General features: G+C 37.2%; 1 protein-coding gene and 1 pseudogene across 1 annotated transcript; both read right to left on the reverse strand.

The window, feature by feature from the left end:
• Positions 1-592: 592 nt before the first annotated feature.
• On the reverse strand, positions 593-45,476 carry LOC136125416 (cation channel sperm-associated targeting subunit tau-like). Its single transcript, XM_065880168.1, is given in 8 exon segments — positions 593-865; positions 3,486-3,586; positions 3,589-3,760; positions 3,762-7,052; positions 8,129-8,203; positions 33,731-33,789; positions 37,081-37,138; positions 45,261-45,476. Coding segments are annotated over 8 exon segments (4,245 nt in total).
• LOC136126094 (WASH complex subunit 3 pseudogene) lies at positions 18,003-18,582 on the reverse strand (annotated as a pseudogene).
• Positions 45,477-50,906: the final 5,430 nt, after the last annotated feature.

The raw sequence follows: 50,906 nt of genomic DNA on the forward strand, positions 1-50,906 counted from the left end.
TTTTGAGTAAGCTAGAAAGTCACTTCAGTGTATTAGAAGCCTCAGGAATTAGTAGTATGAAACTTGTTTTTTATTATCTTTATAGTATAAAAAGTTGTAATATCAGATGATATTGAAATTAATAGATGTTCTATAGGCCCAGGGAATTGCATACTGTTGAATCTAGAGCTGAAGAGTTAGAGTATATTCATAACAAAAGGCTGAACATACATAACTGCAAACAGATACCCTGACACTGGGTGGTCAGGGATAATTTAGGGCATAGCAAAGATTTGGAAAATCAGAGAATAGTGAAAAAGGGGAAAAGTTGGGAAATAAAACTTCACTAATGACTATGTATCTCTGAGGTTGTTCTCTAAGATTTATAAACAAAACACATTTACATCAACAGTGTTTTTTTCATTTTAATTAAAACAAAATGGTTCTAACAAGATGAAATTTGGTTACTGACTTCTATCACACAAAAGGACAGATCTCCAAACCATTTTGTTAATTGGAGAAATGACATTCTGACTATTGGCCTCACACATCATTCTGAACTGTTTAACATCTGGATAATATCACAAATGAGCAAACGTTTTTCAATATACTCTTAATTTTTTTTTGGCTGCATTTTATGGATTTCATAATCTGGGATTGAATCATTTATATGAACTAAGCCTGCTGAAACCATTCGAGGACTTGTAAATTTTCCAGTGTAGCTTCCTTGTTTGTTAACCTCTGGAGCAGTATACGGTCTTGCAGAGCATTTTAACTGATTATGGCTATCATTTGGGCTCTTTCCTAAAAGGCTTGCTCTTGATTTTGCTTTTTCACGATACTTAAATGAAGTTACATGTAAATCCTCAACTCTATCCGAACAATCCTAAATATTAAAATAAAAGATCAGGTTGGTGAATTAGGTTTCTTAAAAGTACATTTTAGACTTACAAGGACTAAAGTTTGTAATATCAACAAAGAATGAGAGCAGTCAAATGTTTTATAGGCAGTCCCCAAATTCAGACCCTACATTCAATGCCTGCCATCAGATACTTTAAAAACCATACTTTAAAAAATCTCATTGTTTCAAAGGATCTGTTATTTCAAAAGGTATGCAAGATATGAGCTGAAAACCAGAAATCTTAGGGGACCTGTCCTCAGGGGTCAGACTCCTAGGCAAAGACAGCCCTCTTCTAAAATATCTCTTCCCCAACCCCAAACATAAATTATAAGCTCTTATATTATGCTTTTTAAAGCATCCAAACATTCATTCTTTAAAAGTTAATAAATACCTTCTTTAATATTTATATACACATACAGAGGTCAGCATCTAAGGATATGGTTATGTTTATACTAAAATATTAAAAATTTTTGTGTACATTCTGAGACTAAGCAAGTAAAATATTTAGGAAAATAACTGGAAGGAAATACACCAAAATAATTTTTTTAAATGATGGTTGTTTTAGGGTGGTGGGATTATGGGCTTAGTTTTCCTTTTCTCTTTTTTAAAATTTGTACAATATGACTATATTTTATTTAAAAAATATAATAATCTACAAGTACCCATAAGAGGGTATGGAGTTATTAGTCATTTCTCAAATTAGTGTAAACTAGTTTCCTCTGCAGTTTGTCCCTTAATGCTTTGCAGAGATGGCCACACCAAGGGAATGGGCCTGCTTTGATTTGGTGAGAAGGTGGGAGTAGATTAATAGAATTGGCAGGTAGGAGGAATTTAGGCAGGACTAAGAAGAATTACAGCAGCAAGAGAGAGAAGATTTACCAAGAAGGAGGTATGAAGAGTCCATATTTTTGCCTGGGTTTGCAAGTAAACATTCTTCCTTTTCCATCTTGTATACATGGAAGCAATTAGGTAAGGGAATTATTAAGCAATTATTAAGGGAATTTCTGCTACATTGGTAACATATAATTTTTACTTGACAGTTGATATAACATTACTAGAGTGACAGCAGAAGGGCATGGAGACCCACACCACTGGTTATTTTTCTGGAAGCGCCTACAACTCAATTTCCCTGTCTTCTACTTTGATTGCTTTGGGAGATTTCCTGGATTTTAGAGAATCAAATGAGCGAGTGTTTCTGATGATCTGAAAAATGCCCTCTTACCTCTCAAATTCTCTGGTGTCAATTTTACTAGAGAGAAAAGTTTAGGTACTGTTGGTTTGATAGAGGGAAGTAAATATAACTATCTCCCTTATCCATTCTTAGGATAAAGGTTCTGAGATCCTATATGATCCCATACCATATAACATAAACACAATCTCTTATTTTGTTTGGAAAAGTGATAATAAAGATTCCACTTATCTGAGGGAACTTCAGAAAGTCTTTGCTTTTCAAAAACTATGAACCCATCTTTTACTTCCTTTTCCTCGTTTGTACACACACACACACACACACACACACACACACTCATTATTAAATTATTGAATTTAGAAAAGAGAAATACAAAGTTGAGAGTATGTTGATAATATTTACCCTGCTACATGTTTGCTTTACTATTTACTAGAGGTAATCATTTGCTTTGCTGTGGAAAACAAATTCAAAGCAACTATTCTGAAATTAGATCTATTTTCTCATTCAAAGATAGTTATGCACATCAAATTATCAATATAATTTCATTTTAGAATTGTGCGTTTTCCCAACTGTGGGTCATGCCTATCTATATATGCTAATAGAGAAGAGCAGTGTTTCAGAAAATTAAAATAAGCCCCTTCCATTCCTAGAGATTTTAACTTTGCTTTTGAATGGTTTATATAACGTCTAGTAGCAGATTTACCTTCCTAATTGTTTTATGTTAATATTAAAAATAGATATGAATTTCCATGTTTCTCAGCAGATGGCAGAGGGGTGGTGATGAGAGAGAAAAGAAAAGAGTAGAAGCTAAATTAAAATTTTACAATTCATAATTCAAGAGATTGTAAATTTTGCATACCTCTAAGGCTTAGCAGAATAACTGGCACATAATATGAACTTAGTTTGTTTTACTGAAACAAAGATAATTCAGCAATCTGCAAAAAGACTATATATTTATATCTGCATGAAAAGACAATCCCAGCCTTTCTGTAGTATACAGCCACTGCCAATGGTTTTACAGGTTGTGCCTGTACAACAGCCCCTGGCTGAGGGGTCAGTCAGGGCTGAAATAGCCAGTCTTCCGTAGACAGAGCTGTGTACCCTGTCCAGGCTGTGTCAGCCGGTAGAGTCGGCCTGGAGGAAAGAATGCTTTTTTTCTAATTCGTGATCTAGAGGGGGGGTCCCCTTTATTTTACATAAAGGCACTAAGTGTGTTAACATTCCCTTGATTTTCTGATTGCCTTTGAAAGAGGTGAGGTGATATTTGAATGTCAGAAGAATTTTTAAAATTTGGAGGTCTGTTTATTTTGGGGCAGTTAAGGTTACATACATACTTGCATGCAGACACATATACTCTAGATTATCTACAGAACTTTGCCAAATACAGAAATAAAAGACTTAGAAAAACATTATTACGTGTATAGTTCTTCTTGCAGTCCAATGAAGCAATGCCCTTGGAACAGATTTTCTTAGAAGAATTCCTGTGGTGGGCAGTGTGGTTGGTAATATACTATCTTGTTAAATGACTTTTTTTGTTTGCTGACATGGTCTCTTTCTTTTTGAACCTTGGGCTTTAGATTTTCTCTCTTTAGTACTTCTGGGAAGAGGGATGGTTTTGAGTTTTTCTCAGCTATCAAAACTTTATATTTAAGCAATTGTGATTCAGGGACCTTTTGTTTGGTTTTATATAAAGAGTTTGTTTGGTTTTATATAAAGAGTTTGTATTTCTTCTTTGTAATGTGCAAATGTTACTAAATGTTGTTTTCTATAATTATTATTATTTCCTTTCCATCTCTGACGATACTAGTCTTCTAATTTTGATTTCTCTCCAGCCTCTGCATTGAGGCGAGTTAGAGTATTACCTTGCCTGGAAGGAAAAGTGAGTTTGTTTACATATTCCTCATCTTCATTTGGCATCTTGCAATTAGGAATTCTTGGATATGGTGACAGTACTGCTTCAGGTTTTTCCTGTACTATCAATTTATAGGTGTTATTGTGCTCCTTTTTGTCAAGGGACTTCATTTTCAGTGTCTTTTCAAAGCAAGCATTTGATTGAGTTATTTTTGATTTACCACTCCAACTATGTGGGTCTTGTATCTCTGTTTTAAAATCACAGTTCTCTGCTTGAGGAAACTGCATGAAACCGTGTTCTTTCCTTTGTTTCTTAGGCATTGTATCTGTAAGTCTTTCTGATGACTTATTTACTGGAATTGCCTGGGTATTTTTGTTGGAACAAGTTTGTACTTTAATTAAACTGAGTATTTTCGCTTCCTTAGGATAGTATCTTTTCTGTTCCTGAATTATTGATGGACTTTCTTTAATATTCTCTAAGGAAAAATGTTCCTTTTCTTCCTTTTTGGTCAACTCTGTTTCTACAAGTCTATCTTCAGGAACCTTTTGTAAAGTGGTTTTCTGAGCAATTTTTGAATATTTAGTTTGCTTTTCTGAATGGTCCTCCACAAACTGATTTTCATCTCTTAAAGACAAATCTGGCTTTATACATCTTAATGGTGTGAAAGTAGAATTAACCAAATTTATATGCCGGCTTATCCCCTCTAATTGCCTTTCTGTGATTAGTCCTGATTTTGACAGTTTTTCTATAAAAAGGCTCTGGAGGTGTTTGCTTAAATCAGCTTTTAGATCTAAGAGTTCATTTTCTGATAAAGCTATAAGATAGTTTTGTAGAGATTTACTTAAGGGATATTTCATGTTTATTTCAAGCCTACTACGAAAACTCCCTCTTGAAATATCTTGTCCTAACTCATGAAAAGATATTGAGGCACTTTTAGCTCTTAGAGAAGATACATTTGAGTGTATAGGCTCAGATTCTGCGTCTTTAAATAAACTGTTGTCTGAAAGGTTTTTTAGGAAATAGTTTTGGAGCATTTCATTTAAAAAAGATCTTAGCTTTATTTCCAAATGTTTATCTATGAAATGATGATTAAAATTATTTATAAAAGACATGATTTCTTTTACAGTTTCTGAATATTTCTCCAGAAAAATATTTTGCCCTTTTGGTTCTACTTTCTCATTCATGAAATACAGATTTTGATAGATTTCTGGTAAGTCCTCTTTGGTGATATATCCTGATTCTGAAAGCCTTTCTACAAGGTGATGCTGGATATGTTTACTTAATTCAGATTTAAATTTTTTTATTTCTGACTCTGAGAGTTCTTCTAGAAATACATGCAGCTTTGGATTCAAAATAGGTTTTCTCCCTAATTTGTCTACTTTATCAAAATTCTCTTCGATTTCTTCAAGGTCTTCTGTCTGACTTGGAAAAGGATGTTCAATTAGTCTTTCTAATTCTTTTTCTGGTTGTCTGCTTTTAGACTGACTATATTTGAAAAAAACATTAAATATGTTTTTCAAAAAGGATTTTAACATTATTACATCAGAGTTATTAAGTTTACCCATTAGTGCGTTACTTAAATTTTCTAAAGTAGAACTTCGATCATTTTCTTCTCTATCAAGCCTCTGACCATTACTTGGCAAATCTGTTTTTTTATCTGGTGTCGACTGATATTTTGAATCTTGTGGGGATCTATTTTGGCCTTTGTCTATGAATTCAACTCCATTAAAAGAAGTGGTTTCTTTGTGAATGATGGGTGTATTTTGCTCTGAAAGAGGTTCTGTTTTGCTTCTGATATCTGAATAATACTCTGTGGAATACTTTGGCTTTTCTTCAGCAAAAGCTGTCTCTGTATACAGCAAAAAACCCTTCTGATATTCTTTATCTAATTCTATCACTTTGATTATCCCCGATTCTAAAAGAGTATCTACAGGAAATGCTTGTATTATCTGGCTTATAACAGATTTGGCCGGCGGAAATTCTATTTCATTATTGTTTTCTTCATAGTGAATTAGAACATTGGAAGGCGAACTCTCCCAAGCTGTGGGTAATTGACTCTGCGAGTTTATCTGTGTCTCACTCGATTCTTTCACTCCTCTCCCCAGCTCTGAGAAGATCGGTGCAGTAAATATTTGCTTTATAACATAATCATATACAAGGCTATTCAAATCTGGTTTGGAGCTAGATACTTCACTTTTTAAATGTTTCTTTTTGAAACTACTCTTTTTTTTAATTGGAAAATCTATCTCACCAGCCTCTAAGTGTTTTTCAGAGACAGGTTCCTTTTCTACTTCTGGAGAATTTCCTGGTCCACCTTCTGAAAGTGAATCTGTGGGAATATCTTTAATTATTTCATTTAAAAGAGACTTTGAATTTAAAATGTCTCCTTCTGAAAGCCAGCTATTTAAATCTTGAATTTTTTCAAATACTTCGCCTTCCAAACTACTTGGTTGTTCATCATGAAGAGCCAGAAGTGGAGAACTATGACTTTTCTTTCTTGCTTCGGTGTCCATAGAAACTTCAGGTGTAGAAAATAATCTATTTGAAAGGTCTTGCAGATTTTTACTTAAAATTAACTTGAGCACCATTGATTGTTTTAAATTTTCTATGTGGGAAGTAAGACTTAATGATTTTGAGAGGCAACATTTATTTACATTTACTTTTCCAGTCATTGATGATTCTCCCTCAAAGTTTGGTAAAGATACATTTGGTAGCCTTTCCTGTAACTTATTCTTAGTGTCTAAAGTCTTTATTGTGGTGATACTAGGATGATGGGCTAAATTATTCTTAGTGTCTAAAGTCTTTATTGTGATGATACCCGGATCATGGACTAACTTATTCTTAAGGTCTGAAGTCTTTAGTGCGGTGATACCAGGATCACTGGCTAACTTATTCTTAGTGTCTAAACCCTTTATTGTGATGATATCAAGATTATGGGGCCAGGATTTATTAGCAGGGCTTGCAGTTTTTGAATGTGTTGGGTAAGGAGGATCTTGGTCTTCATGCTCTATAACCTCGGCACTTAAAATATTTCTGCATTTGAACATATCTTGGTCTTTCCTTTTTCTGACTGACATTTTGTTGTTTATATTCCTCAGAAAAGGATCAAAACCGTTCTTGATGTTGAATTTCTGGAACTGTAATATTAAAAAAAAAAAGGTAAGAAATTTGGACGCATTTGTTTTAAATTTATAATAAAATTTTTAGTTAATTCTCTTTGAGCAATCTGCCAATTTATTCATCTTCCTGACTTCTACAAAGAGAAAACCAACTTTAATTATTTTAAAATATTTGAAATTGGAATAATAATGAGAATTTTAATGCAAATTTTTCAAATTCCTAATTCTGATACTATGTTGTGTTTAAGAGCTTTTTGCTACCTGGAATATTTTTAAACACTTAAAAGGCACTCATCAATAGTTTGTTTGTTTAAGAACTTGATTTCCAGTGTTAGCTCCATTTGCTTAGACAGAGGCTAACATCAAGATCTAAGTCCTATCCATATAGATATTTTAGTAGCAATGTGGGTAATTTTGTTTTAAATGCAAAGCAAGTAGTAGATATTCCATTAAAAGTATCATAAATATTCTCTAAAGAGTGACTTGGGAACACAGATCATCTGCCTTTAAATCTGAGAGTTTTAACAATGATGATGAGTTCCACCTAGTCCTTAGCATGTTACAGTAGAAACTTGCTTTTTGATAAATATTATATATGCCTCAGAAATGGTAGAGAACAGTACAAAAAATTCTCAGTTACAGTGAAATGTCAGTGTAATAGCCATAGGCACTTTTGTAAGCTCTGGGATCAGGCTATTCTATTATTGAAATAGCCTAGAAAATGAAGTCTCTTATTCAAACTCTTTGTTCATACAACTTCTCTATTATCCAATTAAAAAAAGCAAAATGTGAAATAATCAGCCTAGTATTTGTTTTAGTTCATATGGTTTTCAAATGCTAATTGATACCCAGGTGACAGCATAAGAATCCCTGTTGTTTTGTTTTGTTTTGTGAGAAATACAGATTCCCAGGCTCCATTTCCAAACTGAGATTCATTAGGTCAGAGGTGGGACCTGGGAATATGTATTTTTGTAAAGATGGGTGAGTGTTTCTACTGAGTAGTCTGGCTTTGGAACCACTGAATTACATAAAGTATTACAGAAACCTAGTATTTAAGTATAACTGATATTGGGATAAGAAAACAGTACCTGATATTTTGGCTTGAATTCTATATATTCTGGTTTGAAAGATGGTGAAATGTATTCTTTTGGTGAAAAAGCCACCTTATAAAAAGAGAAGTTTTAATTTTAGACTGCTTGTAATGAAAGGATATTTACCAAAATAATTTTATTCCTTCAATAGTTATTAAAGATATTAAACATGTTAAAAACTAAATAAGTATTTTTCTCATAACTACCATAATTTGCGTATAATCAAAAGAAATTTATATCAGAAATATATATAATCTTAGCTTCCCTGACACAATAATATTCACCCTATTGAATGTGTAAAATCAAAATAATGCTCAGCAACTTTAAGCAGAAACAAAATTGGAAAAGAAAACAGAACTGTTAGAACAAATGTAATCTAATTCTAGAAGGTTGTGAAATGCTTTAGATAATAAATAGCATCTGATATTACACTGAGATAGCATTTTCAATGACTCTCAAGCTGTAATTGTTAAATGGGTACTTACTGCCTAAGGAAACACTTCGTACTAAATCAAAGTGTACAGGAACAATTATAGAATCACAGAACCACTGACATTTTAGAGATGGATGACACTTTAGAAATAATAAAGTCCTACTCTTTGTTTTACACAAAAATCTGCAGTTGAAATTATTGCCCTAAATTACCAGATGATTAGTAGCCTAAATCCTAGGCATCCTAAATTTTCATCTGATGCTCCTACTACCACACAATCAAGACTTCAGTGAAAGACAATGGTGCTTTGAAAACACCATTTCTCTAATGTTTAGAGAAAACTTGATACCATCTCTTTGCAGAACACTTAGTACTATAAACTGCTTTCCTACACATTTTCTCCTTTAGTTTGTAGGGGGTTCATTTTATATCAAGTTAGTTAAAATAATTCAATGAATGATGCTTTCATAAGAAATACTTTTGGTTTAAGTGTTCATTAATATTAAGCAGTTAATAACATGACTTTATTCTTAAATCTTCAGCAGCTTCCTACGTTGTGTTATTCGTTGCCCTCACACACTGACTCTAAATAATTTCTGCAAGTATCTCAGTATTCCCCACTATAGTTTCTCTCCAGGAAAATGTGTCTAACTCTGAATTCTAAAAATATATCTCGTACTTTTCCACACCTGTTCCTTTGCTCATTTTGTTTTTCTTTGCCTGAATTTTCCAAAATCTCCCTCAAAAACAGTTTAAATTCTAACATTTGAAAGTTTATTGCCTTAATGAATTTAGTAGAAAATTAAAATTAAAAGAAATATGTATGACAAGGAAGTGGAAGAAAAAGTAGAGGAAAAAATATGATCTAATTTTTGTAAAACACACAGAACAAATAAATAACCCCCCCCAATATAAGCATGGAAAAATATATGAAAAGATACAGAATGTTAACATTGTTTTCTCAAGGGAGTAACTCTGGAGGAGAGGAAAGAGGACGCAATTAACTTTTACTCTGTTTAACGCTGTGTTATTGATTAGATGAACATACAATACTTTTGTTAGTTAAAAAATCCAGGATAGTTATATGAGAGGGAAATGATCAGGATGCTAGAAAAGGACAAAAAAAAGAAGCCAATACAGGAGCTTCAAGATGGTAGACTGAACATGTGCGTTTACTTTCTCCTACCTCCCAAAGTTCCAGTAAATTAACAGAAAATAATATTTTCAAAAGAAAAATCTGATGACAAATTGAAATTATAATGGAGTAATCATGGTTCAGGCATACAAAAACAGAGTCAGGTGGCCATTGAGGATCTTGTCTCAGATAAGATCTGGTCTCATTCAGTGGTCTCTGCACCACCGAAAACCTGAACTTTCTCTGAACTGTACCAGACCCAAGGACACCACCAGCAGTATTCAGAACAATACCTGCCAGCTGCAAACTTATGGTCTTAAGGTCTCCCCTTGTAATTATGCAGCCATTTCAGACCCCAACCCATCCTTACTTAACAAGCACCCTTACTTCTTGGCTGCTCCAATCATAATTCTTGATAAACAACTCATGTAACTAAATGTAAACTTGCAGTTTTTGCCTTTATAAGTCTCCCCCATTTTGTAGTCCAGTGGAACACAATTCAAGTGCTTGAATATGTGTCTCCCAGGCTGCAGTCCTAACAGACCTTAAATAAACACCTTTTATTTCAATCAGGTCTCCATTTCTGAAATTTTGGTTAACAAATCCCATTGGAATACTAGAAATCAGTAAGGTAACACACCAAGATCCAGAAAGTTGAGAAAGTTTGGAAAATAGGAAAGCAGATGGATTGACTTAATGGAAAACCCCCATCAAAAAAACCAGAGCTTTGGGACTTCCCTGGTGGTACAGTGGTTAAGAATCCGCCTGCCAATGCAGGGGACACGGGTTCGAGTCCTGCTCCGGGAAGATCCCACATGCTGCAGAGCAACTAAGCCCGCGTGCCACAACTACTGAAGCCTGCGCGTCTAGAGTCCATGCTCTGCAACAAGAGAAGCCACCACAATGAGAAGCCCGGCACTGCAACGAAGCGTAGCCCCCACTCGCCACAACTAGAGAAAGCCAGAGCGCAGCAACAAAGACCCAACGCAGCCAAAAATAAATTAATTAATAAAAAGAAAGAAAGAAAACCAGAGCTTTAAATAACAGAAATCAGGTAGGCCTGAGAAGCAATAAATTCAAGGTCAACATATACAAAGAGAATCAGAGGATGGTGCAATTGTCATAGTATTAATTAAAAAGCTGCATTTGGAACAGCTGGATCACTTGGACCCTTCTTTATCACTGTTCTCTTTCTCAGTGCAAACAGAACATACATTGCTGGCAGCATTGTCTTTCCCCAATCACTCACCAAACACCAAAACAAACAACAACAAAACAAGCAAGACCAAAACTGCTCTCTGAGAAAGTGTGCAATCTGCCTAGGTGGGGACCCTGTATGAGTTTTGAGCCTTAGAAGAGCAGCAGAGCAGAGCTTACAGCCACTCACATTTTCACATCAGATAACCGAAGGGGGATAAAAAGGAAGGAAAGAAAGTTCTATTCAGGAGAGAAATACACTGGTTCTTTGGAAATGCTGTAGGGTCTCCAGCCATCCTGCCTGCCCTCTTCCATCCCCATATACCCTCCAGGGAAGCTGGCCTGTCACACAGAGAATACCTATACAACCAACATATTCCTTCATTCACAAATATAAAGTGAGCCAACAAAGCTCATCAGATATGAGGAAAATCAGTACATGTAAGTGAACGATCAATAAGAATAAACAGAACTAACCCCAGAATAAATAGAGCTATTTCTGAGGAATGTAGGGGGAGGATGACCCTTGGAAAAGATTCTAAATAGTATCCTCAGAAATATCTAAAAGGGTATTATTGATTTCCACTTAGCTATATAATAGGCTTGTCAAATTTAATGTATACATAATAGATTCTAGATTACCACCCTGCTCCCCTCCCCCTCAAAGAAACCACAAAACCTTGGCTTTTCTCTGTTTTTCCTCATCTCAGGTAATGATGCTATCTACTGAATTATTAGACCAGAAACTTGTGTCACCCTATCTCTCCACCTTCTTCTTTTCATATATAACCCAGCATTAAGTTCTGTGGCTACTGGCTTCAAAATATATCAAGTATCCAATCATATCCGACCACCACCTACTACGACTGTAGCACAAGCGACCATCATCTTCCCAACAATAGTCTCTTAACTAGTCTCTTGCTCCCTGTGACAGAGAATGAGAGTTACTTTCCCAAAATACATATTATCTCAAGAACCTCAATTTTTTTAGGGGCAAAAACCCTTACTCAAAAACCTGCATCTTCCAGCCTCCTTTAAAAGACAGGAGTGGCCATGTGACAAGGTTCTGGCCAACTACATATAATTGGAACTTGTCGGGAGAAGGTTCTGAGAGAATATCTTAAAACAGAGGCAGACTGAGCTGACAGGTACTTTTTTTTTTTTTTTTTTTTTTTTTTTTGCGGTACGCAGGCCTCTCACTGTTGTGGCCTCTCCCGTTGCGGAGCACAGGCTCCGGACACGCAGGCTCAGCGGCTATGGCTCACAGGCCCAGCCGCTCCGCGGCATGTGGGATCTTCCCGGACAGGGGCACGAACCCGTGTCCCCTGCATCGGCAGGCGGACTGTCAACCACTGCGCCACCAGGGAAGCCCATTTGTAGACTTTTTAATGATGGCCATTCTGACCGGTGTAGGGTGGTACCTTACTGCAGTTTTGATTTGCATTTCTCTAATAATTAGTGATGCTGAGCATCTTTTCATGTGTCTGCTGGCCATCTGTATGTCTTCTTTAAAAGAGGTGAGATATTAATGCCAAAACTGTGCTTAATTTGTCCTTTAAGTGGAAATTCCATACAATGTTGATTTCATACACTAAATTCTATTATTAAAAAAAGTATTGACTTTTCACGCTTTTCTTTCATACTCATTCTATTATTTAATTTTATTTTTAACATATTCCTTATGAAATCAACATTATATAGACTTGTCTTAATATTTTTATCTTTTTAAATTAAAGTAAATTTTTATTATTTTTTTGGCTTCGCCCTGCACCATGCGGGATCTTAGTTCCCCAACCAGGGATTGAACCCGTGCCCCCTGCAGCGGAAGTGTGGAGTCTTAACCACTGGACAACCAGGAAAGTCCCTCTGAATATTTTTATGTCAAACTACATGGTCATCCTTGTTGCCACAGAGGCAGAGGGTCAAGTTTGCCAACTACACCAAGGATTGAGGATATTATCCTCAAGAAGGGATACTGACAGACAAAAACATGTTAACTATGTGAACAATTAATAAATAGCGTCGAGGTAATCATCTATCCACTTCAGCAAAATTATCAATAGATCTTTACCTCATACCAAAAAAATTAAGTATAGATGGATTGAATATTTAAATATAAAAAAGTACACATAGTCCTTTTTTATATTTAAAAAAAGTATACATAGAAAAAGTATACATATATTTAAAAAAAGTATACATAGAAAATCAGCTAGGAGAATGCTGACATAATCTTGGAGAGGGGAAGGATAATCTAAACAAGATATAAACTAACAGCCTCAAAGAAAAAGCGCCCCGATTTGACCACATAAACAGTTCAAATTTCTATAAGGACGCTGAAGAAGTAAAAAAAAAAAAAAATGCAGATAACAAACAGCATAGATAACAAAGCTTTTTTTTTTTTTTGCGGTACGCGGGCCTCTCACTGCCGCGGCCTCTCCCGTTGCGGAGCACTGGCTCTGGACGCGCAGGCTCACCGGCCATGGCTCACGGGCCCAGCCGCTCCGCGGCATGTGGGATCCTCCCAGACCCGGACACGAAGCCGTGTCCCCTGCATCGGCAGGCGGACTCTCAACCACTGCGCCACCAGGGAAGCCCCAACAAAGCATTTTTATTCAAAATACATAAAGCATTTTCACACATAAATAAACACACAACCCAATTTGTAAATATGAGTAGAGATTATAAACAGTCAAATAACAGAAATACAAATGGATAATAAACACATGAAAACTGTTCACTCATTAATTCTCAGGAAAATGCAAATCAATAGAATATCACTTTTGTGCATCAAATTAACAAAAACAAAAATGACCAGGCTGTGAGATAATGGATATTTTCCTACATTTTGGGTGCAAATGCAAATAAGTAAATCTGGTTTAAAAGATAATCTGGTAGTATCTATCAAAAGTAAATATGCTCATATACTTTGATCCAACAATTCTACTTCTCATATTTATCCTATTATATACTTGTATAGGTGAATAAAGATAATACTTACCATTTAGCAAGTGACTATTATGTTCCAAACCCTTTAAAATTCTTTGAAACAGATGATAGTATACTCATTTTGTGATGAGAAAACTGAAAGTCAGATGTAAGTTGCCCAAAGTTATGTGACCATGGTAGTGGAAGAATCTGGATTTGAACCTAGATATTTCTTACGGTAAAATCCAAGCTCTTTTTCCTATATTCTAGTTTCCTATTCCTAATTCTCTTACCATCAACAAACACTGCTTTTCATTGGTAGATAAAATTAAATTCCCCATCCCCCCTACCTTTCTTCCACCCTGACCTTTGGGGAAATGATTTAGCATCCTGTCATTGTCAGGGTTTAAATAGAAACTTATTAAGCTATATCTTGAAAATCTTAATTTATGAAGGGGCTCTAAAAATGTGAAGGAACTATTGAAAGACTGTCAACTGAATCAGCTATGAGTTGAAAGAGACGTTAGTCCTTTCCAATTCAGATTAGCACTCCAGAAGTTTGTCTCAAAATACTGCATTTCTTTAACACACTACCTTGGTTCATAAAAAACTCTTAACTTCAAAGTTTATTTTACCATAGATTCTGAAGATTTTGTGACTTGTTTATGAAGCAATTAGCTTAGACTTTTAGGAATTTGTTCTAGAACTCTGATATGTCTTCAATTTATAAGCCTGTTGCCCTAGGTGATAGATTCTTTCATCTTTCTAAGTCTGTTGATTTTATGTAACCTATGTTTTATGGGTTACCCACTGAATTTATCTTGTTCAACTTAATTTAGTTTTATCTGTCATATACAGGTCTACCACCCTTAAGAAAAATATTTAAGGTAAGTTTTCTTTTTCTTTATTTAAAAAAAATTAAACTCTTGACCATGTACCTTTTATCCAGTTTCCCTCAACAGTAACATCTTGCAAAACGATGTAATATCAATATCACAACCAGGATATTGACATTGTACAGTTAAGATGCAGACATTTCCACAAAGATCCCTAATGTCCTTTTAGAGTCACACCCATTTCTTTCCTGTATCCACCTCCTACTTAATGCCTGGCAACCACTAACTTGTTCTACATTTATAATTTTGTAATTTCAAGAATTTCATATAAATGAAGTCATATAGCAAATAATATTTGGGGATTGGCTTTTTTTCACTCAGCATAATTCTCTGGAAATTCATCCAGGTTATTGTATGTATCAAAGGTCCTTTGTATCGTTGAGTATTATTCCATGGCATGGAGGTAGTACAGTTTATTTAGCTGTTCACCAATTAAAGAACATTTGTGTTGTTTCCACTTTTTGGCTACTATGAATAAGGCTGCTATAAATATTTGTGTTCACGGTGTTTTTGTGTGTGTGATCATAAGACTTAATCTTTCTGGGATAAATGCCCAAGAGTATAATTGTTGGGTTACATGGCAGTTGCATATTTAGTTTTTTGAGAAACTACCAAACTGTTTTCAGGAGTGGTTATAAAATTAAAAATTCCCATCAGCAATTTCTCTACATTTCACCAGCACTTAAGTTTATTACTGTTTTTTATTTTAGGTAAGAGACTTAGGTCAAGGTTTGGTTTTGTTTGCCCATGGATGTGCAATAGCTCCAGCACTACTTCTTGAAAAGGCTATCATTCCTCCATTAAATTGCTTTTGCATCATTGTCAAAAATCAGTTGGGCATACTTTTGTGGGTCTATTTCAGGGATGTCTATTCTGTTCCATTGATCTTTGTGTCTCTCTCTCCTCTAATACCACACTATCTTGACTCTTGATTACTGTAGCTTGATTACTGTAGCTAGTAGACCTTAATTAGGTAAAGTGATTCCTCCCATTTTCTTCTTTTTAAAGATGATTTTAGCTATTCTAGGAGCTGTGCCTTTCTATACACATTTTAGAATGATCTGGTCTATATTTACAAAGAGCTGGTATTTAGATAGAAATTACATTAAATCTATAGGTCAGTCTGGGGAGAACTGACATCTTTACTATGTTGTTTTCCAATTCATGATATGGTATGTGTATTTATTTAGGTCCTTGACTTCCTCCGTCAACATTTTGTGATTTTTATCATCTAGATCCTGTACATGCTTTGTTAGATTTAAAAGTATTTAGTTTTCTTTGGAGTTACTATAAATGTTATTGTGTTTAAAATTTTTGTTTCCACATGTTCATGTTAGTATGTAGAAATGCTGCTGATTTTTAAAAATTGAAGTATAGTTGATTTACAATGTTGTGTTAGTTTCAGGTGTATAGCAAAGTGATTCATTTGTGTGTGTGTGTGTGTGTGTGTGTATATTCTTTTTTAGATTCTTTTCCCTTATAGGTTATTATAAAATATTGAGTATAGTTCCCTGTGCTATATGGTAGAACCTTGTTGCTTATGTATTTTATGTATAGTACTGTGTATATGTTAATCCCAAATGCCTAATTTATCCCTCCCTCCACCTTCCCCTTTGGTAACTGTAAATTTGTTTTCTACGTCTGTGGATCTATTTCTGTTTTGTAAATAAGTTCATTTGTATCATTTTTTTTAGATTCCACATATAAGCGATATCATATGATATTTGTCCTTCTCAGCCTGCATTACTTCACTTAGTATGATAATCCCTAGGTCCATCCATGTTGCTGCAAATGGCATTATTTCATTCTTTTTTATGGCCGAGTGTTAAAATGCTGTTGATTTTTGCATTTGGAATTTTTATCCTTTAAACCGCTCAACTCACTTACTAGTTCTTGTAGGTTTTTTTGTAGACTCCTTGCTATTTTACATAGATAACTTTTTCATCTGAAAATAGAGACAGTTTGATTTCTTCTTTTCCGATCTGTGTGACTTTTATTCCCCTTTCCTGCTCTATTACAATGGCTAAAACTTGCAGTATTATATTGAAAAAGAATAATAAGAGCAGACATACTTGCCTTGTTCCTGATCCTGGAAGGAAAACCTTCAGTCTTTCACCATTAAGTAAAATGTAATATGGAGGTCTTGTAGATGCTCTTTATCTAGTTGAGGAATTTACCCTCTAATACTACCTTGTCGAGAGTTTTATATCATGATTGGGTGTTGAATTTTGTGAAGAACATTTTTGTATCAATTGATATGATCATATGATTTTTCTCCTTTATTCTGTTGATATCATAGGTTACATGGACTGATTTTCAAATGCTGAACCAGCTTTGCACACCTGAAATACTTACCATTTGTCATTGTATATAGTTCTTTTTATACATTACAGTATTGGTGTGCTAATATTTGGTTGAAGATTTATGCATCTAAGTTCATGAGAGATATTAGTCTGTAGTTTTCTTTTTTTGGTAATGTCTTTATCTTGTTTTGGTATCAGAGTAATACCAGCTTCATAAAATGAGTTGGAAAGTGTTCCTTCCTCTTCTCTCTCAGAATAGGTTGTGTAAAATTAGTGTTTTGGTTTTTTTTTTAATGTTAGTAAAATTCTCCTGTGAAACCATCTGGGCCTGGACATTTCTTTTCCAGGAACTTTTAAATTACCAATTCAATTTCTTTAATGGCTACAGGACTATTCAGTTTAATTCATCTTGATTTAGTATGTGGTTTTCTGGACTTGGTTCATTTCTTCTAAGTTATGAGCATAAAATTTTTTGTAGTATTTCCTTGTTATCTTTTTAATGGTTGCATATATGTATGTAGTGGCATATCAGGTTTCATTCCTGATTTTGGTGATTTGCATCTTCTCTCTTTTTACCTTTGTCAGTCTTGTTAGAGGTTTATCAATTTTATGGATTATTTTGAAGAACAGCTTTCTTTGTTTCATTGATTTTTCTCTATTTTTTTAAAATTTTCAGTTTCACTGATTTCTGGTTTTTTTATTATAAATGCTTTATTTATTTATTTTTTAACATAGAGGAAGCTTGGTGGTGGATATGTAGCCATGTGGTGTTTTTATGACTGAGTTAAAGTTCAGGCTCTCTTTCTTATAGAATGTAAATGTGCACCAACACATGTATCTGTAATTGTTATCAAAAGTAAGCTTAGTGGTGGATATGTAGCCATGTGGTGTTTTTATGACTGAGTTAAAGTTCAGGCTCTCTTTCTTATAGAATGTAAATGTGCACCAACACATGTATCTGTAATTGTTATCAAAAGTAAGCTTAGTCACTAAAAGAAGATTTGCTGTCTGAACTTTCTCCTATAGTTTTTTCACCTTCACCATCAGGCACTGGAGCATCTGGCCTCTCTAGAAGATCTGGGTCTAGTCCTTCCGATATCATTTTGTTTCTTACTGCCATCACTGGAATACCCACCCATTTTGAGATATCTGGCATATCTTAGATCCTTGGCTACAGTTAAGATATTTTCTGGTGTTACTTCACTTCCCTGTGGTCCAGAGTCTTGTAAACTGTTCTGCTGTGATTGCTCTGAAGTGGTTTCAGAATGTGTTTCATTTGTGATCCTAGTGACACTTACAGGAGATACTTCAAACGTGACATCATCTAGCCCTGGGATAGATGACAAGTTTGCATCTAAAATATTGAGAGTTGTTTCAATTTGCTGGATACAAAGAGAAAGGTCTGCCAGTTTCTCCTCACAAACTGTAGAAAATCGGTTGAGAAACTGTACACTGTGTAGCACAAATTGGTTTAGAAATGCCACCGTTCTGTTCTGTTGAACAGCTGGCACCTTAGTCAGGTCTATGCCTGACCCCATGAGAGGAAGCCCATCCTCATCCATCTCCTCTCTGTTCTTTATTATTTCCTTCATTCATCTTTTTGGATTTATTTTGCTCCTTCTTTTTCTAAGCTCTTGAGGTGTGGGAGCTTAGCTTATTAATTTGAAAGTTTTCCTCTTCCAATGTATGCATTTAGTGCTATACATTTCTCTCAGTGCTGCTGTTTTAACTGTCTTATCAATTTTGATATGTTATATGTTCATTTTTATTCTATGTATTTTTTATTCCATTTGAGATCTCCTCTTTGACCCAGGGATTATTTAGAAGTGTGTTTTAAAATTTCCAAGTGTTTGGAGATTTTCCTGTTGTCTTTCTGTTATTGATTTCTCATTTGATTCTGTGTTCTGTATGCAAGACAAAGATGGCCTCTGTGTATTGCCACCCCACCCACCCCAGGTTGTTTACTTATTCACAGCAGGCTGAGACCCATTAGCTCAAAAGTCTGCCAGCACCAGACTAAAATTTGTACACATCCAATTATTTTAAACACAACCAAATAAGCAGATTTTTTAACTATTTAGAGCTTGCCTGCTTTATATACTCAAGAAACTGTGCCCAGCATATACTAGCCATAGGTAAAATAAACCCTGGGGTTATAAAGACCCCAAGACTCTGCTGCCTTTTGGGGTTCCTGACCCAGAGACTCCCTTCCAGGCTGCTGAGTGAAATCACCTAGAGATGTAACCCTCTCTCTGATATCCCTCTCCTCTAGGAATGTCCTTGTCCTTCTCTCCCTCTGAGTATTGGCCTCTGTGCGGTAGCCTCTAGATGGTCTCATGCTGTGAGAAACTTCCCCCACATGCAAACCTGTCGAAGTGTCACTCAAATAAAGCTGTGTGTGCTACTGCCACCTCCTGGTCAAATGGTTTTCCTTGATCAGCCCCCAAATCCCTTGAACTCCCTATATTCCATTATGGTCAGACAGCACCACTTCATATAATTTTAATTATTTTAAATGTGTTGAACTTGGTTTTATGGTCCAGGATGTGGCCTATCTTAGTGAATGTTCCATGGGCACTTGAAAACACTGTGTACTCTGCTATTGTTGGATAGAGGGTCAGTTAGATCCTGTTGGTTTATTGTGTTGTTAAGGTGTTCTATATTCTTGCTGATTTTCTGTCTAGTAGTTCTATATTTACTGAGAGTGAGGTGTTGACATCCCCAAATATAAGGGTGGATTTTATTACCTCTTTCAGCTCTATCATGTAATGTCATGCTTTGTTACTTTAGTATTGTCATGTCTTCCTGGTGGAGTGACACTTGTATTATTATATAACATTCCTCTTTATCTCTAGTAATTTTCTTTGCAAGTAAGTCTATTTACTTTATTTGATATTAATATAGCCCTTGTTGCATTTAATAATTTATATATATATATATATATATATATATATATATATTTTTTTTTTTTTTTTTTTTTTTTTTTGCGGTACGCCGGCCTCTCACTGTTGTGGCCTCTCTCGTTGCGGAGCACAGGCTCCGGACGCGCAGGCTCAGCGGCCATGGCTCATGGGCCCAGCCGCTCCACGGCATGTGGGATCTTCCCGGACAGGGGCACGAACCCGTGTCCCCTGAATCGGCAGGAGGACTCTCAACCACTGCGCCATCAGGGGAGCCCTAATGATTAAATTTTGAAGTCACATCTTTTCCCATTCTTTTGCTTTTAGTTTACATATGTCATTGCACTGATATTTGAAGTTAATTTCTTGTGGACAACATGTTGTTGGATTATGTTTTTGATTCACACTGCCAACTTTTTTTTTTTTTTTTTTGGCTGTGTTGGGTCTTAGCTGTGGCATGCGGGATCTTTCGTTGTGGTGTGTGGCCTTCTCGCTAGTTGTGGTGTGTGCTTTTCTCTAGCTGTGGTGTGCGGGCTTCTCTCTAGTTATGGCACATGGGCTCCAGAGCGCATGGGCTCTGTAATTGCAGCATGCGAGCTCTCTAGTTGTGGTGTGCAGGCTTAGCTGTCCCATAGCATGTGGGATCTTAGTTCCCCGACAGGGGTCGAACTCGTGTCTTCTGCATTGGAAGGAGGATTCTCAACCACTGGACCACCAGGGAAGGCCCTGTCTTTTTTTTTTAATTGAAGTATAGTTAATTTACAATGTTGTGTTAGTTTTAAGTGTACAAAAAGTGATTCAGTTATACATACATACATACATATATATATATATATATATATATATATATATAGAATTTTTCAGATTCTTTTCCATTGTAGGTTATTACAAGATATTGAGTATAGTTCCCTGTGCGATACAGTAGATTTTGCTGTTTACCTATTTTATATATAGTAGTATGTATATGTTAATCCCAAATTCCAAACTTATCTCACTCCCACCCAACACTATCCCCTTTGGTAACCATAAGTTTGTTTTCTATGTCTGTGAGTTTATTTCTGTTTTGTAAATAAGATCCTTTGTATCAGTTTTTAGATTCCACATATAAGTGATATCATATGATATTTGTCTTTCTCTCTCTGACTTACTTCAGTTAGTATGATAATCTCTAGGTCCAACCATGTGGCTGCAAATGGCATTATTTCATCCTTTTCAATGGCTGAGTAATATTCCATTTTATATCTCTATCTACCTACCACATCTTCTTTATCCATTCATCTGTTGATAGACATATAGGTTGCTTCCATGTCTTGGCTATTGTAAATAGTGCTACTATGAACACTGCGGTGCATGTATCTTTTCAAATTAGAGTTTTCTCTCGATATATGCCCAGGAGTGGAATTGCTAGATCGTATGGTAGCTCTATTTTTAGTTTTTTAAGTAACCTCCATACTATTCTCCATAGTAGCTGTATCGATTTACATTCCCACCAACAATGTAGCAGGGTTCATTTTTCTCCACACCCTCTCCAGCATTTATTATTCACAGACTTTTTAATGATGGTCATTCTGACTGGTGAAAAGTGATACCTCATTGTAGTTTTGATTTGCATTTCTCTAATAATTAGTGATGCTGAGCATCTTTTCATGTGCCTCTTGGCCATCAGTATGTCTTCTTTGGATAAATGTCTATTCAGGTCTTCTGCTCATTTTTTGATTGGGTTGTTTGTTTTTTTGTTATTGAGCTGAATGAGCTGTTTGTATATTTTGGAGATTAATCCCTTTTTGGTCATGGCATTTGCAAATATTTTCTCCCTGTCCATAGATTGTCTTTTTGTCTTGTTTATGGTTTCCTTTGCTGGGCAAATGCTTATAAGTTTAATTAGGTCCCATTTGTTTATTTCCATTACTCTGAGAGAAGGATCCAAAAACATATTGCTGCAGTTTATGTCACAGAGTGTTCCACCTACATTTTCCCCTAGGTGTTTTATAGTATCTGGTCTTACATTTAAGTCTTTAATCCATTTTGAGTTTATTTTTGTGTTTGGTGTTAGAGAATGTTCTAATTTCATTCTTTACATGTAGCTGTCCAGTTTTCCCAGCACCACTTATTGAGGAGACTGTATTTTCTTTATTGTATATCCTTGCTTTCTTTGTCGTAGAGTAATTGACCATAAGTGTGTGGGTTTATTTCTGGGCTTTCTATCCTGTTCCATTCATCTATGTCTGTTTTTGTGCCATTACCATACTGTTTTGATTGCTGTAGCTTTGTAGTAGAGTCTGAAGTCAGGGAGCATGATTCCTCCAGTTCCAGTCATCTTTCTCAAGATTGTTTCAGCTATTTGGGATCTTTTATGTTTCCATACAAATTTAAAAACTTTTTGTTCTACCTGTGTGAAAAATGCCATTGGTAGTTTGATGGGGATTGCGTTGAATCTTCAGATTCCCTTAAGTAGTATGGTCATTTTAACAATATTGATTCTTCCAATCCAAGAACATGGTATATCTTTCTGTCTTCAATTTCTTTCATCAGTGTCTTATAGTTTTCAGAGACAGATCTTTTACCTCCTTAGGGAGGTTTATTCCTAGGCATGTTATTCGTTTTGATGTGATGGTAAATGGGATTGTTTCCTTAATATCTTTTTCTGATCTTTCATTGTTAGTGTATAGAAATGCAACAGATTTCTGTATATTAATTTTGTATCCAGCAACTTTACCATATTCATTGATGAGCTCTAGTAGTTTTCTGGTAGCATCTTTAGGATTTTCTATGTATAGTATCATGTCACCTGGAAACAGTGACAGTTTTACTTCTTCTTTTCCAATTTGGATTCTTTTTATTTCTTTTTCTTCTCTGATTCCTGTGACTAGGACTTTCAAAGCTATGTTGAATAAAACTGGCAAGAGTAGACATCCTTGTCTTGTTCCTAATCTTAGAGGAAATGCTTTCAACTTTTCACTGTTAAGAACGATGTTGGCTGTGGAACTGTCACACATGGCCTTTATTATGTTGAGGTATGTTCCCTCTATGCCCACTTTCTGGAGAGTTTTTATCATAAATGGGTGTTGAAATTTGTCAAAAGCTTTTTCTGCATCTATTGAGATGATCATACGGACTTTTCCTTCAATTTGTTGATGTGGTGTATCACACTGATTGATTTGTAGATATTGAAAAATCCTTGCATCCCTGGGATAAATCCCACTTGATCATGGCGCATGATTCTTTTAATGTATTGTTGGATTTGGTTTGCTTGTATTTTGTTGAGGATTTTTGCATCTATGTTCATCAGTAGTATTGGCCTGTAATTTTTTTTTAATATCTTTGTCTGGTTTTGGTATCAGGATGATGGTGGCCTCATAAAATGAGTTCAGAAGTATTCCTTCCTCTGCAATTTTTTGGGAATAGTTTGAGAAGGATAGGTATTAACTCTTCTCTAAATGTTTGATAGAATTCGCCTGTGAAGCCATCTGCTTCTGGACTTTTGTTTTTGGGGAGTTTTTAAGGTTTTTTTTTTTGTTTTTTTGTTTTGCCATACGCGGGCCTCTCACTGTTGTGGCCTCTCCCGTTGTGGAGCACAGACTCCGGACGCGCAGGCTCAGCGGCCATGGCTCACGGGCCCAGCCGCTCCGCGGCACGTGGGATCTTCCCAGACCGGGGCACAAACCCGTGTCCCCTGCATCAGCAGGTGGACTCTCAACCACTGCGCCACCAAGGAAGTCCCTTTTGGGGAGTTTTTAAATCACAGTTTCAATTTCAGTACTTGTGATTGGTCTGTCCAAATTTTCTCTTTCTTCCCGATTCAGTCTTGCGAGACTGTATGTTTCTAAGAATTTGTCCATTTCTTTCAGGTTGTCCATTTTATTGGCATTTAGGTGCTTATAGTAGTCTCTTATGATCCTCTAACTTCTCCTTTTTCATTTCTAATTTTATTGATTTGAGCCCTCTCCCTTTGTTTCTTGATGAGTCTGGCTAAAGGTTTATCAATTTTGTTTATCTTTTCAAAGAACCAGCTTTTAGTTTCATTGATCTTTTCTGTTGTTTTCTTCATCTCTATTTCAGTTATTTATGCTCTGATCTTTATGATTTCTTTCCTTCTACTAACTTTGGGACTGAACCTGGGGCCCTGGCAGTGACAGCAGTGAGTCCTAACCACCGGACTGCCAGGGAATTCCCTATTTTTTTAATTTAATTTTTATTTTTTAATGGGGGTGTAGTTGATTTACAATGTTGTGTTAATTTCAGGTGTATAGCAAAGTGATTTAGTTATACATATATCCATTCTTTTTCAGATTCTTTTCCCATATAGCTTATTAAAGAATATTGAGGGCTTCCCTGGTGGTGCAGTGGTTGAGAGTCCACCTGCTGATGCAGGGGACACGGGTTCGTGCCCTGGTCGAGGAAGATCCACATGCTGCGGAGCGGCCGGGCCTGTGAACCATGGCCGCTGAGCCTGCACGTCCGGAGCCTGTGCTCCACAACAGGAGAGGCCACAACAGTGAGGGGCCCGCGTACCGCAAAAAAAAAAAAAAAAAAAATTGAGTAGAGTTCCCTGTGCTGTACAGTAGTCCTTTTTGATTATCTACTTTATATACAGTAGTGTGTATATGTTAATCCCAATCTCCTAATTTATCCCTCCCCCAGCTTTCCACTATGGTAACCATAAATTTGTTTTCTATATCTGTGAGTCTGTTTCTGTTTTGTAAATAAGTTCATTTGTATCATCTTTTTAGATTCCACATATAAGTGATATCATATGATAGTTCTCTTTCTCTGATTTACGTTGTATGATAATCTCTAGGTCCATCCATGTTGCTGCAAATGGCATTATTTCATTCTTTTTTTAATGGCTGAGTAATATTCCATTGTATATATCTACCACATAAGTGGGTCTCTTGTAGACAGCATATATATGGGTCTTATTTTTGTATCCATTCAGCCAGTCTATATATTTTGGTTGGAGCATTTAATCCATTTACATTTAAGGTAATTATTGATATGTATATTCTTATTGCCATTTTGTTAATTGTTTAGGATTTGTTTTTGTAGGTCTTTTTTCTTCCCTCCCTCTTCTGTTCTCTTTTCTTGTCATTTGATGACTATCTTTAGAGTTGTGTTTGGATTGCTATTTCTTTTGTTTGTGTGTATCTATTGTAGATTTTTGGTTTGCAATTACCATAAGGTTTTGATATAACAGTCTGTATATATCCAAGATTGTTTTAAGTTGCTGGCCTCTTAATTTCAAATGCATTTCCAATATCCTACACTTGTACTCTCCTCTTCTCATGATTGCTGGTTTTGATAGCATATTTGTGTATGGATCATTTCCTACCTTTATTGCATGTTTGCCTTTACCAGTGAGCTTTCCCATTTGTAATTTTCTTGTTTCGAGTTGTGTCCTTTTATTTTCTGCCTAGAGAATTTCCTTTAGCATTTGTTGTAAAGCTGGTTTGGTGGTGCCGAATTCTCTTAGCTTTTGCTTGTGTGTAAAGCTTTAAACTCCTCTGTCAAATCTGAACGAGAGCCTTGCTGGTTAGAGTATTCTTGGTTGTAGGTTCTTCCCTTTCATCACTTTAAATACATTGTGCCACTCCCTTCTGGCCTGCAATTTCTGCTGCAGTTTCTGCTGAAAAATCAGCTGATAACCATATGGGGATTCCCTTGTATATTATTTGTTGCTTTTCCCTTGTTGCTTTTAATATTTTACCTTTGTCTTTATTTTTTGTCAGTTTGATTAATAGTGTCTTGGTGTGTTCCTTCTTGGGTTTATCCTGTATGGAACTCTTACCCACTTCCTGGATTTGGGTGACTGTTTCCTTCCTCAGGTTAGAGAAGTTTTCAGGTAATACCTCTTCAAATATTTTCTCAGGCCCTTTTTCTCTCTCTTCTCCTTCTGGGAACCCTCTAATGCAAATATTAGTGTGCTTGATGTTGTCCCAGAACTGTTGTCTTAAACTGTCCTCATTTCTTTTTATTCTTTTTTCTTTCTTCTGTTTGGCAGCAGTGATTTCCACTACTCTGTCTTCCAGCTCACTGATCTGTTCTTCTGCCTCATTTAGTGTACTATTGATTAATTTTAGTGTATTTTCCTTTCAGTTATTGTATTCTTCAACTCTGTTTGGTTGTTCTTTATATTTTCTAATTCTTTGTTAAAAACTTCTAATTTCTCGCTCTGTGCATCCATTCTCCTCCCAAGTTCTTTAATCATCTTTACGATCATTACTCTGAACTCTATTTTGGTTAGATTGCCTATCTCCATGTCACTTAGTTCTTATTCCGGGGTTTTATCTTGTTCCTTCGTCTGAAATATATTCCTTTGTGTAAATTGCTATTTGTACTTTTATGTATGTGGTAGGTTGGTTATGTTTCTCAACCTTGGAGAAGTGGCCCTCTGTAGGGGATGTCCTATGTGTTCCAGCAGTGAACTCCTCTCTCGTCACCCAAAGGCCAGGGGCCAGCTGGTCCCCGGGCAGTGTCCAGCCTGAGTTTGTGGACTCCGTCTGCAGGCTGCAGGACTGTAGTTTTCTTGCTCCTAGTGTATGCCTCCTGGTGGGTGAGGCTTGTCTAGAGACTTGTGCAGGTTTCCTGCTGGGCGGGGTTGGTGACTGCTCCCTGGTGGATGGGGCTGGGTCTTGGTCCTCCAGTGGGCAGGGTCATGTCTCAGGGCATATGTAGAGGCAGTTTTGGGTTTAGGAAGTCTTTAGGCAGCCTGTCTGCTGATGGGTGGGGCTGTGTTTGTTGTTTAGCCTGAGGCCTCACAGCACTGGAGCCTGCAGGCTGTTGGCTGGGGCAGGTCTTGGTGCCAAAATGTCTGTCTCCAGGAGAACTCATGCAAATGAATGCCCCCTGATATATCGACCACCAGTGTCTATATCCCCATGGTGGTCCACAGCTGCTCCCTGCCTCCCCAGAAGACCTCTAAGACCAGCAGGTAGGTCTGGCTCAGGCTCCTCTCATATTACTGCTTTTGCCCTTGTTCTCAGTGCATGTGAGATTTTGTGTGCACCCTTTAAGAGGGCAGTCTCTATTCCCCCTAATCCTGTGGAACTCCTGCAATCAAGCCCCACTGGCCTTCAAAGCCAAATGCTCTGGGAGCTCCTCTCCCTGGTGCTAAACCCCTGGGCTGGGGGTCCTAACATGGGGCTCAGAACTCTCCTGTGGGAGAACCTCTGTAATATAATTATCTCCAGTTTGTGGGTCACCTACCTGGAGGGTATGGGGTTTGATTATATCTAGAGTCCGCCTCTCCTACCAGTCTCATTGTGGTTCCATCTTTATGTCTTTAGCTGTAGAGGGTCTTTTCTGGTAGGTTTTAATTTTTTCTTTTAATTAATTAATTAATTAGCTGTGCCAGGTCTTAGTTGCAGCATACAGGTTCTGCGCTGAGGCATGTGGGATCTTTAATTGTGGGATTCAGGATCTTTTAGTTGCAGCATGCAGGCTCTTAGTTGCAGCATGTGGGATCTAGTTCCCTGACCAGGGATCAAACCTGGGTCCCCTGCGTTGGGAGTGTGGAGTCTTAACCACTGGACCACAAGAGAAGTCCCCAGTCTTCTTCAACGATGGTTATTCTGCAGATTGTTGTGACTTTGGTGTGCTCATGAGAGGAGGTGAACTTCGGGCCCTTCTATTCTGCCATCTTAGTTGCTCTCTCTCAACTGTGTCTTTTAAATGGTGTATTTAGACCATTTATCATTTACTAAATTTCCATATCAGTTATCAATGACATGTTGGGACTTAAGTCTGCCATTTTGTTATTTATTCTCTGTTTGTTTCCTCTATTTCTCATTCCTTATTTTCTTTCCTTACCTTCCTGTGGGTTGTTTGAAAATTTTTTAGGATTCCACATTGGTTTATAGTTTTTCAGTACATTGTTTTGGGGTTTTTTTGGTTTGTTTATTTATTTATTTATGGCTGTGTTGGGTCTTCGTTGCCATGCGCAGCCTTTCTCTAGCTGCAGTGAGCAGGGGCTACTCTTCGTTGCGGTGCGCGGGCTTCTCATTGAGGTGGCTTCTCTTGTTGCAGAGCATGGGCTCTAAGTGCACAGGCTTCAGTAGTTGTGGCGCACGGGCTTAGTTGCTTTGTGGCATGTGGGATCTTCCCGGACCAGGGATCAAACCTGTGTCCCCTGCATTGGCAGGCAGATTCTTTTTTTCTTTTTTTTAACATCTTTATTGGAGTATAATTGCTTTACAATGGTGTGTTAGTTTCTGCTTTATAACAAAGTGAATCAGTTATACATATACATATGTTCCCATATCTCTTCCCTCTTGTGTGTCTCCCTCCCTGCCACCCTCCCTATCTCACCCCTCTAGGTGGTCACAAAGCACCGAGCTGATCTCCCTGTGCTATGTGTCTGCTTCCCACTAGCTATCTATTTTACGTTTGGTAGTGTATATATGTCCATGCCACTCTCTCACTTTGTCACAGCATACCCTTCCCCCTCCCCATATCTTCAAGTCCATTCCCTAGTAGGTCTGTGTCTTTATTCCTGTCTTATCCCTAGGTTCTTCATGACCTTTTTTTTCATCTTAGATTCCATATATATGTGTTAGCATATGTTATTTTTTTTTCTCTTTCTGACTTACTTCACTCTGTATGACAGACTCTAGGTCCATTCACCTCACTACAAATAACTCAATTTCATTTCTTTTTATGACTAATATTCCATAAGGTTGTACCCTACTTCTAAAAAGCTGTACCTTTTTCGATTAACATTTAAAAATACATTACAATTTATAGTTTTTTAGGTAATTTTTAAAGTTGAACTAAGATTCTTTTTCTGGACAACCAGCTATCACCAGACTCATTAGGCTTGTCACCTCTACTTATAAATCTTCTCATTATTTTGCCACATAGATGAGTTTGTTCTAATAAACTGTTCATAAATAGCTTGTCTGGTTTCAAGGTATTTAAGTTATTTTTGTTAAATGTTTACTAGTTAAATCATTATGCAAATGGTAAAAGGGGTAAGCTTTGCTTTTTACTACTTTTAATGCTTCTTTCATCATTCCTTTACGGTACTTTCTCTATAACGCCAAAAGATTTTAAAATTTCTATTTCCTATACTTTAACTATTAGGTTAATGGTTTATTTGATTTGCTTGTGGTAATTTAAATTGTGGGAGGTTTGGGTTACAGTTAGTTCAAAGTATTCATAAATTATGAAATCTCCTGGGTGGTAAACTAGGTGCTTTATTTAAGCTATGCTTAGATTTGTCCAAGCACACTTTCCAGTATGCTTACCTTGTTATGAATTGTCTCCTCTCATATGATTAGTATTTGTTAATAGATTATAGAGGATTATTTTAATACTTGAGAAAGGTGATGGGCGGTGTGTGTGTGCTTCATAGCCTTATTCAATTAAGCACTCTATTCTTTTTTTTTCCCGTACGCGGGCCTCTCACTGTTATGGCCTCTCCCGTTGCGGAGCACAGGCTCCGGACGCGCAGGCTGAGCGGCCATGGCTCACGGGGCCAGCCGCTCCACGGCATGTGGGATCTTCCCGGATCGGGGCACGAACCCGTGTCCCCTGCATCGGCAGGCGGACTCAACCACTGCGCCACCAGGGAAGCCCCACTCTATTCTTAATTTACTACTAAATCCTCCTTTTTTTAAAAAAAGTATTTATTTATTTATTTATTTTGCCTGTGCCAGATCTTAACTGCAGCATGCGGGATCGTTAGTTGTGGCATGAGGGATCTTTTAGTTGCAGCATGCGGGCTCTTAGGTGCGGCACGCAGACTTCTTAGTTGCGGCATGCGTGTGCGATCTAGTTCCCCAACCAGGGATCGAACCCGGGACCTCTGCATTGGGAGCATGGAGTCTTACCCACTGGACCACCAGGGAAGTCCCCTCCTTTGGTTTTTAGTTTCATAAAAACTTTTGTGTAATAAGAAATATATTCTTGGGACTTCCCTGGTGGCCCAGTGGTTAAGACTCTATGCTGCCAATGCAGGGGCTGCGGGTTCGATCTCTGGCCAGAGAACTAAGATCCCACATGCTGTGCAGCGTGGCCAAAAGATTTTTTTTAAAAAATGGAAAAAAAAAGAAATATATTCTTGAGATAGAAAATGTAGCCCATTTCTACTCACTCCATAAGTTACACCTTGACCTAATGTTTTTATGTATAATTATTATGCTTACTGTTGTTCCTTTTTAGGGTTTGCTGAAGATGGTAGTATATAGATGAATTAGCAAGGGTTGGTGAGGTTTATTGATTATAGAACAGGTTCCTCTAGAGGGATATGAAACACTGCCAACTTCTTTGAGTTTTAAGCTGCTGCTAGTAGTACTCTGGTGAATAATTTTGTCATTGTAATTATTTGAGTTTAGGGCTAAGCATAGTGGGGTATCTAATCCCAGTTTGAGTCTTAGCTGTCATGTAATCAGGAAATATTAAAGTCACTGGTAGTTTATTTTTATTTTAGCTATGGCTTTTTATGGCTTAGTTAGAATTCAACTTTTTGAAAACTTATTCTGTCACATGCTTTATGCAGGTTTTCTATGAATTTAGGTTTATCAAATGACTGCGGTGGCTGGCACGAAATTTTCCAACCTTGGATAATATAACTTAGTCAAAGTTGCGTTTATGGCTTAATTTTTATCACTGCTGTTTCCTGTGCAGGTGTGGTTGAGCAAGGCATTATGAGCTACTATTGTAGTGTGCTTGATTCCTGCTCCTTTTAATCTTTATGATTTACAGGGCATTCTAACTGGGGTGTGGATGCTTGCATGTGTAATTTTATTAAAAGCTAACAGAAAGGCTAGGACCAAACCTATGTGTTTATGGAGTTAGTAAACTCACCTAGGTATTTTCAGTGCCTTGCTTTAAGTCTTAACTGCATGAACAGGCTGAGTTTGTATGCATGATTATGTGGTAATGTGTACATGATTAATTTGTGTATTTTATATTAGATTTAGTGTTGAATTTTAAAATTTAATTTTAATAAAAGTGGCTGATAAATCTAGGGAGATGTCTGTCTATATAAGTGGTATATATCTATGTAATTTATTGGTATGATTAGGGTTTATTTTACTTGAGTATTGAAATGTCTGTGTTTTGTTGGATAGATTAATTAAATTCTATGTATTTGTATGTTTCTTACCTTGTTTTGGGGGTTTGGTAGGGCATTATAGGCATATGGAGCATAGGGCTTAGTGGGGGGTAAGGGGATTTGTTAAGCAGGGCGTTTACCTATTTAATAAATGTGTACGTGTATGTGCGTGTAATTATGTACATGTACATGCACATGTACGTGTGTGTAATTTCCTTATGTCCTGTAACCATTGACTGAATAACACCTTATGGTTGATAATGCTGGTTAATAATATTCAATTAAGTCCAGTTACAATTTATTTCACTTTGTTAAGTCCTCAGATGGCCATAGCCGAGTCACAGCATCCCTTAAAAATTAAAAAATACCAAATACATGAACCACAGTTATGTGTGAGCATGGGCTGATTAGTCATTAGCCCACTGAGATGTCTTATTTAAGGGGTAAGGGTGGGCAATTTTAGGTGAGATGGTCCTAAAGTAAAAACCAGATGTCTGATAAAGTTCATTAATAGAAACCCCTACAAGTCATGGACCCTGAGCTAGAAGAGAGACACATGCTAAGTGGGTTGATGGTTTCACGTGGCTTGCTGATTAAGCTTGTGATCTATTGGATATGATATGCATGTTGACTGGAATTGATTTGACTTAATGTACTATGTACTATTAATACCATTATGTTCTATGTAATATCAATAATATAATGTACATGCTTATAAGCATGGGGCAGATAATTAATGCACAATTACACATATATTATATATATAATATATATGTACTTATATACGTGGATATATACCATATGCATGAAATACATTAGCTATTTATGGGAGGGGAAAATGTTATTTTAATACTGACATGGTACTTTAAGATTGTGGAAATGTCCCATAACAATTATCAGGGAATAGTTTAAGTAGAGTTTCAGCTTTGGGTGCTGATGGTGGAGCTTGAGCTTTTTCCTGGAGTCCTAGGGAGATATATTATTCTCCTTTTCTGGTTTACAAGACCAGGGTAATAAATATACTACAAAGACTCTTCATATTAGGAGATTACTTTCAATAATGCTAGCTACTGGTATTAGCACTAGAATTAAAAAGAAGTATAAGATGGATGCTAGTTGTCCGGTAATAATGAAGTGGTGTTCTATGGGTTGTACTCCAATTCATGTTAATGTTAGTAGATCTGCTACTAATACTCAGAATAGGCACTGGCTAAGAGGTCAGACTGTTATACTTCATTGTTTGGATGTGTGGAATATTGGAATGAATGCTAGAATTAAAATTGAGACGATTAGGGCTAGTACACCTCCTAGTTTGTTGGGAATTGATCGTAGGATGCATATGCGAATAGGAAATATCATTCTAGCTTAATATGGGGTGGTGTGTTGAGAGGATTTGCTGGAATATTGTTGTCTGGATCTCCTAGCAGGTCGGGTGAGAATAATTCTAGTATTAGTAATGCTAGGATTAGTTGTAAAGTGCCTAAAATATCTTTGACTGTATAATATGGATGAAACGGAATTTTATCTATGTCAGATAGATTCCTGTGGGGTTATTAGAGCCTGTTTCGTGAAAAAATAGAAGATGGATGGCTGCTAGGGCTGCGATAATAAATGGAAGAATAAAATGGAAGGTGAAAAATTGTGTGAGGGTTGCTTCATCTACTGAAAATCCACCTCAGATTCATTCAACTAGGTTTGTTCCCATTTAACCTCCAGCTAATAGTGAAGGGACTGGTGCCAGAATTCAAGTCTTCTGACTCAAAATCTTGTACTCTTTCTATAACAGTATGATGCCTGGTAGATTTATGCCACTCTTTTTCTAAATAAATTTTAGGCCAGTAATCAGATGGGATTTTTGTGCTATTTTTAGATGAATGAGCCTGGAAAAAGTAGTTTGAATAGCAAAACATTAAAATTTCCAGGACATTTTAATGGCTTATTGGGACAACTGGATTGAATTAGAATCAGTAATGTCCTGGACAATTGGGATTTCTGTCTTTAAAGTGACTAAACCCTTCTGCGTGTAGTCCAAGACATTCTTATATCAAATTCTACTCCCTACAAAACAGTATTAGCATGGGGTTCCAGTGTCTTGGATTAAGGAGTCAGTCATTAAAAATTATGAGGAAAAGTACTGACAATTCTTTAAGGGCTTAGAATCTTCTCCCCTGTGTCAGCATGGTTCATACCTACTGAGTGCAAAATATGAAGTAGACCAAGTTCTCCTTTCTCTTCTTGCCTTTCATCTCAGTGTTTCTTTCTTGCCCGATCCTCATCCCAAGCCACACAACCCTTGTTCCATTTGTGCAATACTGCTATTAGCCTGGCATGGCATTTAGACAGCTGAATCTTGAACAACTGAAAATTCTCACAGTGTAAAAAAAGGAATCCAGTACAGTTAATTTCAAGTATTAATGGAAAATTGGGATGAGGAGAATGGCTTCTGTAAAACTGTTCATGTCCCAACAGCTGGGCAAAGATAGTTTATGCTTCCCTGGTGCTATTGTGAGTTGCCCATTAAACAACAGCCATTTTGGGAGACGCAGAAGAATTAAATACTATAACCTGCTGAAGTTAATGTTATATTTATATTGCTTTATAATAATTTATAATAAACTATGATAAATAATATAAATAAAATTTACAAATTCACAATAAAGTATATGCTTTCTTGATGACAGAATATTCAGTAAAAATTAATTCAAAACAATGTAAAATGTTAACAATGGTTTTTAAAGGATATATCAATCTACTTACTGATTTTCCTTTTCTATTTGTATTTTTCTGTCCATAGGCCTTATCTTGCATTAACTCATCTGAAAAAGAATGAAAAAATGATATAATTAAGTTAGCACTTGTGGCATTTGACAAGCATGTTCTTCAGACATGTCTCGAATGACTATGTAGCACAGCAGTTAAGGGCACAGGCTCTGGAGCCAGACTGCCTAGACTCAAATAGTCTCTGCAACAACTAACTATCTAAATTTGGACAAGTTATCTTGCCTCTCTCTGTCTCAGTTTTGTCATCTGTCAAAGGGTAAAGATCCTCTCTCATAGGATTGTGTGATTTAAAGGGCTAAAGCATCTAATACTGTGTCTGGGACATAATAAGCACAAATGAATGGAAGTTTTGCTGTTATTGTTACCATCGTTACTACTCCCTCTATTCTGACCCCTGACACACTGCACCCTTGGGTCTGTCATCTAGTAACTCTGACTACTAATTTGAATAGCATTGTTAAAATACATAAAGTTATTAAAGTTAAATGTCATCATGCACCATACTTTATGTACATCAAAGATTGTCTTGTAGTCAGATTATAGTCAATGTATTGAATACTTCTACTTTTCTGGCTCAATGCCAGTTCAAAAAATGAAGTAAAAACAAAAAAAAAATATCACCATTGCACTCTAGGTGGTTCTGAATGTTTTTGTAGCTGTTAAAAGATTAGGCACCTTATCAGAGCTATGCTTGACTGCATGTTTAAAAGATTGCTTTTACTAATCCTTCTTGGAGCCTCATTTTAGCCTATCCTCTAGCAGTCATTTGGGTAATCTTCCATCATTCATTTGCTATACATACCCAACTCTGTAAAGCTGTGTGGACAGACAATCTACATTCTAGATACATTTCATGAATAATTCTATATTTCCTTAATTCAATTCATGACCCTAGAGAGGATTCTTATGTAATAAACTTAAAGAATTTATAAAAGTATGGAGTGGAACGACCATATTCTTCAATGAATTGTGGTGCTAGGCTAAAAATATGTGCATATATATCAGGAGTCAGAGGGTATCTATGAAAGTAGCTCCAAAGGAACTGGGCTAGGCATATGCCTCTAATTTGCTTAAAGGTAATGATAATTCAAGGAATTTAGCAAGAGTGCTGAACCTTACTAAATAAACTTTAATATACTGCAGTTTATCTTATATAATGTATCTATAGAAGAATTAGGTTAATTATATAAGACTGGTCTACATAAATAAACTGAAGGGTGTAATGCAAAGTATAATAAAATCATTTAAAATATATATTTAGGAATCTTGAATCGTTTTTAAAAGGCTCTGTTCAGATATAAATTTAGGAAAATAGCCTTCTAGAGAAATAGGAGACCAAACAGTCTTAAAACCATCTTTCTCATTTTAAAAATGAGAAAAAAATCCAGAAAAGTTATGACCTGCCCAAGAGCAAATAGGAGTGAACAATAAGAAAATAAGCCCTGTTTTCCTCCCTAAGCATTTACTTTTTAAAAGATACACCATAGATGTTCTTTCCAATTCTGTATTTGATTTGCCACTGCTTATAAAGGCTCTTTACTCTTCAGAGGAGATTGGACCACTGGCTTGTTTCACAGACTTCTTTTACAGAATTGTCAAACTACTCAGCCTTTCCATGCCTCAGTTGCCTCATCTATAAAATTAGTATAATAGTGTCAACCTAACAGGGTTGTATTTATGAAGATTAAATAAATTAATGTATGTGAAATGTCTACAAAGTTATGAAAATTATAAGGCAATATAAGGAAACTGCAAGGGAGTACTGAAATATTTATTCTTAGTATCTAGTTCCATTCTTTAATTTTTAAAATGGGAAAATTGAGGCTTTTATAAGACAAGTGGTTGCCTAAGGTCCAGAGATAATTAGTGGCAAGGCAGGGGTGAGATCCGGTTTACCCCCTCAACAATATTTTCTATTATTTGATACACTATTTCCCCTTTTCAAGCAATAGTCAGAAATAATAAAATAAGGAGCTTGCTTGCTGTTCTAGCAGATTTACTCCAAAAGTTCTTTTATGATTAGAAGACTCCAAAGGATATTAGAATGAAAGTTTTGGAGGCATCATATTATTGGTACTCTCTTATTACTCATGAATGTTATTCCAAATGGTCACTTTCTCTTCTAAAATAAATAATAATTTAGGTGTACTTTAAATTTTTCCTGACATTTAAAGTATTCCTGGAACTGACATCCTTTGTTCTAAAATAGCTTCCTGTACCCCAACATATATTCTTAGAACTGTTATTATTGTGTAGAACAGATATATAAATACATATCCATATGTATGCATATGGATAAAAACAAACACATATATGGCTAAAACATTAATTTGTAATAATTTTCATTTCATGACATTCAACTATTCAAGATAAGTCAAATTTCCCTTTTGGGGACTTTATTCTAAAAATACACTTCTCAGTTACAATTTCATCTGATATTTTCCCTGTTATGTCTTTTTTTTTTAATATATTTTTTCATCTTCTATTTCCCCATAAGTTCCTAATTGGAGAACACTCTCTACTACTCAAGGATGCTTTCATGTTACAAAGAAACGTGCCTGCTTTTTCATCCTCCCTGTCAAGTGTTTTATTCTTATTTTCTCTTCATTTTAATTAGATTACTACAGTCTCCTCTGGATGGATATTCAGTTACTACACAGTCATAACTGTCCCAATTATTGAATATTAAAACATTTCTGTACTAATTTGTAAAAAGTTGCTGCCTCAAGATATCCAAGTATCCATCTTAGATTCATTGCCCTGGCTATCTTGATTCCCTTAGGAATCTCCCATTTCCTTCAACCCCAACATGACACAGCAGGGGACTTCCAGAACTCTGATCCAGCAGCATTGTCTGATCTGGTTGTTCCATGCTCATGCTGTACTAGTTGTTATCTTGATTATCTTTGGGTTTACTGATATATCAAATGTGTCTCCATAACAATATCACAGAACAATTCCTTGAATTAGAAAAACTTCACTAGATAGATCTATAGATAGCCAGAATGTTTGTAAACACAGATAAATGTATTAAATGGCTTAGTAATATTATATAATAATGCATGTAAAATAAATATTACCTAGGATCTTAAGGCCATCAATATTACCTAGGATCTTGCTTTGCTTGATTTCCCACTAATATTGTAATTCCATAGGTTTTTCATGCCAGTAATCATAAACATCATAGTGTAATTTATATTTTGAAGGAAAGTCTTGATAGTAATTGTTTTACATGAGTTTATGTTCTCAATTTGAGAACATATATTTGAATATTTGAATATTTCAATATTTGAAAATTACAACCATATATACAAATAATAACTTACCTACACCATTAGGGATATTTAAATATTCATTCACTGTGCTACAGGAACAATGTGAACTCTGAAATAAATATAGACCAGAAAAAGTGAATAGAAAAAAATAATTAAATATCAATATAATTTTTAAACTTAGCATTATTGATAGCTATAAATAATAATAAAATGAGATCTAATGTTACCATTTGGATTTATCTTATATAAGGAAAATAATTCATTTCTACTATAACCAGTACACCTGCAGGTGGTGAGATAACTTGCATGGCTGAAACATTGTAGTAGTAGGTTGTTGGGGTAGGAAATGGCAAGCATCAAAAAAGTACATGATACTACTTTGTATATTATTGATCTCTTCTTACTCCCCTAAGCCCCAGGGAACAAAAATAGTAACTTAAAATGTAAAATAAAAATAATATTAACATAAAAGAAAGCATATATCAAAGGAGAATGGAGAAGTGATATGATGGAAAATGGTAGAGTAGGGTGCTCACAGAATTGGTCCCTTCACTGAAACAAATATAAATGTCAAAGGCTCACAGATCAACTATTTCAAACTCCATAATCTAATACAAAACTTATAGCAACCAGGGACTGGTTAATGCAAAAAGGGGCAGCTAAATTTTGGTGTTTTAAGAAATCTGTAAGGTCATTAGCTGGCCACTGAGATAACGGAAGAGAGACTTCAGTGACTGACCACAAATGGCAAAGAATTTACAGTCTTTGCAAAACAATAGTTTGGATAGGTCACTAAAGAAACATGTGACCACAGCCCTCAAAAATCAACAACAGTACCCTAGAGATGGAGAAGAATTTCCAGAGTTATATGATAATATTTAAAATGCCCAATTTCCAACAAAAAATCACAAGACATACAAAGATATAGGAAATATGGCCCATTCATAGGAAAAAACTTGACAGAAATGGCCTGTGAGGAAGCCCAGATATTGAACTTAATAGACAAGGATTTTAAAATGACTTTCTTAAATATGCTCTTAGAGCAAAAGGAAACCATGGGCAAACAACTAAAGGAAATCAAGAAACCAATATATAAACAAAATGTAAATAAAGAGGTAGAAATTATAAAATGGAACCAAATAGAAATTCTGGATCAGAAAGTACAATAACTGAAATGAAAAACTCTTAAGAAGTTCAACAGCATATCGAGCAGATAGAAGAAAGAATCACTGAATTGAAGATAGGAAATTAAAATTATCCAGCCTGAAAAGCAGGAAGAAAAAAAAGAATGAAAAAAATGAACAGAGCCTAAAGGACCCTGGGGACAACAATCAAGTGTACCAACATACACATTATGGGAGTCAAAGGAGAAAAGAAATGGCCAGAAAGAATATTTGAAGAAATAATGGCCAGACACTTCCCAAAGTTAGTAAAGGACATGAATCTACACATCCAAAAAGCTCAACACACTTCAAGGAGGATAAACTCAAAGATATATACACCAAGACATAATAAAACTCCTAAAAGACAAAGAGAGAACTTGAAAGCAGCAAGAAAAAACGTGACTCATCACATATAAAAATTCTTCAGTAAGATTAACAGCCAATTTCTCGTCACAAACCATGTAAGTTAGTAGACAGTGGAAAGAAAAAGACTGTCAACCAAGAATTATATAACAAGCAAAACCATCCTTCAAAAATGAAGAAGAATTAAGACATTCCTGGATCAACAAAAGTTAGAGGTGTCTGTCACTATTATTTTTGTTTTACAAGAAATGATAAGGGAGTCTCTCAGGATGGAAGAAAACATACTAGACAGTAACTCAAGCCCATATTAACAAAGAACTCCAGAAAAGGTAACTATGTAGGTAAATATAAAAGCGATTATTATAATATTTTTGGTTTGTAACTTCTAAAATTTCCTACATGCTTAAAAACTTTTTATTTATTTTGCATTGAAATATAATTGACATAAAACATTGTATTAGTTTTAAGTATACATAATGATTTTATATATGTATATATTATAGAATGATTACACAATAAGCTTAGTTTACATCCATCACCACACATTTATAATTTTTTTCTTATGATGAGAACATTTAAGATTTATTCTCTGCAACTTTCAAGTATACAACATAGTATTGTTAACCACCCTATACATCACAAACCAAGGACTTATTTATCTTATAACCAGAAAGTTTGTACCTTTCAACAACCTTCACCCATTTCATCCACCCCCAAAATGCACCTCTGGCAACCACCAATCTGTTCTCTGTACAAATGAGTTTAGTTTTTTTGTTTTAGGTTTCACATATAAGTGAAATCATAAAGCATTTGTCTTTCTCTGACTTATTTCACTTAGTATAATGCTGTCAAGGTCCATCCATGTTGTCTCAAATGGCAGGCTTTTCTTCTTTTTTACAGCTGATTAATACTCATTGTGTATCTTTACCACATTCCCTTTATCCATTCATCCACTGATGGACACTTAGGTTGCTTCCATATCTTGCCTATTGTGAATAATGTTGCAGTGAACATGGGAAGGCAAATATCTCTTTGAGATCCTGGTTTCAATTCCTTTGAATATATATCAGGAGTGGGATTGCTGGATCATCTGGTAGTTCTATATTTAATTTTTTGAGGAACCTCCATACTGTTTTCCAATGTGGCTGCACCAATTTACATTCCCACCAAGTGTACAAGGGTTCCCTTTTCTCCACATCCTCACCAACACTTGTCACTTGTTTATCTTTTTTTTTTTTTTTTAATAAATGCCATCCTTACAAGTGTGAGGTGAAATCTCATTGTTGTTTTGATTTGTAGTTCCCTGGTGATTGGTGATGTTCAGCACCTTTTTTTTTTGGTCATTTGCATGCCTTCTTTGGAGAAATGTCTGTTCAGTTCCTTTGCCTGTTGTTTAATTGGGTTATGTGGGTTTTCTTGCTATTGAGGTGTAGTAGTTTCTTATATATTTTGGATATTAACCCTTCATTAGATATATAATTTGTAAATATTTTTGCACATGCTATGGGTTGCCTTTTCATTTTGTTGACTGTTAGTTACAGTAAGCAAAACTGTATATCACTTGTATAAAACAGACATATAAACCAATGGAACAGAATAGAAAATGGAACAGAACACAGAGTCCAGAAATAAACCCACACATATATGGTCAACTGATCTTTGAAAACCATGCCAAGAATCCACACTGGGGAAAGAATAATCTTTTTAATAAATGGTGTTGGAACAACTGGATATCCACATGCAAAAAAATGAAATTTGACCTTTATCTCATACCATACACAAAAATCAACCTAAAATGGATTAAAGACATAAGACCTGTTGCTTCTAGAACCCCAAAATATGTTGGGCTTATTTTAATGTCGTAGGTGCCAAGAGTTTCAAAACTGTTTCTTGATAGTGTCAAGAATGGAGCAGCAAAGCCTGACACCTGATAGCAGGGAAAGGAGACAGGTTTAAGGGTTTTATGGTGGTTAAATGTTGGGACTGAGAGCTCCCATATGGAAGAAGATGTTTGTATGGCACCAAAAGAGGGCACACTTAGGACTTCTTATCAGCTTGCCGAAATGAGCCAGAAAGGAGCTGTCAGCAGTCAAACATCAATAATTAGAGTGAGGCTCTAATTTTCTGCATACAGGTCTTTTGTCTCCTTAGGTAGGTTTATTCCTAGATATTTTATTCTTTTTGTTGCAATGGTAAATGAGAGTGTTTTCTTGATTTCACTTTCAGATTTTTCATCATTAGTGTATAGGAATGCAAGAGATTTCTGTGCATTGATTTTGTATCCTGCAACTTTACCAAATTCATTGATTAGCTCGAGTCATTTTCTGGTGGCATCTTCGGGATTCTCTATGTATAGTATCATGTCATCTGCAAACAGTGACAGTTTTACTTCTTTTCCAATTTGTATTCCTTTTATTTCTTTTTCTTCTTTGATTGCCATGGCTAGGACTTCCAAAACTATGTTGAACAATAGTGGTGAGAGTGGACATCCTTGTCTTGTTCCTGATCTTAGAGGAAATGCTTTCAGTTTCTCACCATCGAGAATGATGTTTGCTGTGGATTTGTCATATATGGCCTCTATTATGTTGAGGTAGGTTCCCTCTATGCCCACTTTCTGGAGAGTTTTTATCATAAATGGGTGTTGAATTTTGTCAAAAGCTTTTTATGCATCTATTGAGATGATAATATGTTTTTTTCTTCTTCAGTTTGTTAATATGGTGTATCACATTGATTGATTTGCATATATTGAAGAATCCTTGCATTCCTGGGATAAACCCCACTTGATCATGGTGTGTGATCCTTTTAATGTGCTGTTGGATTCTGTTTGCTAGTATTTTGTTGAGGATTTTTTCATCTATGTTCATCAGTGATACTGGCCTGGAGTTTTCTTTTTTTGTGACATATTTGTCTGGCTTTGGTATCATGGTGATGGTGGCCTCGTAGAATGAGTTTGGGAGTGTTCCTCCCTCTGCTATATTTTGGAAGAGTTTGAGAAGGATTGGTGTTAGCTCATCTCTAAATGTTTGATAGAATTATTAGCCCTTTTTAAAGTGGCTTTTGCAAACTGTTTTCAGACTGCAAATGAGCCAGAAAGCCAAAGACACGACCAAGAACATTTTCAAGCACTACAATAGAGTAACTGAAGTCGTCTGACTGGACTGAAAGTAACACGATAAACTGAAAAATTGTCAACCGATTACCCTCAAAAGGAGCCCAAAGTCCAGTGTTAGAAGCAGGTGGGATTCCTGCAATGAAGCTCTCTCACTGCAAGGTAAATGGGTCAACTCTTGAGGAGTCAAATCTGGCATGCAGCGGCAGCCTCTGCATCAGAAACTTTACCAAAGTTGACATCTTTACTTTATGCCCAGCTATGATGGTGGATGTGTTGTCATGTCCGGTACAATGATAAATCCAAACAGCAATGGGGGCAATCTGTGGAGGAGAGGCTCAATGAGCAGCTTGATTACAGTCAGTCTCACGGAGCACATGCCCTTACTCTGTACATCTACATAACTGACCTAGATGGGTCTTTTAGTAGCAGCAATTTGGTTCTATAGTTTGCAGCCCCAAAGAGGGGTGTCTTTAACCTGCCAGTTTGTAGTTTTTCAAATGGCAAGCCAAGTAGCTAGACCATTGGAAATAGCTCCAGAGTAAGCAAGATGTAACAAGGTCTTAAAGTGGAGTATTGACCAGAGTTCCGTCCAGCTGAGTGGAATAACCACATCCATTTTTGATTCTGCATGGCTGACCTTTAGGCTGAATAGCCACAGTAGCCCAATGTTCAGCTTATCTGAACCATGAGTGAAGCTGGCCCAGGTATTCAGGAGCACATCTGTGAATCCAGGGCTCCACTGAGTCAGTGGCTTTGCTTCAGGTGGCAGAATGAAGGATAAGCTGCCACTTTTTCATACAAAACCAAAATGATGCTAGGACCAGGTCAGATGCACTCCTGAACACACTACTACCATTTGACCAGAAAAGCCTGCTGCTTTAGGCCTTACTTGAAGCATGTTGATTTGCAAGTTAGGTGACATAAAGCGCTAAGTAGAATGCCCAAAGTGATGTACATATCGTCTCCCATTCCCAAAGAGTTCAAAAATATGTTGGGCCTCCTTTTAGGTGGTGTGTGGCCAAAGAGACAGCACTTTTTCTTTGACTGCCAAAGGAACTGAGCACTGTGAATCTGTCCACATAGTCTCAAGAAAATTTACTTGGCAAGCAGGCCCCTGAATTTGTCAGGGTTTATCGGCCACCTCTGTTGGTAGAGGTGTGATATCACCACAGTCAGGGCCTCTGAAACTGAGGTTTTTGACTTGCTAACCAACAGGACATCATCTGTATCTTTAGACATGAGAGGGTGGAGGCACTTATTTAAATCCTGATCTACCCACGTGTGGCAAATGGCAAGGACTTATCTACACATGGTGGTGCCTTGAATGGGAGAATTCCCTCTTGACCCTTTATGAATATTTACAGTATAGGCATGCAACACATCAATTTCAATATACAGTGGGCAGTGAGAGATATAACAACAGTACACGGACTCAGCAGAGAAGGCCCTACCCATAAGGTTACTTTAACATAACTTTTCTCCACACTGCAAGTTTTGCCCAAACCCTATCAGTTGATTTCAGATTAACCTACATGTTAGGAGCTACAACAGCTACACTAGCCATCAGGAGATTATTATTTCCAGACTGGGATCATAGGGGAACAAGGGTGTGAGGGAGGTTAGCCTTTGGCGGACAGCTGGAGCAGCAGGGAGGCCCCTTATCTCAGGGCTGGAACCCCTCCCCACTTGTGCACCTCCTTGCTTCCAGAGTGCCTCTGGGCTCAGGAGCTCCTTTCCTTCTGGCACATTCTACTACAGCTCCACACTAGAGTCTCTGGGGCCTATATCCAACAGAGCTGTACAGCTATGTACCCTTCACCTCCCAGGAAAGTTCCCCCAGGATACAGGGCCTTTTCCTGAAAGCAGATGAGGTCATCCCTTTCTTCCCCACCCCCACCTCCATCCCCAGAGGGGAGTGAGCAACAAATAAAGCTCACTGGCTGTTTTTCTTTAAATCCTGTCTCTCACCACTCAGCCTCTGAACAGTTATTTACAGGTACGATAAGTGGAAGACGCCTACTGCTCGCCCCTTCCCCACCATCACCACCACTTGGGTGAGAGCACTTGCTACTAAAATCCAGGAAATCGCACAATCCTTAACCCAGCCTGTAGGGGCCCTTTTTCCTTCCTCTTCCAGAAAGCCTTGTCTCTTGTCAGTATCCCATTCTCATTGCCAAAACTATCAAGAACGGTACAGGTCCTAGGATTTTACCTACTTACAAGCTATGAAGCTCTCCTGCTACAGTTTCATGAATGCTAGCAGAAGACTCCTGAGTCAGAAACAAAGGACTTGATTATTTACAGCAAAAGCCCCATTGAGCCAAGGATTTTCTTCAGGGGCAGAGGGAGGAATAAGGTCTTCCCAAAGGTGTAATTGCCACATTTTCATGAAAGGCTGAGATACTGCTGGGCCAGGCTGTCTGTGTTCTTGAATATACCATTTCCATTTGACAAGCGAGGCTTACTGGGCCCTTTCCACCTTGTTAGTTGCGGGGTCCAACTTGACCCATCCTAAAATAAGAATAATAAGCCGAAGAGTCACGGAGTTCATACAAGTAAGGTGTTCACTTTTGACAAAAGCTCAGTAACTCCTGGTACTAGGTAATCAAGGTAATAACTGCTTTTCAAAAGGGGTAAACCTGGTACCTGTGCCAAAGGAGAAGAAGTCCAAAACCCTAAGAGAGGTCTTCAGGCAGAGGCTCTAAATCAGCACAGAGATTTGTAGCTCAAAGGAGTCATTAGGACTGTAGGGGGACTTCCCTGGTGGTGCAGTGGTTAAGAATCCACCTGCCAATGCAGGGGACACAGGTTTGAGGCCTGGTCTGGGAAGATCCCACATGCTGCGGAGCAACTAAGTCCATCCGCCAACAACTACTGAGCTAGCATACCACAACTACTGAAGCCCACGTGCCTAGGGCCCGTGCTCCACAACAAAGAGAAGCCACTGCAATGAGAAGCCCGCGCACCGCATCGAAGAGTAGCCCCCACTAGCTACAACTAGAGGAAGCCCGCGCACAGCAATAAAGACCCAACACAGCCAAAAATAAATAAATAAATAAATACATTTATTTTTTAAAAAAAGGATTGTAGGGGCCCAAAGATAGTGTATCACAGCTTGCTGGATAGCTTCTAACTCAGCTTGTGGCTTGGGCCCCACTGAAAAGATGCTGATTTGTAGGTTAGACGAGATAAAGAACCATGTAGAATGCCCAAGTGAGGCACGTACTGCCCCTCATACAAGCAAGGTGCTGGGCCTTCTTTTACAGTGTTGGCAGGAGGGGGTGGGGCAGAGAGACAACAGTTTCTGTTTTTGCTTTTTTTTGACTGCCAGAGGACTGACATTATTAATCTTTCCAAATAGGCTTAATAAACTTCACCTGGTAAGTAGTCCCCCGAATTTTGTCAGGGTTTACTAGCCCTTCTGCTGGTGGAATGTGATAATACCATTTTCAAGGCTGTTGAGATTAAGGCTTTAGACTTGCTAACCAATAGGATATCATCCATATAGAGAAAGCTGTGGAAATCTGAATGTAGAAGCACTCATGCTAAATCCTGACCCACCCACTGCTGGCTAATGGCGGGTGAGTAGTTACCTCTGGGAGAGTACTAAAAACATACGCAAACTGATCTTGGTCCTCAGGTGTCAGTGGTACAGCGAAGGTGGTGTTGGCCACATCCAGGATAGCATACCAAACGCCATCAGTCTGGGCAGTGGATTCAGTTACAGTCACAATATCTGGAATGGCTTGGATATGGAAGCAACAACTGGATTCAGTTGGTGATAATCCACTGTAAGTCTCCAACTCCATTAGCAAATCTCACTAGCCACACAGGGATGCTGTACTGAGATAACACATCTCTTATTTTCCCAGCTGCCTTTAAGTTCTTAATGGAGGCTGTGATTTCCCTCTGTCCTCCTAGGATTCTATAATTTTTCTGTTAGACCATCTGGGAGGGCACAGGGAGACAAGTTGGGTAGTGATTTATAATTCCCACCAGCACCTCTCTAAATATAGCTCTTCCAATCCCTCTGGCACTTATGGGGTGGACACGAACAAGTATATAACACAATGATTCCTACTACACATTCAGATGTAGAAACAACAGTACATTCAACTGACCAAAAGAGCGCTATCCACAAGGTCATGTTAGTTCCCTTCCCCATTGTGAACCCTGCCTAAATTCTATAAGCTGAATCCAAGTGACTTTTCCTCCTATAGGTTCAGACAAGTTAGAGACTTGGGCACCCGCAACCAACAGAGCCATAAAAGTTTGGGGTCCTTCCCTCCCTGAAATGCTCCAGTGAACTTGGATGGCTATTTAGGGCCTTCTTTCCCCTTTAGTGATGGGAAGACCTTGGCTCCACCTCTAATCATGTTTCGTCTTAAAAGAGCTGAGATTAAGACAAGGGGAAAGGGAGGTGTCATGCAGTGCAGAAGGAGAAAGCAACTCCATGCCATTTAACAAGACTTCACATTTACATTTAATTTTGGGTGGTGTAGCAGCAATTCATGGCTCGACCAAATGAACTTCTAATGTTACTGGTCTTTTCCAACACTCTATATCAGGCAGCACAGTCTTCATAGCTGACACCATCTGTTTCATCTTTGGGAATTCCTTGACTCAGCAGCCATCACCACACTGCTTTCTAGATAGGGTCTTGAGGTTTGTGTGTCCTCAGGTGACTTCAACTTGGTTTGCACAGCAGCACAACAGTGACCTACTTTGTGGAGTCCACATCAATCCAGGGCATGTGCTGTCCTATTAACCATGATGACATCTCATAATTTCTTGCCTGATTCCAACATACGGGCTAAAGGAGTTTTCCAGGACACCAGAGCTGACTGCAAGAATTTATATTTCTTTGGGTCAGTTTCTAATTTCCTAGTGGATCATGTCCATTAACATTGTGTACCTAATTCAGGGCACTAAGAGCCTGAATACTAGTTAATGCCTATGTATGGTTTCCTACAAGAGTTCATCTATTTCAGGGAAGTCTCCCCAGGAGGGCCAAAACTACCTTATAGCAGCCAGAACCCCCTACAAAAAACTCTGAAATCTTCTTGTTGTTTTGAAATGGATGTAAGATTGTCACTATATACTGCAGGAGTAGTTGGCCATAAGATGGCCCAGCTGTTGCCACCTTTCCTTTACAGGTACTACACAGTCTGTACCTTCATCTCCCAAACAAACCAGCCAAAGTTCTAATGATTCACTCGGTTTCTGCTCATAGCAGTCATGAATTCCCATCCTGTCATCTTTAATGGAGGTATGCATCTCTGTAACTGTTGTCAGAGAGTAGAATCTTATGGCTACCCAGGACAGATCTTAGCAGTAATTGTTAAAATGGAACAGACTGAGGTGGATTATCAGACTGGCAAGGAAGTCTCCCCACCTGGAGGATAATTAACAACAACCAGGGCACTGTTCAGGCAGCTGTTTTTGAACCTACTTCCTCACACCTGGCTTGCAACTGCCTCTCCAACTGTCCCTCATTAACAGGCAATAAAGTGGAAGGCTATTTATTGCCTGATTTGCCATACAACTAAGTGTGTTCACTACCATTGTCCATGGGTTTCCCCGAAATCCAACTGATCACATGACAACATCCTTATCTATCATCCTTCAGAAAGCCATGTCCGTCAGTATCCCATCTTATCACCAAAGTTGTCAAGAACTTACCCTACTTGTAAGCTACCAAGTTAGCTTGCCACAGTTTCATGGATGCTGATAGTAGACCTCAAAGGATAGCTTATTACTCAGAGCAATTGCAGTAACCAGAGTTTAAGCATTTTTGCATCTGTTCCTCAAGCCCTAATACCCACAAGGTGATGTGAAGAGGGCCGCACCTGCACAGGCAATGGATTACATTTCAGGACAGGAACCCTGTGCCTCTTACAAGATGTGCAGAAATGCAAGAGAAGTATGGAGAACTGTCCCCCAACAAAAGGGAAAGATTTATGGAATGATGTTCATTACATATTAACTATTAACGCTAGTAATTTCCAAATGGCAGAATTATACGCTCTTTCCTCTTGCATTTTTTGGGGAATTGCTTGAATTTTTATAAGCATGCATCATTTTCAGCTCTGTATTTTAAGAAGTGCATTATGAACATTCAGGTCAAGATGATAATTTGAGTTTTTACAAAGTCCCTGTAAAATGAGCAGAGATACAAAAATAGAAGAAAATCTGTATGCATACTAAAAAACTGGGAAGATTACTAATTAGACTTAAGGCAGGAATTAGAATTCCTCTAAAATGGTTCAACTAAAGAGGCTTTAATATAAATGAAAGTTTGTGTGTATGAATAGGGAACCAATAAAGGATATTGAGGGCAACAGTGAGAAGATGTTATTCCAGCCAGAGCCCAGTGATATGATAGCTGGAGTCATGGAGGTTGGGAGCACCCAGTAGTAGCTGTAGATATGAAGGAAAATCCATTGCCAGAATGACAGCACCAAAGTAGGAAGAGAGTAGGACAGAAAACCCCCAATTTTTCTTTCCCCTCTTGCTCTCCAGTATCCTGGCAGTGCTTGTCATTTGCTGGACCTAACTGGAAGTCAGCTAGAGAGAGAGGCTGGTGAGGCAGCACATAGGGTCATCCTCTTCAGGCAAAACAAAACAACAACAAAAATAACAAGACAGAGAAAGGTGGAGAATAGATTAGGGTGGGGAGGAGATAGAAAATAATAAGCACAGGTACTGCCCACAGTCCAAAACTATTTCTGTAAGATACAGTCAAGATGAAATCAGATTGAAGGGTTGACCAAGCAACCTGGAATTTACTAAATTCAAGTAAAAGCCTGACTTGAAAGAAAGTGAACAGAATCCTGCCCCCCTCAATGGAAACACACATTTCCTCAAATTCATAGCATCTGCAATTAGTCTAGGGTACCAGCTAAGTTAAGGTTCAGTGATGTGCTCTTGCATGTACTGCTTCAGGTTGTATATATTTTTTCCTATTCCTCACAGGCAACTGAAGGCCTACTGCGATGTTAAAATTATTGGAAATATAATATGACTCCTTTCCCTTTTTCTGGCACCAAATGACTTAAATGAACAATCTCTGATAAAGTCCATCTCAGATACCAAAGCAAAACAGACCTTCCAGAGAAAAGTGTGAACAAAGGGAAAAATGATTAGAAATTTTAAATTATCTATTTCAAAAGAAGGTCTATTTTCATCAATTGGAAAAGTTTCCCCTTACTCCTATTTTTAATCTCTGTTTTATAGTCTCAGTTTCAAGAACTTATTACATCTGTGAAAAGAAAACATATAGATTAGAAAAACTTACCAGTGAAAAATTATTGAATTAAAAATTATAGTGGATAAAATAATTGTAAGGTGCATTTCACTTGCATGACTTGGGTCGACTCGAAGTGCAGAGTTAGCAGAGACAATGAGTTTGGAAGATCATGGCATGTTTTCCACTAGTCTACCAATCATTATTTAAGGATTTAAATTTCATAAATGGAATTCATGGCATAGTAAAGGCAATTACATTCAAATGGATGGGACTTGCTGGCAAGATGGAGGAGTAGAAAGATGTTAGCTCACCCCTTCTTAGGAACACCGAAATCACAACTAACTGCTGAACAACCATCAACAACAACAAAAAAAAGAATGCTGGAACCTATAAAAAAAAATACCCTACACCCACAGACAAAGAAGAAGCCACAACAAGACGGTAGGAGGGGTGCCATCATGACAAAATCAAATCCCATACCTGCTGGGTGGCCAACCCACAACTGGAAAATAATTATATCGCAGAAGTTCTCCCACAGGAGTGAAAGTTTTGAGACCCATGTCAGGCTCCTGAGCCTGTGGGTCTGGCAACGGGGGCTGCGGGGAGCCACCAGAGAATCTTTGAAGGTCAAAGATTTGAAGGTCAGTGGGGTTTGATTGCAGGAATTCTACAGGAATGGGGGAAACAAACTCCACTCTTGCAGATGCACACAAGGTCTAGTGCACCACCAGGATCCAGAGGAAAAAAGCAGTGACCTCATAAGATACTGGGCCAGACCTACCTGCTAGTATTGAAGGGCTACCCACGGAGGCTGGTGGGGCAGCTGTGGCTCACTGCAGGAAAGAAGACACTGGCAGCTGCAGTTTTGGCAAGTACTCATTGGCGTGAGCTCTCCTGGAGTCCACCATACCCCCCACCCCCGTGAAAACCTAGCCACACGCAACAGCCTGTAGGCTCCAGTGCTGGTATGCCTCAGGCCAAACAACAAACAGCATGGGAACACAGCCCCACCCATCAGCAGACAGGCTGCTTAAATCTTCCTGAGCGTGGCCCTGCCCACCAGAGGAACAAGAAAGAAGAACAAAGGCCAAAGATAGTAGAAGAAAAGAAATAATCATAAAGATGAGAGCATAAATAAATGAAATAGAGATGAAGAAAATAATAGAAAAGATCAATGAAACTAAAAGCTGGTTCTTTGAAAAGATAAACAAAATTGATAAATCTTTAGCCACACTCATCAAGGAAAAAAGGGAGAGGGCTCAATTCAATAAAATTAGAAATGAAAAGGAGAAGTTACAATCAACACCACAGAAATATGAAGGATCATAAGAGACTACTATAAGCACCTATATGCCAATAAAATAGACAACCTGGAAGAAATGGACAAATTCTTAGAAATGTACAGTCTCCCAAGACTGAACCAGGAAGAAATAGAAAATATGAATAGACCAATCACAAGTACTGAAATTGAAACTGAAATTTTAAAACTCCTAAAAAACAAAAGTTCAGGACCAGATGGCTTCACAGGCAAATTCTATCAAACATTTAGAAAAGAGATAACACCTATCCTTCTGAAACTATTCCAAAAAAATTGCAGAGGAAGGAACACTCCCAACCTCATTCTATGAGGTCACCATCACCTGATATCAAAACCAGACAAAGATACCCCAAAAACAGAAAATTACAAGCCAATATCACTGATTAACATAGATGCAAAAATCCTCAACAAAATACTAGCAATCCAAATCCAACAATACATTAAAAGGATCATACACCATGATCAAGTGGGATTTATCCCAGGATGCAAGGATTTTTCAATATCCACAAATCAATCAGTGTGATACACCCCACCAACAGATTGAAGGAAAAATCCATATGATCATCTCAATAGATGCAGAAAAAGCTGTTGACAAAATACAACAACCATTTATGATAAAAAACTCTCCAGAAAGTGGGCATATACCCACTTTCTGGGTATATGCCAGATGAA

This window comes from Phocoena phocoena, chromosome 7 (assembly GCF_963924675.1).
Source record: "Phocoena phocoena chromosome 7, mPhoPho1.1, whole genome shotgun sequence".
Lineage (NCBI taxonomy): Eukaryota > Metazoa > Chordata > Mammalia > Artiodactyla > Phocoenidae > Phocoena > Phocoena phocoena.